Genomic DNA, 72,089 nt, shown 5'->3' on the forward strand with positions numbered 1-72,089 from the left:
TGAACATAAAGTTCTACCTTTATAGGTGACTGAACCATACCGCGCCATCTACAGCGGCATCTCCTCGGGTCAGGTTTGTAAGGGGCAGTTTACTGAACTAAACTGACCAGAGATCAGTGGTTTGATCTGATCTGTGTGGAATGTGGGAAGCAGAGAGCAGACGTCAGACTCTTGGCGTGGCAGTGTGAGTTTCAGCTGCTAGAAATATAGAAGTAGTATAGAACAGTATACAATTTAGTATTGTAATGCCACCACTGTAGCAGTAGTATATCATGTTTTAGTAGTGTGAGTGTACCACATGAGTTGTATGCTTAACAGACATCAGACTCTTGGATTGGCAGTGAGTATCAGCCGCTCTGGCAGTAAGAGCAATAATAACTCTTATTCTTAATTGTTACTTTTGTGAATAATTTGAACACTATCGCTATCTGTTACTATATAACCGTCACCTGGGAGCAATTTGATAAAGGGTCTTTGTTGGCACATACTTTTGCGTGCACCCTTTTGTTAACAATAGACTTAATGTAAACTTCAATACTCACCACCCCCCTTGTTAAATTGGAATAAATTGCCCACTGGCTACAGGGAGTAACTCTAGATGGAATCATAACACTCTATCAATTGAAATAGTATTTGTAGTAATAAGGAACAATTTCAACACTATTTGTTGTTATGTATCACTTTCTAACTATAGGGGTAATTATCACTCTTAGCCGCCTTCGTGGCCACTGGCTTTACATTTGACTCTTTTAACATGCACCAGATTCTCATCATCTGCCACTAGGGGGAAGCATTATTCTAGATGTTATGCTATGTTAAACCATTGGGTGGCAGTCCATTCTGTATGTGTTCTGCTGTATTATACCACTGCAGGCATCACTGCAGACAGAGGCGGCCCACCTCAAGGCTCATGCATCACATCAGATATCCCTTGTAGAAAGACAGGACAGGTCAGACTTCACAGGTGGGGCTGATGTGGAAAAAAAAAGAATAATGTAAAAAAATCAAACCAGCCAACACCATGGCTGGTTTAATACCCCACTGCTGCTGTTTCATGGGTGTATGAAGACAACTGTTCTACATCTAAATCTAGTTTGCATTCATACATCAAATGAGTTAGCATTGTGTTATCTGGCATGCATATACCTGGGCCTCATCAGTACAGTGCAGCACCCCCACAACCTGCTCAGCTTCCCACAGCAACTGCTGTTTTAGTACAGCTGTGGTTTGTTTGATAAATATTGTTATGAATGGAGCTCCTCAGTCCATATTACAGGACCTATCACCTTCACCTTTTCAATAGTTCTGTTTCAGGGAGAGATTTGTGGTACAATTCAAGCAGCAGAACAAGATTTAGAGGAGAAAGAATGAACTTGTAGGGAATCCAGGTTGGTGCTGCAGCTATAGAGCAGGGGTGATGGACTTCACCTCCTGGAAAAGTTGAGATCCAGCAAAAGGATGGGGACAAACAGTGGGGATTGTGACAATAAATAGATAGGCTTTGCTAGTGAAAGTTATACATCACAATCCCTACATGAAACCACCTGTTTTGTTATGCTAGGTCAGAGGTCAAGGAAACGCACGCTGACACATCAACTCAACAATATTGCTTTTCCCTTCAGGAAGACTTTGGATCTGCCCTCTTTACAGAGGGATCTGTACTCACCTGGTTAGGCAAGGAAGCGTGTGTGTGTGTGTGTGTGTATGTGTGTGTGTGTGTGTGTGTGTGTGTGTGTGTGTGTGTGTGTGTGTGCGTGCGTGCTTCCTTACATCCAGAACATTCACAGGTTTGCAACACAACAGAATATTCATACATCACTGTGAACACTGCATGGCTACAGTGTTAGTAGTTAGTTACTTTTTTACAGTACTCTCAATGCAGTGGTAGTACAGTACATAGCAGATGTATCAGTACCTCACTCCAATGAAGGTAGATCAGTCCTGATCCCATCTATACCTGGCCATACAATTGCATTGCAAATGAAATATAAAGCTAAATTGTGCACCAAGCCAACCCAGTCTCACAAATTTCTTTTTTACATACCGGTAGTAACATTGGTCCACAGCCCAAATCATTTCACAAAAATAGCTTTAAAACTGCAGTAGCGTCCTCGCTTTGCAACTTCCTAGTCATAAGAGAGGATGGGCACAACTCCCACGTGTGCCGATTTGAACCCCGACCCAAACATAACGCTAACCTTAACCAAGTTGCTTAAACACAACCAAGTTGTTTTAGTTGCCTAAACTTAACCTCCACCGTGACTCGGCCCGGCTCCGGTAGCGAGTCGAGCCACCACCACCAGCCCTGTAACCAGGAAGCAGCAGTGGATTGAGCTGTCTACACGCTGGACTAGGGATGTTCATCAATTATCGAAAATCGATAATCGATCGTTAAGGATTGGAATCGATCCTGTGGCATTTGGATCGATTTTTTAATTATTAAAAAAAAAAAAAAAAAAATTTTTTTTTTTTTTTTTTTTTTTTTTTTGGACTAGGTTTGAGTGGAATTCGTTACTCCTCGCCCCACTCCATTGCACAGCCGACTAACGTGAGGTGGAGCTTCATATACCGTAAATTCCGGACTATAAGCCGCGGCTTTTTTCCCGTTTTTTGGCCTTTTTTGCCCCCTGCGGCTTATATAACGGTGCGTCTTATCTATGGATTTTTTCCAAAAAAAAAAAAAAATCTCTCTTTTTTAGCACTCTTTCTAACTATAAATCCACTTCTGTTTTAATTTCCTCTCTTGCCCTCTTTTAACAACATAACATAACACAACACAGGTAAGCAGAAAGAAAAAGACGAAGCAATCACGCCATGAATGAGGAAATGACTCACCTGCTGGAGGCTGGAGATACACGCTTGGGCTAAACTTTTACTCCGTGAAACACTATCGATTAAGTCCGACATCGCTCAGAGGTTTTGAGCAGCTTGAAAACAAGTTTGAAAACGTGCAGAAGTCCATCCACTCACTCACTAAAGAAACTAAGGCAACCGTGAACAGAGTTTATAATGCGGAAAAGCGCATCCGCGCACTGGAGGACAAAAACAACACAGTGAGTCCGAAAATGGATAAAATGCAAAATCGAAACCCTGCACACGCAGGTTGATGACTTAATCAGCAGGAGTAAAAGAAATAACATTCGCCTGATCAATGTAAAAGAGGAGCTGAGATTGGTGACATGGACGCTTTTGTGGCAAAATCCTGTGTTACATCCTGGACCTGAAGGAAGGCGAGAAACCACCAGAGGTGGACAGGGCACACCGGGCGCCTCGGCCACGTCCAGACCCCGGCCTGCCACCGAGGGCCATCTTCATCTGCCTACTCCGCTGGCCCGACCGTCAACTCATCCTCCAGGCTGCGGGGAAGAAGCCCCTCACCTGGGAGGGTACGCGCTTTTTCGTCCGGCAGGACCTCTCCGCGTTGGTGCAACAGAAACGCGCAACATACAACAGCATCATCGAGTCAATGGATATCGCTTTGGCGTACTGTACCCAGCGAGACTCGTCATAACCAGACCGGACTATCTTTAGCACTCTTTCTAACTATAAATCCACTTCTGTTTTAATTTCCTCTCTTGCCCTCTTTTCACCACACCGCGGACACTGTGTGCCCAGCGGCGGAACAAGAGCTCAAAGTGAAACTGCCGAATATCTTTTGAGTTGGACTGGTCAATAGTACTGTGAGTAACTAAAATAAAAAAATAAAAAACGGAATTCTCTCTTCTTTAGCACTCTTTCTAACTATAAATCCACTTCTGTTTTAATTTCCTCTCTTGCCCTCTTTTCACCACACCGCGGACACTGTGTGCACTGTAAAAAAAACAAAAAATACCACAATGTGTGATTTTGTCTGGGGATTAGTGACCTGACTTTTGTTTTGTTGAAATGTTAATAAATGGGAGCTTCCCCAAACAGCCATCTCTTTCCCGACAATCCCCTCTGTGCACGAAGCCTTACATATGGTAATTAAACATCAAAACACCCGCGGCTTATAGACCGGTGCGGCTTATAGAAGAAAAAAATAGTCACCTTTGAAGGTGCGGCTTATAGACCGGTGCGTCTTATAGTCCGGAATTTACGGTAGTCTCTAGTTTTCTGGCTGGGCACGGGCCTTTGTGCCAACAAAACTGTTTTAAACATGGGAAATTCACACCGGCATGCGCCGGGGACAGCAGTGTTGGAGAGGAGACACATTGAAATAAAGAGTTCATTGAGGAGAACACGTTGTCTTTCGTATTTTCTGCCATAGGCATTCATTTTGTAAAAAAAAAAAAAAAAAAAAAAATTGAAAAAATTGAAAATTTTCTAAGTATTAATAAAATCGATAATCGATAATTGATCGTTAATTCTCACCGATTATCGATTTTGGAAATTTTTCAAAATGAACATCCCTACGCTGGACTGAGGCAAAAACATTGACGTCGACCTTCAACAATCTTAGAGCCGTTATTGTGAAAATAAATCACTTTGCGCTGTGGAGTGCAGTGGACCAACGTTGCTATTTCACATTTACTTGTGAGATCGTGTTGACCAAGCCCAAAAATATAAACACCAAAGGCCAAGCCAAATACCAATACCAATACCAATACCAATACCAATACCAATACCAATACCAATAGAAGATTAGTAGGAGTATTGTTTTTTTCCCTAAACCACCTACTATGGAGGAGTATCATCCTTAGGTGAGAAATAAATATTGAGTTTTAGATATTGTTTGGAGGTGTTTACTGTTTGCTGGGATTTTGATGCCCGGTGTAAATGGGACCTAATATGGATTGAGCCAATGTACTGTAGATAGATACATCTGTCTGATCAGATACAAGTCTAATGTTAAAACATTAGTACAATGTAGATACATACATTAGTACAGTGATCAGTGCATAGGACAGACAGTGTGCCATCACAGCCATTCCACACAGCTATAAAGTGCCATAACAGGATTATTGCATATTCTGATGTCTGACTCTGTCCCATTACTTACAGTGAAAGCAAGAAGGGTGCACTCTAGTAGAGCAGCAGGCTGACAGAAATGAATTAAAAAGTAAAAATAAAATCTTGCCAGAGGCAAATTCCAGTGGAACATTTAGTCAGACAAAAATGCTTTTGACAGACACAACCTTTGTCAGGTACTCAGTCAAACTTGATAAATACAATGTGACAATTTTGGTTTTCATAAAGTCGGATTATATTACAACAGAATCATGATGAGAAATTCACTTCCATCATGTCTTCTTATTTTGTACAGCCACTCTGATTTTCCCATTGGTAACAGGCTATTGCTAGTCCTCAAGACTAGAACCACACTGTGTGTTATTGCTAGTCCTCAGACTAGAACCACACTGTGTGTGTGTGTGTGTGTGTGTGTGTGTGTGTGTGTGTGTGTGTGTGTGTGTGTGTGTGTGTGTGTGTGTGTGTGTGTGTGTGTGCCCCACCTATTCCAGCTATGTGTGTGAGCGGGGCAGCTCATGTCTGGCAGCCTCAGAGAAGTGACTGTGAATGAACCCACAGAGAGCAGGTCCTGCTTTCAAATGGGCATCTTAGCACAACGTTCATCACTGGGCTTTGACTGAAAAAGTAGATAGGATGGATCACACAATGTAGAGCTGCAATGATTAGATCGACATCAAATTAATCTGCAACTATTTTTTTGTATAATTGATTAACTCATTGAATGCCATGGACGTCCTTCGACGTCCAATTAAATAGTGACGTAGAATGCCACGGACGTCCTTAGACGTCCAATGCGTTTTTTGACGGTGGGACGTCGATCAAAGCCTTCCGCAGCTCCTGTACAACTATAGTAGCTATTGGAGGTGTATAACCTATTTTACGGACTCATTAGGTGGCGACAGTGCTTGCTCGGTGCAGTCCAGATTAGAGACAGGTCCGAGAAACAGCCTAAAAGCCGTGGATCAAAGACAACCCGATGCATGCTCCCAGAGCCATTTGCTCTGTCGCGGGAGCTGACATTGGCTCCGAACAGGAGTCAATCCGCGCTCACAACTGAGCCCCTCTGTCCCTGTCTGTCTGTCTGTCTGTCTGTATAGTTTCTCCACCCGATTAGCAGACAGGAAAGCAGCCCCTGACGCCAAACCATTCAGCAATCCGGGTTGGCTCTTCCCTGCTGTGGCGCTGAGAGCCGACAGCAGCACACAAACGCAGCTCTCCGAAAATATAATGGTTGCGTGAGGCTGTGTGCAGTGTGGGGAGGAGTTTACGGGGGGAGGGGGGGAGGGGGGTGGTGCACGCAGGGCATCACACAACAACTACGTCACTACATCAGAAAATATTATCTTCAGACTCAGTGAATGTGCTTGAAATGCTGCATTTCACAAAAGGCGGATTATCTCAGCTAATAATTTGAAAAGCCTGAAAACGCTGAAAACAACCTATCTTCTCCGGCTCATAACTAAAGAACGGAAAATGGTATCAATAAACTTTTTTTTGCTGATGATACAATAGAGCCAGCTCGTTCTTGTGCGTGTTCGGTGTTTACATAGTAATATCACACAATATTCTGTGGGCCTCGAGAAATCACTGAAAACGCTCTGAAAACTCTGGCACTGGGAGCATCCGTTCTCCAAAAGTGGCTGGCACTGAATGAGTTAATCACCTAGATTAATTTTTAAATTAATTATTATTTTTTCATTTAAAATACAATTAATGTACTGTAGCTGTAGGCTAATCTGAACCTTGAACATGAAGAAAAACAAACAAATAAATAAATAAAATCCTGAAAGTAGTGGCAGGTTGAGTAGGAGAGTTGGCAAGGAGACATGAGCCACTGGCCTGTTGTCGGGCATTCTAACATTAATTCAGTAATATCATCCATGTCATCAGTTACAAAGTAAGTATTGGACAATGTCCATATTTGAATTTGGTTGATTATATGTACTCCCTAGTCCTTACATTCTTTTGCAATGATCCGTCCCAGTGCTGTGCTATTTCTATCACTGAGGCAGCATTGAAGCGACCTGTGTGGACTACCTCAGTACAAGAATGTGTGTTGTAAAGTGTGTGTTTAGGTTAGTGGAGAAGGTTTTGGATTGGAAGTTGAGAGTCCAGATACTGATGGGGAAAGGTGGTATCATGGGAATTGTTGTTAAGGGAGAGTTGCTTACATTGCTCTCCCCAATTATATACCACTGTTGTGCCTTTGAGCAAAGTACTTAACCCCAAAACTTCTCTGTGGAGCTGTTCAGTGGCCTACAGTCTATCACTTTGTAGGTATAAGAGGTTCCCCCTTTTGAATATGTGTAAATATGTCTTTACTCTTTCTCCCTCCTGTAGGCCACTACTCTAAAAGAAGAGTCACTTCTCAATCAACCTGACCTGGCTATGGGTAAGAACATGTGAAGGAGTATTGCTAGATGTCAGATGAGGTTGATAGGTTAGATGATGCCAGAGACTAACAGAAGTCTTTCTGTATTGTGGTGCTAGACGACATATATTTATGTGAAGATATATCAAAATGCGCACATGCTAAAAATGCATTGGTTATTAGTTTGAAGTAGCATGATTAAAGTTCATTCATTTCTACAGGGAGCTGGGTTGTCTGGGGATTGTCTTTGATGAGGGGTAGGGATGGTTGTTTTTATTTATTTTTTCTGTGTTTTTATCCTCCCACCAGCAGGGGGAGTAGAAGCAGAACAGGCACCTGTGTTTCATCTAAAAGCAAAACAATAAAACGTGTGCAGAACTGGATCCATCAGTCGCCTTAGCAGGCCCATCTGTCAGCCAGTCTGTACCAGAGCCAACAAAGCTTCAACCTGTCTGTCGGCTGATGAACCAGACACCTCCTCCACTGGCCTGTTTGGCTAAACTCAGCCCCTCCTAGAGAATGTCAAACCTGGACCCAGCAGTAAACATGTAAGGTAAAGTTCTGTTTGCCATGGCAGTGGTTAAGTTCAAAGGTCGGATCAGGGTCAGGTTTAAAGGTCATAGGTGCATTACAAGCTGTGGTTAGGTCACTCATAAAGTGTGCCAACATTTATATAGAAACATAGAAAAGAGATATTGCACATAATGACATGTACAACTCATTATAGCATCTGATGTTCTATGTGCACTAACTCCCATTGTGTCTTTTTTCAATTATTATTATTATTATTGATGTGTTCTTGGCTAACATAAATGTTTGTATTAGGCTACACTAGGAAAATTGCAGCTTGTGTTGGTGAACAAAATGTCTTGTTGAATGCTCCTCTGGCTGGGGTTAACTGTTGGATCAAAGTGTCAGGGTGAGGCTTAGAGAGATGGTTGGTAGGGGTTTTGTGCTGTTCTTCAGTTGACATTCATGGCAGTTGATAGATTATGGCAGTCCCATTGTGGCAGATTAATGGTGCTTGTTGCTATTGGTCTGGTTTGTTTGGTCCAAGTTTGATCTACAAGGGTTAGAGTCGTGGATTACAATAGAGCCCCATCCGTTCCAAACCATGTGTGTGCCTTTGAAAGACTTCAGATTGTTAGATTATGAGTGAGATGAGGTATATTTAGTTTTCTGCATTTCTCTGAAGAGTATGACATTTTTTTTAAACAACAACAGATGGAACAGTTGGATTTAGTAATTGCTTATTTCAGAAAATAAATTCTTAAAGTTGTGCACAATTATGAATGTTTTTTCTTATTTTTGTATTGTCACACTGGCAGGTATCATACTTGTTTGTTGGGATGACCTGAGGCACCCTATTGTAAAAAGGGTCAGGGTTAGGGCTAGGGCTGTTGACTGTTTCTCACAGTGGCTGTGGACTATTGAAATTCCACCTATAGAGAAATAATTTCTACTATGGAATTTTGAGGTTCTACTCTGTGCAAAGCTTTTTTTCAACCAGTATAGTTTGAACGAAACACTGTGATCTGAAGGCTTGAAAATCTAAAAATAGTGAACCTTTGTTATAAATAACAGCCTGCGTAAAAACTGTGGGCCAAAGACAAAGCTATGGAAAGGACTAACATGATGGAGAGGAAGTGTTGAGGCTCTACTGCAGAGGACGTGAGAGGCTCTAGTCACGTAGAGCAGGTTGTGTTGAGGCTCTACTGCAGAGGACGTGAGAGGCTCTAATCACGTAGTGCAGGTTGGGAACAGACCAGGCGAGTGCGATCCAGGCTTCTGCAAATTTCACACTTTCCAAATCTCAAGCACGATTTAAAATATACATGTTCTATTAGCTTAGCCACTAGTAAGATAAAACAGTCCATTGATAACAGCGTTTTCTCTGAACGTGTACATTTGTCTGACACATATATACAAACATACAGACATACTTGACATTTTGCTCATGCCTTTGGTGTGGCTTTGTTGTCAGCTTTGGCTCCTGAAAGTCCATTTTCTGTGTTGTCATTCCCCGAAGAGCTCACCAGGCACTCTTTACTGCAGGGGGAAGAGAAGCCACAGGTGAAGATATTCTCAAGCAATCATAGGGACAAAAACAAACAATCAAAACAAATAAACAAGGTTAGAGAATTTCTCAAATCCAACCACATCATTAAAGGATAATTTCAGTCTTTTCAACCTGGATCCTATTTTCCTAACCTTTTGTGTCTAAGTGACTAATCTGAATAACAATTTCTGAATTTGGTCCAGTATTGAGCGATAAAAAAACATCTCCAGATGTGTTACTTAATCAATGATTGTCCAGGTTGAAAAATACAGAAATTCTCCCCGAAAACAGGTTTTCAAATTATGGTTTTGTGTTAGAATTAATTGGAAATACGTAGGGCTGGGCGATATGGCTTCTAAAGAATATCGCGATGTTTTTCGGCTATATCGCGATACACGATATATATCTCGATATTTTTGAAATCTCTCATAAATGCTCAATTGAACCCTTAAGGGTTCATACACATTTTGACCAATGGATTTCCATGACTTTTCCATGACTTTAAACCAAATTTCCATGACCAAACATTTTGTAAAGTCTCGTGTATACATGAAAAAGTCAGTGAGTAAAAATATTCTATGTAATGTAACTACTAACAGATTACAATAATTGCATTTTTTTGCATTGGGGCCAGTTCTATAGTGAGGCATGGAAAGCCTCACTATACGCCATCATATCTGTGTCGTTTCACTTTTGACTGAAAAATGATGCCTCTAGATTAAAGAAAAGACACGTATGTGATGTTGACTTTTATGTAGGCTAAATGTGCGCATTCGTTTTCCTTATAGATCATGACTGCCCCGCAGCTAGCTACGTTAGCTTCACGTTACCTTGCATGTAACGTTAGCGTTGGTTGCTTTTGGAGACACAAACCCTGGACGTTTCATTTTGAGTAATGCATGAGGTTCTCTATGCTCTATGGTTTACGCCAGCTCTGGGAGTATGAAGTGCTTTAAATGCGGGGATTTTGGTCACAACAAGCGTGTGGACCGCTGCCTGCTGAACTAGGTAGCCACAACCAGCTAGCTACCGTTAGCCACTACAACAGCTAACGTTAACACCAAACAAATCCGCTGCCTCCTCCCCACGTTTGGTTTAGCGTAAAGCCAGCTCAGACTTTCCCCTAATCTCAGAAACCTTGCGGGACATGTATTGCAAATTGCAATAGTGGTTGTTTGTTTTGTTATAATTTGAAACGGTCAACAGCCACATTGGAGGCGGCCATGTTTCGCCAGCTGCTTGGGTTGGTTGCTGCCGGGGATGGGTGTGTCTGACGCGGTTTGACGCGTTTGACGTATCCATGTGATTCCCCATCCCTTCCTGAGTGTGACAGAGCTCTCCCTTGAGAGGGAGAGCTGACAAGAGGAAACGTGAAGCGAGTCATGCCGGCGGCTTAAGTTATAAACAATGCGTGACAATTATACTCGAATGTTCGCGATATAGTGATTTCTACATCTCACGTGGCACAAGCCGCGATACATCGAGTATATTCGATATATCGCCCAGCCCTAGAAATACGCATACTGTATGTCATTAAGAATTTACTCAAATGCATGTAAATGAGGTTATTTGAAAGCCTAGAACCTGATGTGAATTACTGTGCTCTTTCATTCCGAACTAAGACACCCATTCTTACTATGGACTTGTTGCCATCTAAATCAGTAAATCTTAAAAACACTTATAACACTTTTGTCTTCAAATAACATTTTTGGGGTTGGGGGGCGGTGTTGATTTTCCCTGAACCAATTACTAGTGATGGTCTGAAGTTATTTTCAGTTACACATGCTGGGCATATTTTACTTTAGTCCACCAATAAAGCAGCAGAAACAGCAACATGTTTTTTTTTGTGAGTATCCTAATCAGTAGCAATATAAGTAGAAGTTATGATGAATCATATTCATATTTATTTTGAGCAGGGAGCCCATCCTGCCTCTAAACATTCCAGTACATTTTATATTTTTTATTTGTCTCGTCGGTGTCAGTGGTCTGCTTACTTCTTCTCCTCATCCGGCTTCAGCAGGAAGTGAACAACCAGGGCCTTTATCACCATGATGAGGATAGTTAAGCCGATGACTCCGCCCACTGCCGAGACAATGATGGTTGTCAAAGTATTGTCAACCTCCTTCACTGGAGAGAGGGAGAGGAGGGAGGAAGAGAGGGATAGATAGAGAGATAGAGAAAGTGGTGTGAAGAATGCAGAGAGAAGGAGAGAGACATTGGCAGTAATAGATCAGAGGGAGATAAGATAAGATAAGACATCTGTAGAGCTAACGCCACAGACGGATTATCACATGCATACTTAAAATAAAATAAATAAAAAACTTGGGGAAGCTGTGTGGCGGACATATTGGGAGAAAAATAACGATAGGCAGGTCTGACATGTCCGTTAATAGAGTACTGGAGGAATGAGTCCGGAAGACCTAGGACGCTAGCACTTCTGGCTCGTACGTGTAAATTGCAATGGGGGTTTTGTATGGGGATTTCGGTTAAATGCATGAAATAAGGTCTGCGTTTAACAAATGTTTATCAAACAGCGGTGTTGTGTGTGCCAACATGCAATTGATCATTATCTCGTCATCACAATATGTATCTTAATTATTGTTAATATGAATAGGAATCATACTTTATATGGCACTTGTGATCGGCTATTTCAAATAGTAAATATCCATGTGTTTGGAAGAGTCAAATTGATTTGAGCCAAAAATAATCTGGCCACCATGAGGTCTCATTTAGACAAATCTGGACCACTATCTAATATGAGTCAGACCCTTGGCTGGTTTCCACTGAAGGTTCAAAATCGTGTTTGTATGAATACAGTCAATAGGCTTGAGTTACATAAAGTCAGGTACGTGTGTGTCCATGTAAACACGTGTGTGTGTGTGTGTGTGTGTGTGTGTGTGTGTGTGTGTGTGTGTGTGTGTGTGTGTGTGTGTGTGTGTGTGTGTGTGTGTGTGTGTGTGTGTGTGTGTGTGTGTGTGACGTGTGTGTTACATACGTTGGTCCACCACAATAAGAGTGTAAATGGCGGTGTGGTTGCGGTTCTTCTCTTTGGGATTCTTGGCGAAGCAGTGGTACTCTCCCTCGTCCTCAAAGGTGATGTTATACAGCAGGATGGAGATGTTGTTTTTCTTAGAAGTGCCCACAAACTCCACGCGCTCAGTAAAGAGCAGCACCCTGGGCTCCACCCCCTCGATGGGGATCAATCCCTCGCACATCTACACACACACACACACACACACACACACACACACACACACACACACACACACAAAACGTGTACATCAGCATGTGTGTAGTCAGAAGTTACACTTGTCACTTGTCATATTTCCAGTATCAAACATACGCAACACACAAAGAGAATTAATGCAATTTTGTGTTTGTGCATGAGTGTGTGTGTGCGTGTGTGTGTGTGTGTGTGTGTGTGTGTGTGCGCGGCACCTTCAACATGGTTCCGTTGTCGTTGTATGCCCAGCTGAAGTAGAGGTTTTTGATGCCGATACAGGAAGAATAGGTACAGGGCAGCAGAACTGTGGAGCCATTCATCGCGTAAAGAGTCGAAATTTTACCTGTGGACACCTCCAGCCCACTAACACACCATGCTCCTGGAGGGAGGGAGGGAGGGAGGGAAAGGAAAGGAGTACAAACATCATAAAAAATGCCTTTGGTGCACCAAATAAATCGTCAGGCCATTGAAACTTTGACAGACATTCCAGATGGCGGTCATGGGTCACTTTTACTTCGAGGTTACTGCCTACATTGCTATACCAACAAAATGCGTTGGTGAGGGCAAAAAATGATGTATGGGTTGGTTATGGGTTCATACTTGATTCATTGATTGACTTGGCTGACTGATTGATTGGTTTATTTCAGTTTATTGCATATTTAATGGTGCCAAGCTCTCATGAGTAAGACACTATTATGAAGTCACTGAGAGCAGATATGTGCACAAACAGATCAGGTACAAGCACAGGGTTTCCATTATCCGGTAATTGCCGGCCTTTTACCAGTAAAATCAGTTAGTCCGACACATTTAAATCTCTTCAGTCGCAAAGTCCGGTGAATATATTTCCCTCTAAGCACAATTGTATTAAAATAGGCTAAAATTAAATTTCCGGGCCATTATTGGTCATTTCGGCCAAGAAATTACAGCGAGAGAGAATGAGAATGACTTTTATTGCCTCAGTAGGTAATCAGATATGAGGAATGTGAGGAATTGAGGAAGGAGGTGAGGTGAGTCAACAGCAGCCACAAGCCCTGGCTGTGATGACAGCGCTCCACGGTTATGGAGGCTTGAATTTCTTTTTTTTCTTAATGTCCATCCGGTTTAATCTTAATCTTAAAATATGTATTAACAAAATAATTCAGGAATTCATTTGGAAACTTTGTAAAATTACTACATCAAAGCCCCTTTAAAGTTTAAACCAGACAGGTCACAAAATACTCTCATACATTTTTGTATCGTTTTAGGCTATATTAACAATAATGTATGGTTGTCATAAAATCCCAAGGCACACCTGGACTTGCCTCAAGGCACAGTATGCCCTAGGTACACCATTTGAGAACCACTGTTCCAGGACATGTTGACCGGCACCACGGAAGCACTGTACAAACGTCAAATTATCAATGAATGTAGGTCCTATATTAGGTAAATAATTCATCTTGTCTTCTAATCTATGGCCGCAGCAACAAAACCTGAAGTGATGTGCATGGTTTCTTAGTGCTATTTAGGTTTTCCTCCATTATCAATATGGTGGTGATATCAGCAGAAAGGTACCAAAATACACGTAGAAATGATTGTAAACTCAAAAACCCACAGTTTTACACATCCATATATCTTAATTTAGAGGTAAATCAAGCTATTCATCCATGCCTTATAGCCACAGAATTTTCAGTCCTACACATATCATTTCAAAATAGCCATTATACAATTTATGAGTATAGATACAGTCGGTCTGTGTGGGAACGCCCCCAAAATGTTACTCCGGCTGGGGTGAAACCCCCATATATCTCAATGGGCTGACTCACCAAAGGACAGTGCTGCGGCTCTCTATACAGGATTGGTGATTCTAGAGCAGGTATATAAGACGTCTGTTCAGATGTGTGTTTACTGCGGTGGTTGAATCACCGATCCTGTCTGCCTGGGCTGGGCTAGCAGCTAAATGCTAACTATGCTGAATGGGGAGGATTTACCCCACCCTGACCACGCACCCAGGCAGCTACCCCATCGTCTATGACGAGACATTGACTGTATCATTCATATCATGTATAATTAATGAATACAGACGTATTTTGTTATGTCTCAGATGTTTTTGTGGAAAGTGATCAATTAGAGTAGATTAGATTCCTCACAGATACAGTGAGGGATGGAGGGAGAGCAAGAATTATGAAGAGAGTGAGGGAGAGAAATGAGGAGGGAGGGGCGGAAGAAGAGAAGGTCAGAAATGCCAGGAAGAAGGGAAGTGAAAGCATGGGGAAAAGTAATAAGATAAGAAGAGAGTGAGAGAAGAGGTAGATTGGGTCATCCACTAATCGCATCATCCTTCCTTTATTTATATAAATAAAAGGGAGCAAGTGGGCAATTGTTTGTTTGTTTACATTTTTGTCCCACATTTTGTCCGGCCACAGCTATGCCGTTTTACGTACGATCTGGCTGAAACTTTCAGGAAGTGTAAAGAGCACCCGTGCGGGTGACCTGACGGAGCCGGATTTCTTAATTGGGTAATTGCCCTAATTACCTAATGATGTGATGTCAGTCAAGTGATGTTGTCATGAGCAGATTGGGTGATGCGAAGTTGAGCAATTGTTGTGCGCTGCGCATGCCAATACAGCAGGCGAGGCCACGCTGCAGCCGAGCTGTGGGTGAGGCCGAAATTTAGCAATTGTGCGATGAACGCTATATTAATGCAGTCCATTTGGAAGAGAGGAGGGAGATGGAAGTTAGACAAAATGAAAGTCACTCATAGAGAGGTAGACAGAAAGACGGACATAAAACGTTTGATGGTGTTGTCAGTGTTGTGCAAAGCCAGTGATAGGCTACAGACTCAGCACAGCTGACTAATCGGAGTGTTAGTGAGGGGGTGATGGTGGCCGGCCGTGCACGGCCTGCAGTGACAGCTGGTGTCATTCTCAGATTGTTGTTTTGATGTCACTCACACTCACTTGGGGCCTATTTATAAACCCTCTCCTCCACTCTGACCTGTTCAGGATCACATTACACATCGACTGTGTGTGTGTGTGTGTGTGTGTGTGTGTGTGTGTGTGTGTGTGTGTGCGCGCGTGCGTGCGTGTGTGTGTGTGCGCGTGTGTGTATGTGTATGTATGTGCGTGTGTGTCTGTGCGGGCGCCGTGCATGCGTGTAGGGGTTATATCAATATAGGAATATTATACCATCTCCTTGCTGTACGGTGGAGAGACATCAATATTAGCGAAACACCATAATAAAAACCTCTGGTATTATTTCTATATGGAGAAAAAAAGTTTACTTCCCTATTCAGCTTCTCCTTTGACTCTTTTTGGTGTGCTCTTAAGCTTCTTTATGCAGCACTGGGCACCTTCTCTTTCGCTCTGTCTTTCTCGCTCTCGGGGTGGGCGGGGCCTGTTCCTCAGGGACGCTATCACTACATAAGCGGAGGAAAGACGTGGAGATCTGGGCAGGTTATAACTAATACATGGATATTTTGCGGGAGTTTGTTTTGTTTTTGTTTTTAGAAGTTCCTTGAAACTGAATGTCGGTTTGTCCCGGCTAGGAAAATCTGGGTTAAGTAAGTATTCCTCTGCACTCCTTCAACAATTTCTGGCACAGTGCCCTTGAGCAAGGCAATTAATTAGGCACTTTAATGGCTCTTTCCATAAATGTCAACATGGGCTAACCTGTTATTCTCAGTGGGGATAATGATGCTAAGGAGAACAAGGGAGAGCTTCCCCTTAAAATAGCACACACAGTCTCTTTATCCACACTGGAAGCATGGTGATCTTTCACATATCTGGTAGGGAGGAGTGGTGTTCCCCCTCGCACCTACAAATAGATTTTACACCTCTCTCATTTTACACCTCTCCTCTCTGCTCTGCTCTCCTCTCCTCCTATCATTACAATGTGTCCTCACTCACTACACGCACAGATTCACATAGTAATGCATGTGTTAATGTGTGCATTTGTGTGCGTGTGAGAGAGAGAATACAATGTGCTTGTGAATATACAAAGGTACAGTATGTGTAGTAGTATGGTAGTACCTGTATATGTGTGCGCTTAGTCGCTTACAAGCGTGTGAACACATGTATGTATGTGTATGTAATATACATGTATGTATATGCATGTCCTTGTCTGTACAAGAGTAATAGGCTGAGGTGTGCGTGTGGTATTTTTAGCTCCACTATCAGATATCTCTTTGCCCCAGTTGGACAACATCAATATCTGAATCACTGAATCCCTCATGGGAGGGAAATAAGCTGACTTTGTGCGAGCATGTGTGTGTGTGTGCGTGTGTGTGTGTGTGTGTGTGTGTGTGTGTGTGTGTGTGTGTGTGTGTGTGCGTGCGCTTGGTGTGCGTGTCCTTGGCTGACTGTCAGGGAAGGAACCGTTTGTAAAGTAGGCCAGGGATTGAACGGTTAATGTATTTCTGACTGAACCTATAGAGAATTGACCGAAGACAGACAGACAGAGAGAGAGAGAGAGAGAGAGAGAGAGAGAGAGAGAGTTTCTTCCTTCCTCGGCAGGATGGGTCCTTCCATGGTCCTTCCATGGTGGACTCTTGCCTGCCCTCTCACTCACAGAGAGAGGTGGAGAGAGGAGGGAGAGAGAGGGGGGGATAGAGAGAGGGAGGGGGAGAGAGAGAGGGAGGAGAGAGGTGGAGACAGAGTGGGGAGAGAGAGAGAGGGGAGAGAGAGATGTGATGAGAGTAGGGACAAGGTGGAGAGATGAATGGAGAGAGCAGGGTTAATGGAGGTGAAAGAGATGGAGGGAGGGAGAGGAAGATGTCCCGTCCAAGGTGAGTGAATGACAGCAGGACAGAGAATTACAGCAGGGCTAGTGTGTGTGTGTGTGTGTGTGTGTGTGTGTATGTGTGTGTGTGTGTGTGTGTGTGGGGGTGGGGAGACACAGTTAACCCTACACGTTGCAATCACTCACACACACATGCAGACAAGCATCAATGTACAGTTACTCTCCAGGTTGCCTGGTTGGCCTGAGTGTATGAAGAGGGCAAACTCACTACCGGAATGGAGGTTAGGCTCACTCTGTAATGACCATGAAACCTCTGAAAAACATTGTGGCTTATTTGGTCATATGACCAATATTAGCAAATATTAATAATATATTATTTGGTAATATTAGCAAATATTAATAATATATGATTTGGTAATATGATATGTGTGATAGCCTGGTTTGTTCACAGTGACAGAGAAACATGTACTACACTCTCTATTATAGTAACACACAGTTATGCTACACCACAGACTGTGGCTTGTGAGCACCATGCAAATCAAGATGCAGCCTCAGCATCATGTAACTGTTACACTACACGTTCTGTCTACTCGTTTACTTGATGTGAGGCTGCTGGCATTTTGAAAGTCCATTTGATTCCTTTCTGCATCATGGTGTTCTGTCTCTTCTCCTGGTTGAGATTTCCAATTGCCTCACGTAGCTCTCCTTTGGACGTATGATTGTAACCTGTCCTCTTCTGCCTATGAAGCGCCGTAGGTCATTGATACATGATTGTCCTAAGGCTGAGGCTATAGTTCAGTATTATTATTTGTTTGTTACTTGCTGCTGAGTTCGAGCATCATTTCACTGCTTTGCTTCTTGTGTACGTTGTACCTTGGCATGTCACAAATAAAACTGAGTTTGGACTGCTAGTGGCAGGCAGCATCGTGGGGCTTTAATTTGGAAGAGAAAATACACTTCAGCACGGAAGCTGGGAAGTGTTGCTTCCCAACTGTTGATGTGTTGCTGCAAAGGGAGAAGTAGAAGAAGAAATAATGGAAGAGAATAGCATATCAACCTTTAAGTCCTTTATATATTCATACTACTCCTAATCATAATTATGTAATGTATCCCTGAAACACAAAATACAATAATATAATTATAAAAAAAAAAAGTAAAATGCAATAGGCTAATACATATATATAAATATAACAATGATATTGTATATCGCAATATTTGGGTGGGACTACATCGGAATGTAAAATGTTGGATATCGCCCAAGTCTAGTAATATGAGCTCTGTTTCAGCTTTGTCCAAGTATTCCAGAGAGAGTAGGCTTGGCTCCCTTTTCAATTTGTATTTGATGATGTGCTGTGTGGCAATCTTCTGTGGATCTGGATTGTCCTCAGACTGACTGATTATAGCCTGAAGTTCTTTCCTCTTGTTACTCAAGTGCAGTAGCATCCCTCTGAGCCTGAGAAGCCATGCAACTGCTCTCTCCAGCCGTCGTTCTCAGGAATTAGTGATGAGCTTGTTCACTGGGTCAGTTTTCTCCTCTGACTGTAGCAACAGATTGTAATATTGATAAGGATGTTCTGATGTTGATGTACCAAGAAGACGCACAACAAGAATGATTGACGCTTACTGATGACAACGTAGATGATGATGATGATGAGGCGATGATGATGATGCTGACAGTAACGATATGTAACGGAACACAACACAGCTCAAGAAGTTCACACGTGTGTACTTGTACATCGAGTGACAACAAACATCTTGTATCTTGTAGCACATTTCTTGACTTCATCGTCCGTAATAAGGAAGTAGACTTAGGTCGCTTGTTTTGGCCATTCACTCTCTGGTTTCAGCAGACAACTTGGGCCTTGAATCCAAGTCTCACTTTGGATGAAGGTTTCATTTTTCAATTGAGTTGAGTTGATGTATTGCCATTGTGAAGGCTGAGAGTGCTCACTTCACTGTGATTCTGTTGGCTACCAAGGTCTTGAAGCGAGTGCTCTCATTTGAGATGTACGGTACTTCTTGAGCACCGTAGTGCCATCAGTCCAGAAGACATACTCATGGAGAGGGTTCAAGGTCACGGTAATGAGCATCTTGTTACATTTAATGTAATCAGGATTGGAAGACAATCTTTTGCATGCTTATGCTGTAGTTCACTTCTCACTCCATCCTGCCTCTCACATTGCTCATGCCTGCTTACTCATAAATTCCTTGCTGTCATTTTCCTGGTGCGTCAATTGAGACATCAGCTGTTCACATGAGCTGGTCACTTCTATCCAATAGCATAGCGACACACCTCCACGGTAGCCAATAATCTCGCTGCTGTCTTTTTAAATATGTGTCTCTCTAGCCACTCTAGTCTGCTCAACTGCCGCTGTCGACACGCACCCCTCCACCTCCCCGTGTCACCCCTCCACCTCCCCGTCTCCGCCCAGTCTTCACAGATTCATCAGCTTCATCAGTCTCAGGAGAGTGGGGGGATCTATCTTGCTGCTGCTCAGGGCTGGTGCCCTTCGATTAGAAAATGTCCCTGCAGAGTCTGAGCGCCAAAGGCTTTACTTCCATTATATCATCTGTATTTCATTATATCATCTGTATAATACATCATTATTTTTACTTGATTCACCGTCGCTCCTGATTGAAGTGCAGTTAAGCCCATTGTTCTTTGTTTCCAAGGGAGATTCTTTGGTCCATGAAGCAGTCTGCCCCCCAACTCCTGTCTGCAGTCCTGATAATGAATGCTTGCAGCACTGCCTGCATCTAGTGTATGTATGTATGGTGAATGATCCAGCCACTTTTATGCTGTGCAATGTTGTCCCAAGGAATAATCTTGAACTCCACCTCTGAGGAGACAGAGGTGACAGTGATTCATCATATAGTTAATTTAATATATTATGTCTTTGCGGATTGTATGTTGTTTTAAAGATTGAGATTATTTTAATATGAAGTGGGTTAAAAAGGCGGGACTGTTGTTGGAATGTGAATGAATTCCTGTAATATTTTTGTTTTATCCGTCATGTTAAGTCTAGACATAATTTAAATCAGGAAGATTAGCCCTTGCTTCATTCATACCTCTTCCTATCCAATCCTACTACTATAATTGGAGAGCTGGTGTCCGCAGTTGCAAGGCGCACCTCCAAAATTTGCCAAAACACTTTTCAGCGGTCTGGAATGAATCTGATGGCATTGATGATGATGTCACCGATGATGTCACTATTGACATGACTGTCAACAGTCATTGCTCGAGTGACATCACTGATGACATCACAATTGCTCGAGTGACATCACCCTATCAGCGTAATCTTATTCCTGACGTCCTCCCCTCATCATCGCATCATGGAGCCAACCTTTAATCTTGTTTGTTGTATATCAATAAATGTTATTTTGAACCTTTATACTATAGTCTCTCCTGATTGAAATATCTTCTGGACTTGTCTCACTTTCCTTAATGTTTTCTGGCCTCTTCTCTTGGTGACTCAATATCTGTCTACAGAGATTGTTTTTGAGAGTTTTTGGCAAAAATACATTGTCCGGATGTGGGTGGGTGTTTTGAACTGCCTTGGGCATATAGAGACAAGAAACATGTTGTTAGCCTTCTCAGACAAAATGGGTCAATGAATTCCAGGCCTAACAAAGGATTGAGAATTTCCATTCACCCAACTGGCTCTTCTGCTCCTTCCATCCATGCACTTATCCTGACTCTTAAGACATCATTTGATGGAATGGAGATATGCAATATTGCCACAAATGGGATGGAGATTGACAGCAGGGCATAAAGATAATGTATAATATAATGGGCTATAAGGAATTCATCATGACATATACATCACATCATTGGTCATAGGTAATGGCTAAACTATGCCTTAATGCTTCAACGCCACTATACCCATTAGAACTGACCACAACTCAAAATCAATTAAGAACAGAGCAAAACAAGGTGCCCTAGAATAGCAACCACCCTAAAGGCCCAATTGCTCCATTTTCATCTGAAAATAAATGGATCCGTTTCAAACGATGTAACGGTCACTGCCACATACTGCTCCGTTTCATCCGTATCCGTAAGCTTTCAGAAGACATGCAGAATTACGTGCGAAATGAACAGAGTACTGACAGAAAGCTCTGTCCGTATGCATATCCACATTCCCCCTAGGAGTGCTCTCCAGATGGGGCACTTAAGAGACGTCTTAGAGAGACAGAACCATAGATCATTATTGAACAGAGTCAATAATGATCAACAACCAATCAATAAGCAATCATTCAATCAATTTTCACTCACAAAGCTCTGTCCATATGCGTATCCACATTTAACCTTGAGCATAACTGGGCCATAAGGGTGAAATAGAGACACAGACTTACATGAAACTCCTCTGTATAGTAACCCGATATAACCAACCAAAGCCAACATAAAGTGTCCAACCTAAAGAAATACACAAAGGCCAATTTGGTGTTCTGATAAGAATTAAGTGTAAAAGATAACTATAGAGGGTGCTACAGAACATTGCTGAAGTTAGAGTACTTGTGTTTTTGTTGCATGTCTTGGATTGTTGGGTGTTTTGTCGCTTTTGCGGGTTCTTTAATGATCTTGTTGATCAGTTCCTGTTTTATTGGATTGGTGTGTTTTTATGGTGTTGTGTTGTATTGCATGCGGTGGTGTCTTTTCCCCGACTGCCCCTGAAGTATACAGGCAGAGACAAAGCCCAGAGTAACAACAAGTGTGGCGCGCTGGTGGGAGATTGAGAACAGCAGGGATGCCGACATGAGGCAGGGCCAGAGAGGAAGGCACGACTAACAAAGAAGCAGACGGAACTGAAGGTATCATCGACTGAACCCACAGACCGGGAGACCAGCCACCACAGCAGCCTGAAGATCAGCAGGCCGTGTCTGTTCACCGTGATGGATACTCCAGCCTGGGACTGTAGCATGTGACGTCCTATCCACCCAGGAAAACTGTGAGTATTTATTAGTGTTAATCGAGACCGGTCTCTGGATTTTATTTCAAGACCAGTCGAGACCACAAGGCCCATTCTGAGCCAGGAAAAACCCTGTTTTCTATCGTGTGAAATTATTTTCTACTGCAGACCAAACAAGTTCACATTTCAAATAAATGTTGGTTTCAACATCACCACTATAGACTAATGGCCTGTGTCCACCTAGTGTCTTTTTCCAACGTTAAACGCTGGGAGTGCGCTGGGGAGCGCTGATCCCAGCGCACAATATACAAGGAAGCAACGTTAGTTCAGTGCGGTAGGAGCTTGATAGCTGACAGCTAGCAAGCTAACAACACAGGTAGGCTACGCTATTAAAAGCAGTAAGCACAACACTCATCAGAAATATTAAGTGTCTAGCCAATCTGCTCCCACAATTGAGCCTTTCTGTCTCTGTTGCAATAGTTTCTCCATATGATTAGTTGCCAGAAAAGGAGCACCAGCGTCTTTCTGAAAAGTTAAATTATTCTCAGCTGGGAGCGCTGGGAGCCGGCGCATAAAAACGCCAGAGTGCTCTGAAAATAGACGCTGGGCGCAGCGCACTTTCTCTAGACGTCCGTGTGCGCCCGCATACGCTCTCCCCCCATTGGAAACAACTGAAAAAAGACGCTGGACCTGAGGAAAAGACACTAGGTGGACACAGGCCCTAATGCTACACACAGAACATACTGTATCATACAGATTTGACTGTTTTCTTTTATATCAGACACAGGTTTGTGTTCCTACCTGACATGTTTCGACGGTAATACTTCTGTCTTCTTCAGAGGTGTCACTAGATGGTGTGTGACGTGCCTTAAACAGCTGATGTTGTTTACAGAGGCGTGGTCGTCCTGTCAAATCTGACAGGACGACCACGCCCCCCAGGACGTCACACACCATCTAGTGACACCTCTGAAGAAGACGGAAGTATTACCGTCGAAACATGTCAGGTAGGAACACAAACCTGTGTCTGATATAAAAGAAAACAGTCAATCTAAGTAAAGTATAGACACTATGAACCTTTTTGGATTATTACGTGAAAGTTTTGTATCATACAGGTTATTCCATAATTTAGCAGGGTTTTTACACTTCATTCTGCTCACTGTGTTGAGCCTTTCTGAAGGTCAGTGATGTGATATTGCAGTGTATCTGATCACAGGATTGCCTTCTGTCATTGAGTCTATACTGTACAACCATTTATATTTGACTAAAATTCCCACAATGATTTGTTTCGTTGTTAAGAGACAACGGTCTGGTCTTGGTCTTGACTTGGTCTCGGTTTAGGTGGTCTTGACCCCAACACTAGTCGTTATTATCATTATTTTGCGGCGGACACTGGGAGGCCGGCTGCGGGGCCGGGCCAGCAGGTGGTAAATGTAAACTGGTGTTTATCTGTAGGATACTGTCGGGGGTTGGCTGTTTGCCCAGAACGAGTGGAGCACCGGAGAGAGGACCATGGCATCCACACAGCTGTCTGTGTGGAAAGGGGAACGGACCGCCGGGTTGGACTGGTGGTTTGTGATAGCAAATTATTGATATGAAATAGGTAAATAATCATGTTTGATTTGATATTTAACATCCCTAAGAGTTTAATTTGAGCAGCGATACATTGTAATACAAGTGATAGTGAAATCTGAGTTCCAGTGGTTTTATTTAGCCATAAGCCAAAACACAGTTAACACTTTGAGTGCCACGGCCCTTGGGCAAAAGGTGCTGTACTGTGCCACATAGGCCGCAATGCATTTTAATATAGCCATATCATTTTTTGTGTTCCTCTTATATGGACAACCAATAGCCTCAATGAAACTTTGAACCCTTCTGTTTCATTTTAAAAAAAAACTGTGTTTATAAACCGTTCCATTTTGGAAATACACCCCTCTGTAAAAGAGTGTTTTCGACCGAAAAGAGCATGCTGAAATTAGTTTCTGAGATAATCACATCTTTATGTTAGAAAGGCGACAGAATGAATTCTGCTTTGAGTTGAACAAAATGCTATAGCTGAAATGAAAGGTTAGAATGTAGAATGCAGGGGAACGTGCGATGAAACCATTCTCATACTGTAAAATGGATTGGCGAAAACGCTTTCGTTTTCGCGCTGGTTGCTGGCGGTGGGGGATTGCAAATTTGCATAATAGATTATGGGTGCAACACACTTTGAAACACGCAGCATAAATAAGACCAGAATCGCAAAAGCTTCATCAAAGCTCTCAACCGAAACCCCAAGAAACGAGCGAGCCCATCCAGACTTGCCCAGCGGCCGCCAGCAGACAGGAGCAGCAGCAGCAGCAGCAGAAACTCGCTTGTGACACGCCCGCTGCAGCCAAGAAGAACACACACGGAGGGAGGAGTTTGAAGGAGAGGGGGGTTTCCTGCTGTTATGGAGGAAATTACTGTTCAAAACTATTGTTTAGATGTCTGATGTCTTACTGATGCCAAAAATGAATGGTTAAAGTGACTGTTCTATCGAATTTCACAAAAAGCTATTTATCTCAGCTTAAATTTTCAGACGCTGAAACCATGCTGTATTCAAGTGCTAATGCCTACATAACTACTAACTCTACAAACTAACTCTTTTAGACAGAGAAAGCACACATTCTATTAGTTCTTTTGAGATATTTTGTGTTCACAAAATCTTAGCAGAAAAGAATCCTCGGGTCTTGAAAGATGAGCCAGAATCCTCAAAAAAACCCTTTGGCAGAAGCTACCTACAGTAAAAAAAAAACGGCTGGCAGTGAATGTGTTAACTCTGCAGACATTCTATTCTATTCTAGCGGGAACTTCCACAGAAGCGGTTTTGAGTACTTTTGCCCGGTGTTTATGTCTGTCTGTGGACAGATCTTGTGATCACGGTTGCATCACAACCGTGCAAGATGCAGTCATGACACTTTACAGGGGTGTAGTGGAGATCACAATGAACGCCAAGTTTGAAAATGGGTGTAGCCCGAGCAAGGGGGCCAGAAGTAGCCCCCCCTCACATGCACACTTTATGCCCCTAGCCCACAAGATGGCCTCTAGTTATTTTATCATTTGGTCAGTACAGTGTGTGTGTGTGTGTCTGTGTGTGTGTGTGTGTGTGTGTGTGTGGCCGCCAAGGTCCTCCTTCCGGTGGTCCACTCGTTTGTTTGCCTGTGCAGTAATGACGCACTACCGACCCAGGCAGGAGTATTCACGGTGAACAGACACGGGCTGTTGCTCTTCAGGCTCCTGTGGTGGCTCGTGTTCCGCTCTGTGGGTTCAGCTGATGATGCCTTCAGCTCCGTCTGGTTGTTTGTACCCTGCCGGTCCTCCGTCGGTCCTGCCTTCCTCTGCCTTGCCCTGCCTCGTGTCCACGTCCCTGCTGGTTCCAATCTCCCATCAGCGCTCCACACCTGCTACCTATTGGCTGATTACTCTGGGCTTTGTCAGTGCCTGTATCCTTCAGGGGGAAGAGGGGAACAGACTGCCGAGGACGTCACAGCTGCTGACATTCAGGTGTTGGACCGGTGGTTTCACCGACTGAGAGGCGCTAACAGTAATGAAATGGGCCCTATTCCATTAGGGGGGTGTCTTACACATTTGAGGACTTTTAGACATTTCTTACTTGCCCTTTTCATTCATTGTTGTGGTAATAAACCTTTTAAAAACCTCTGCTCACCCTTGATTTCTAAAAAAGAGCATTTGAATGGAGTCCTAGGGCTCTTTTAAACTCCTAGGTGGCCTTGTTGACATTGACTTGGCCCAGCCACAGCACAGTTACCTGCACACCAGCTTTCCTGCATCACCTTGTTTGCTCAACTTGTCTTCACAGCTAATCCCACAACATGATGGACTGATCAGCTTTATTTAAGCTGTAAGAGTTAGAAATGGGAAAATGCTGCATATTGTTATGTATTAAATGTTTCCCACTCTAAAGGAAGTTTGGCTCCAAAATGTTAGTCATACAAATGAGAGGCGGACATGTCATATAGCAGTCGTATTTAATGCTAAAACAACTAAGTCATATTTGATAATCAAGTCAGTGAGCAACATGTGTGTATGTGAAAGTTTGTGCACTCCTTAAAGTGAAAATAATGTCAAGGTCTAAAACTGAAATGGAGTATTGTTTCATTGGTCTGTGTGACTGTCACTCACAAATATTTATTCATTAACATGTTATTACTTTACTAGTTGCTCACACTTCATATTGGTTTTGCAGTTAATGGCTTTGAACAATATTGTAATTGTACTGATGTTGTTGTTGTTGTTATTTTAGGGTAAAGGGGTTTATTTTCTATTTTTGTGTGTAGGATGGAGCAGTCATCTGAGAACATGTAAATCCAAGTTAGCGCCTGGCTGGCTCACTGCGCCTAGCTCAAGAGTAGGCAACTGGCCAGCCATCATGAGCCGCGAGCAGGACATTGTGAGTAATGAAATTGCTGAAATGTGAGTTATGACGAACCAATTCCATAGCCTTTGCTCTACATTAACCCAAGAGATTTGCATTTTTGCACAGATATGAACATTTCTGGTAGGCTGAGAATTGCATATGCCTCTGTCGACTTCCGTGCTGTTTGATGCATCAGGCACGTGACATCACGCATACACGTACCCGCCCCCTCTCCATATGCATAGGCTGCTCCTGATTGGTCTATCCTCTCATGCTACAAACCAGCATCTCATGAGACAGACACGTCTCACTTAGAAGCAGCTGCACCGCTCACAAATTGGCATAATATGGCATGTAGTTCACCAAGGGATGGCATTGGAATCGACTCCTGTACCCCCCCCCCCCCCCCCCACACACACACACACACACACACACAACAAGACATCTATATAGCCTGAGAATCAAAATCTTAAATTACGTTTACACAAATGTTATCATATTCTGCTCCATATTTAGCATTCCTCAATATTCGCATTTCACATTTTGTACATTGCTGCATGGTTTCAATTAGACAGTCCTGCATGCAGCTCTGCCCCCTCCCCTCCCCTCCCCTAAAAAATACACTTTTTGAACTACATGTTTAATTTGTCACGCATGGACGGCTTTGCAGACTTTATGGTGAGTGAGTGCTCGATCGGTTTACTGGAATCCAAATCCTTCCCACCCCCACCGAAAAGACAAGCATCCAGCCAGTTGACCGGCCAATGAGTCGGTCTGCCTGCCAGCCACCCATCCTGTGTGTCAAGCAGCTTCAGGCCAGCTTAGGGGGGGGGGGGGGTGTTATTGACCATGATGGTATCAGTACAGCAACAAGTAACCCACACCTGTGACATCACACATTTTAGACGGTGGGTGGGGGGCAGAGAGTGAGTGGGTGAGGGAGGGAGGGAGGGAGGGAGAGAGCACAGGGTAAGCTAGATGAGATAGGAGAGGTAACAAATGACAGCACATGTTGGTATGGAGCAATACATATGTAGGATGGGTGGTGGAGGTGTGTGTGTGTGTGTGTGTGTGTGTGTGTGTGTGTGTGGGGGGGGGGGGTAACAGCAGACACCCAGACTGGCATAAAGCACAGAAACAAAGGGATGGAGCAAAAGAAGAGGAGGGGATAGAAGCGAGTGTCATGTTATAGATAGACAGTATGGTATAGAGAGATGGTATAGATATAGGTAACAGTGGTATAGAAGTAGAAGAGTGAAGAATGACGAGTGGACAGTTAATTAAGGTCTATAGAGAGAGAAGTATAACTCACCCAGCAGCAGTGCAACTAGCAGACCAGTATGAAGCTGACCCCCCGATCTCCCATTGGAGACACTCAAACTGGTGCTGTCCACCGACGCCATGACACCTGTCTGTCCGTATCTGTCTGTGTTCTCGTCTGTCGCTCTGTATGCGTGTCTCCCAATATCAATCTGCCTGCTCTCTCTGTCCAGTCTGCAGTCAGTCCAATCCGTGTCAGTGAGTTAGTGTCTCTGGAACGACGTGGGTGCGAAGTCCTGCTCTCCGTCCCTCCCTCTTCTCTCCTCCTCTGCACTCTGTCCCAGGAATGAACAGATGAGGGAAGCACAGAGAGAGAGAGAGAGAGAGGAGGATAAATTCCTTCAGGGAGCCTCTCTTCCTGCCCGGGAAGACCGAGGGAATTAAGGAAGGACAGACAGATAGATGGAAGAACGCAGCACTTGAATGAAGCGTGCAGGTCTTCTCCCTCCCTCTCTCTCCCTCTGTCTCTGTTGGAGTCGACGGTGATTATCCAGCGAGGCGATGGAGAGAGCGGCGCTGGTGGCAGCAGTATGGCAGTATAGCGTCAGAAATGCTCCACAGCTCCAGCAGCAGCGGCCAGGGAAGCAGGCTGGCCGGCAAGCCCCACAGGGGGAGACAGCTGGGGGCAGAGCAAGAGTGTCACGGGGGGGGAGGACTGGAGCAGAGCCAGCAACCAGGCAGAGAAGCAGCAAGCGCGTGTCTCCCCGGCCGGCACAGGGAGGAATGAGCGGGAGAGTTACTGCAGAGAGAGAGAGAGAGAAGGAGGGGGTTGAGTGGAGAGAGAGTGTGTGTGTGTGTGTGGGGGGGGGGGGGCTTTTAACTGCTATCACACACACATGCACACCATCCAAAACACAGTAAGGCTGAGTCAGCCTTTACTCCAAAGGGTCTCAGACTCGGGATGGGCTCTTCTCCGCTTTCACTCCTCTTCTCCCCTTTCCTGCTGTGTGTCTCTGTGCGTGCTGGCAGTCCTCCCTGCAACACACCGTGTCTCTGTACGTGTCCTGCAACACACCGTGTCTCTGTGCATGTCCTGCAACACACCATGTCTCTGTGCATGTCCTGCAACACACCATGTCTCTCTGCATGTCCTGCAACACACCATGTCTCTGTGCATGCCCTGCAACACACAGTGTCTCTGTCTCTGTGCATGTCCTGCAACACACCATGTCTCTCTGCATGTCCTGCAACACACCATGTCTCTGTGCATGTCCTGCAACACACCATGTCTCTCTGCATGTCCTGCAACACACCATGTCTCTGTGCATGCCCTGCAACACACAGTGTCTCTGTCTCTGTGCATGTCCTGCAACACACCATGTCTCTGTGCATGCCCTGCAACACACAGTGTCTCTGTCTCTGTGCATGTCCTGCAACACACCGTGTCTCTCTGCATGTCCTGCAACACACCATGGCCCCTATCGTTGCATCGGCGCAGTTTCTAGGCCGAGCGGCAGGCGCAGATCAAAGCAGTGGGCGTGGAAAGGCGCACTTGATATCGTTGTGCTGGCGCTAGATGCAGCCCAAAGCATTACAACCACGCCTTTTAGGCGTAAAATTATGCACCGTCATGCTCATTGGATAAGTGCAATAAACGAATCGCACGCTTGCCTTTTTAGCTCCAATTCCAGTGATCCCGCAAAACCAGACGAAAGCCAAACGCTCTGCCCCCCCCCCCCCCCTCCCTTCATCCAGCCTGTCTGTCTGCATTATAGGCTATTATTCCATATTATTATGCTTCTCAAACCAATCTAACTGCAGTTTCAATACTGCAAGCATGTAAATACGCTACACTATAGCAAGATCAAAGTGAAAATAATGTTCTATGCATCAGCTAGAAAAATATAGCCTATTAGATTGGTGAAAGTTTGTCCAGAAAGATATCATTTTCTCTCGCCTGCTGCAGGAAGGATGATGCACATAAATATACCCTACATTATGTCAAGTCATTGCATAAATGTGTTTTTATTGTAAAACTAAATGTGAAATAGGGCCAAGTTATTGGACGGACATCACAGTATAGCAGATGCCATTAGAAGCGCGTTCCGAAGCGCGTTCCGCTGTTACTTCTCTAAATCACGTTAACTCGACAAGGGGTATATATATGCCCAGGAGGACATATATGTTTCACATAGGGTGGTGTTTTCATTTCGAGGTTTTATTTGGTCCAATATTGAAATGTTGACAATGGCAGGCTGTGTTACCATTACACATTAATTTAGAACTACCTTTTATATCTATTTTGGCTCATTTGGTGGCTATTTAGTAGCGAAATGAAGAAACACAATGCATGCTGGGAACTCAGAGAGAGAGAGAGAGAAGGGTGACAGAGAAGAAGCAGTGAAGGCAAAGAATAGGCCTGCTTTTGAAAAGCGCAAAGCGCTAAATGTAGGCCAGCTCCCAAGATATGACTAGGCTGGTATTTAGCGCCGACACGCCCACTTTGGGACTGCGCCACGCCCATTCGGCCTAAAGCGCATTTGGCAGCCTAAAGCCTATTGCTATCTTGCCGAAACAGGCGCAAGGCACGTTTTTTTGCGGTTAAGGCCCGTAATAGCGCCGATGGCCTGTGGGAGAATAGAGCCCACCATGTCTCTGTGCATGCCCTGCAACACACAGTGTCTCTGTCTCTGTGCATGTCCTGCAACACACCATGTCTCTCTGCATGTCCTGCAACACACCATGTCTCTGTGCATGTCCTGCAACACACCATGTCTCTCTGCATGCCCTGCAACACACAGTGTCTCTGTGCATGTCCTGCAACACACAGTGTCTCTGTGCGTGTCCTGCAACACACCATGTCTCTGTGCATGTCCTGCAACACACCATGTCTCTGTGCATGCCCTGCAACACACAGTGTCTCTGTGCATGTCCTGCAACACACCGTGTCTCTGTGCATGTCCTGCAACACACCGTGTCTCTGTGCATGTCCTGCAACACACCGTGTCTATGTGCATGTCCTGCAACACACAGTGTCTCTGTGCATGTCCTGCAACACACCGTGTCTCTGTGCATGTCCTGCAACACACAGTGTCTCTGTGCATGTCCTGCAACATGCCATGTCTCTGTGTGTCCTGCAACACACCGTGTCTCTGTGTGTCCTGCAACACACCATGTCTCTGCAGTGTTTCCCACAGATTTTTTTTAACATTTTAAAGTAAAATGCATGAATTTGGTGTACTTTGAGAAAGCTTAAGAGCAAAATTAAAAGGCTAGATCTATGAAGAACATGTCATCATTACTGTGCTGTGGGTTTACAATGACAAACTAAATTTCTCCCTATAGGTCAGGGATACTCAACTTGCTTTGCCACTTTCGTGAAATGATAGAAGGCGAGGGGCCAGTTAATAAACAAACAATTTTTCAATACATTTTTACAATACACATACAATACATTTTTCTGTAGCGGATTGTAGGTTTTTGGGGTGTCAGCCGGAGTTTAGGCTGACAGTGTTGTGCACACCGGATAGTTAGTTAGGTTAAGTTAGTTGGGTTAAGTACATACATAAGTGCCTGGGTAGCGAGCAGATGGCGGTACAATTTAGCAGCTAAATCATAGATTATTGAAAGATATTCCATATTCCAGACTGAAATGCTATAACAGAAGTATTGGCCAGAATGACATGAACATTTATTGGACACTTATTCAGCGGATATCTTGCATGTTGCGTTCAGGTGCACTGTAAAAAAAAAAAAAATTTTTTTTTTTTTGGTCAACATCTTATTGTGGCGGTTAAAATATTATTGTGGCGGCCCGCCACAAATTCCTTTATGTATGGGAAACACTGCTCTGTGCATGCCCTGCAACACACCATGTCTCTGTGCATGCCCTGCAACACACCATGTCTCTGTGCATGTCCTGCAACACGCCATGTCTCTGTGTGTCCTGCAACACACCGTGTCTCTGTGTGTCCTGCAACACACCATGTCAAAATCTGATCACATTCATTTGCGTTGTCAACGTTTTCCATTCAATGGGCCTCATCATGCTGTGGCTGATCTCTCTCTTTGCCTTTTCTGTTGAACAATATGTGTCGTTTTAGGAGGCGCTGTGCATGTACGACGTACGCTGTAGTTTTGTTTAAGAGGTTGCTTATTTTTGTGGATGCAAATTGCATTGTTAACTGTATTATAAACATACCTTTGCCATCACTGCCCCAACCCCCTGGAACTCTCTGCCCCTCAATATCAGAAACTCTGACTCACTCACCTCCTTCAAAACCCAACTCAAATCCCACCTCTTCAAAACAGCCTACAATATCTGACTTCTACCTCTAACCACCATTCCATCTCTGCAATCTATTGATTTGTATTTGTTTTGTATCTGTATTCGTTCTTGTTATTTAGTTTTGTTTACTGTATTACTTTTCTATGTATTGTAAAGCGTCTTTGAGTTCCCCAGAAAAGCGCTATATAAAACTTATGTAGTATTATTATTATTATTATTATTATTATACATACAATAGCCTATATGCCTATTTTTTTACATTATTATCTTTCTTCAAAATTCCTTCTGAGAATTATAATACATTGTGATATTATGATTGATCTAAATTACTAATAGCCTACATTTAGAGCCCTTTCTGATTTTTATCGAAATGCCAAAAAGCTGCAGCTAGACTACTACAAAACTGTCGTGGTGAAAATAAGTATGTATCAAATTACAATATTATATTGATGTATTCCCCTTTATTTCCCTTTCCTTCCATAACTGTCACTACAGATATGATGGATGTTTGACCTCCACGCGCACGTGCACGTGCACGCGTGCAGACACGCACACACACGCATGCACGCACGCACGCACGCACAGACACACACACACACACACACACACACACACACACACACACACACACACACACACACAAAGATGATATCAGGTGATCCATCTCTAGGTATTTGATGTTATGTCCAAGTTCAAGTGTGTGTGTTGGGCTGTGATAGATAGCAAGATACATTTGTTAGATGCAGCATGCTAGCTAGCTAGATAGACAGGCAGACAGACATACACACTTCAACATATTACAGGAAGTGAAAGAGATGCAAACATCCATGGGGATATACATACACATAAATGTGTGCATATGCATCCAACACACAGTGACACAGTTGCATGCACACACACACACACACACACACACACACACACACACACACACACCTGCCTCTGGACAGGGTGACCTTGGACGCTGTGTGTTGAGGGAAGGCGGAGCAACACCGGACATTACACTGATGAGCCCCGGAGACGAGAGGAGGAGGTACATGTAGGGGAAAGTTAGGAAGGTTGGGGACATGGATGGGGGAAGGAAGAAGAGGGGAGAGAAGTTCAAGGAGAGGAGAGATGGGACAAGCTCAGGAGGAGTGGGGGGTAGTGGCAGATGACAGGGGGAAGGGGAGGAGAGAGGGAGGAGGCAAAGGAGAGGGAGGGAGAGAGAGAGAGCGGAGGATCTCTTTCTGGGACGGCCAAGGCAGTGAAATTCTGCAGCGGAGCCACAGCTGAGCCGGTCCTCCCTCTCTCCATACCTCCCTCTTCTCCCATCCCTTCCCACTCTGTTTAACCTTCCTCTCACCCCTCACTCCAACCTGCTACATCCCTCTATCTCTCTCTCCCTTTCTCTCTCTCTCTCCACCTCCCTCTCTCTCTCTCTCTCTGCACCAGCTGGTGAGCGAGCAGATTTCAGAAAGCATCCTGAGTGGAGGATGAGAAGTGGGGTGGGCCTTGCTACACCTCTCCTGCTTTTCATCTGTTCTTTCTCCTTTCTTCATCTCAGCGGGTCCATCCATCTCTCCACCCCTCTCCACCTTTTTGCTCCTTTTTTAATCATTTTGTGCTCCGTAACTCTCCACTTTCCGTCTTTTTGTCCTCTTTCTTCTCCAACTCTGTTGCCCCGTTCTTTCTGTCTGTCCGTCCATCTGCCGGTGGGGAACTAAGACCATCATAAGGTGAGTAGTGTCTGAACTTGAGAGCAGCTCTGCCTTGGCACACACACACACACACACACACACAGCTGAGTTAGAGTTAGAGTTGCTTATACCAGACAGAGTTCAGCTCCCATTTGTATTGAAACCTGAAGGGAACATGCAGCCTGGCCTCTTGGTGCAGGATTTGTGTTGGAAGCTTGTCTGTTCTTTTGGGTTGCTTTTTGCCTGAAGTTGACATGGTGGTTTGAAACTGGTAATGTTCTGTTTCATGTTGACTAGTTCGGTGTGGACTAGCATTGGAGTTTGGCTGCCTAAACGTTGAAGAGTTTGTTTGGAACTAGCATGGTTTTAACTGGGTGCTGGTGATTTGTCCTTGATCGTAGTGGTGCTGAGGTATACTTAAGCAAAGGGACAAAATCCAAAGTGTGTGTGTGTGTGTGTGTGTGTGTGTGTGTGCGCGTGCACGCACACAATAGAATTGTGACAAGTATATTGAACATTTATTGCATATCTGCACCATTTGATAATTTGCTCACTTCTTAAATACATCCTAATCTTATTTCATGTATCCTATTACTTCTTGCTACAGCAACGGCCAAATTGACCCGATCATTGAAGTTTAATTTGATCATCAAATCTAATCTGACATACTATATAAGTATAGATTTAGTTATATCAATGTATAGAGTCAATTTAGCCAAGACCCATTCTCTGTCAGTTATCTACAGTATGTACTGTACTGTATGCAGATTATGTCATGTACGTATTGTAGACATTTACTAAGGGTTCAACAGTGTGAGCTGTTTTATGACCCTGCACTCTTCCCACTCCAGATAGTCAAATCAGGGCATCAAATTCTAGCCATTTTGGACTTAAAATAATAATTAATCAATTAATAATTGTAATTATTTTCAATTAATGTTAGGTAATTACTTCCAGGGTTGTAGGTGTTGAATGCGATTTCTCAAAATGCCATTTAGTTTAATTTTAAGGAGCAAATTAAAAAAAAAAAATTAGTTAAAATATGCACAACTTAAATTAAATACTTGATTGCCTTTCATAAAGTTACCAACAAAGAGTGAAGGTATGAAAATTAAGCAATCAGTTATTAATTAAGTTGTAATTGGCTGCTTGCAATGTTTATTTGATAAGTGTTTTGTTAACATACTGTACTGTGGCCTATTTTGCTGTTGTACTGCTGTGGCTAATTCTATTTTATAATGTGGTCAAGTGACACATTGTGACATCTTTAAATGATGGGAAGCCAACATTGTGGACATTTTTCAGAACTGTAGCTCAGAGCCAAACTGAATCTCGTTTGGCTATAAAAGCTCCAAATGTGTCCACAAAGTCACCTCTGACTGATTCTCAGTGGAGCAGCTTGTCATTCCTCCATGACATCAGAGCACAGCTTGGAGAGGGAGTGGCTAACATTCACATAGAGTGCATGAACTGATCCATCCCAATGTCATGATTGAATGCTGTTTTAGGGGATATTTCTGCACAATAGAAATGAACTAAAGAAAGGATTTTCAATTTCATGCATCAGTATAGATGCTATCAAATACAAACTGCATGGATCAGTCAATACACTGAGACAACACATGTCCAGGGACGAGTCGATGCAGCAGCAGCCAAGAATCAGCCGACACACACGTTCACAATACAGCTGGAATACTGCCACTGTCTGACAACAAATAAAGGTCGAGCTCACTTGGCGCATCAGAGGACATTTTGTGAAAACGGATGAGACATCCTCCTAGCCAGGCTGTTGAAATGTATAGGGGTGTTATAATAAAGCGCGACAAAACAGCAGCATTGTCCTAAATCATCTTTATTTCAAAATACATAATGCGACGATGACAGCTGCTTGTGCAGAGGCAGCACAGTGCAAGCATTGGTTTGGTGTTCAGTGTCATTTAAAGTGATGCTCAAGCAACTATTTAGGGCAAATTCATAGCCGGACAAGGGGAACATGTGACATGCATGCAAAGATAAATCTGCATAGGACATGGCTTTTGTTTTTTGTAACAATTCTGCTTGATCAATTCAAGCTTTGCTAGATATGGAATCTTTGTTATATTGACAAAATCTAGATTATTCACAGTATGAGGAACTATTGGCCACAAATATTCCTGGTAAAAACTGAGCAAAAATTTGCCCCAAATGTTTACCTGTCATCACCTGAAGGGTCCAGCACAGACCCTGCAGCTTAAACATGCATCACACAGACAGGTAGTGTCCCAGTTAATGTGACAGAATTAGGGCTTCCCCCTACTAAAGCAAGTCTTAATATAGGCATTTTGGCAACTATGTCCATAGTCTCGATAAATTAACGCATTGTCTTTTTCTGACATTGTTGCTCTTCACCAAGTGTCACTGTGTAAAATGACCACTTTAGCTTTATCGTATATATACAGTATACGATTGTGAATAGGTTGTTGTGATGGCAGATATGTGCTTATTATATTTCAGGAAATCACAATACATCGGCTAAAATGTTGGAACACACAAAAGAGATAATATAAATGGATTAAAAAAAGAGAGACTAATACCCTAGATACTACTGTACACTGTCAAAAAAAGGTCAGTATAACTTTTGTCAAACTGTCGCGCTACGATCGGCCAGGTTAGCTCACCAGATTTGCTACCGAGGCTAAGACATTACAGCTGCCATACAGACATGCAGAGTAAAGCAATTTAGACAATGATTTTCAGTATACAGTAATTCCTCGCCATCATCGCTATTGTTACATCTGAGCAATGTGCCCATGGAGTCTAGCTGGCCTCTTCATCACAACATACTGTAATTCATAACATCATAGGACATTTAAAGATAAACAAACCAAACATGCTGTACTGCGTTAAATACGGTGATTAAATGTCTTATCAAGACAATATTTTTTAACATTCAGATTGCCGTGACCAACAGAATTAGCAAATACATGTACTTCCAATACATTTCCCATCTAACCATAGCATATATAGCACATTATACCATCTTGACAAGGTGAGTTTTATAGTGTCATTCCCATTATAGTCACATGCTTTTTATCTATCAAGTTTTTTCTGACTCTTCTCCCATTTTCTCCCCAATTGCACTTGGCCAATTTCCCCTGCTGTCCCGGTCGTTACCACTTCTGCCGATCTGAGTTGTAGACTAGCACATGCTTCATTTCCACAAGGGAAATGTCAAATTAACGCCGGCACACAGAAGGAGCACAAGGCCCACAGAGACAAAGAATCTGGGCCAGGGGTGAAGGAGAATCATACTCCTTGTGGGAGATGGTGCTATCAGCGCTGTGTACAATGAAATGATCTAAACCTTTTCATCTTTTATATGCAATCTTTAGCAGTGGGCCTCATCCAACTATTGACAAAAATCTAAATAAATTCAGCCGCCTATTCCCCTGAATACGTGTCTCTCTAATGCATGTGAGTCTCAAGGGATACATTCCATTGATAACTTCAACCTGTTATGGGAACATGATGATCTCTTCAAAGGGAGGGTCATTCCACCTAAATGGCTGACAATCTTCTACACTTCCTGTGGCATCAAACAACTTCCTGTCCTACCCTCCACCAGCGAAAGGCTCCTCCGCAGAAAGAGTGCCAGCTCTAGGGTGCCACCAGCGACCCTACTCCACCTGCTCTCTCTGTGGATCCCCCTGCCACACTCCCCCCACCTCTGCCATGGACTCCCCCACCTCTATCCACACTCCCCTCTGACTCTCCAGCATCCACTCCCTTCAATTGTCTGGGATCAAATGAGTCACCGCCAGCATGGCCAGGTCATGGGTAATGCCATCACCTATACTCTGCCCCACACCCCCTTTCCTTGCTGAAGTAGTACAGGCGTTACTTTGGAGACAGATGTAGGGCATCATTTACGAGACCTTGTGATCACACATTTGACAATAATCCACTTTAAAATACACACCGAAAAGAAAAGAAAGGCTTCCCTCATCTGGAGAATACTCTCTAGATAAACATGTTTCAGGTGATTATAAGATAGAACAAAATAAACTAGAGACATCAAAGAGCAATGAAATACCAATATGCGAGCACAAATGTATTTAAATGTATGTAGTATTTTAGAAATAAAGCACTCACATTGAAAATGTGATGAAACTGAAAATGAAATCCGGCTACTGTATTGTTTTATATGCTATGTGATTAATATACAGTATATACCGTATAGAGTGGAAGCTTTAATATGCCTTGATTCACAGTCAAGCAGTACAATGTCCGCTGTAAGATTGCTCTGGGTTTCTGCTCAATTTCACCAAATAATATTAAGTTTCTTCACCTTTTTATATATAAAAAAAATATGGGGGGCGGGAGGCTGGTGGGTTGATAGCTTATGCTCAGTTTTGACATGAATTGAGTACAGTCAATTAAAGCATCTGAACTTACCCTGTTTTGACGATACTGTATAACTATGTTTTTAACCAGTTTGCCGGTTAGGAAGCCCTCTCTGCTGGTGGCAACAGTGGGATTGAAAATAGTAAACAGGGCCTGGGTTTGGATTAACAGTCAGGGAGTTGAGGCTTCAGACTTCAGTTGAGAGCAAAACAGGACTTCATCTGTAACATCATGTATCCATACAGAAACATGCAGGACTATTGAACATTGAACAGAACCACATAGAGAATGACAGAAAAGTCTTGGTTAGAAGCTCTGGCATTTTCTCACATTGTAGGTCTGCCTGTTAACACATTGGTTACATCATAACATCTTCCATCGTCATGTTATTCATCTCAATCATTTATATATTGAAATCTCTCTGTCATAAACATTGTGTATTCTTTCAATTGATCATTAAGCATCCTATTTGCACCACTCATAAACATCTGTTATTCTATTGTCTAAATTTCACAAAAGTATCTCATATAGTTTACATCTAATTCACAGAGATTTTGTTTCATAACAATTTTTTAAGCTATTGTTTAAATGCATGTCTTGTAAAAATTTCATATTGTCTACATCTTCATAAACACCCCCCACTTTATATAATTTCATATCAGTATCGTAAACATTTCATCTTCTTTAGGTATATCAAACATTGGTCAGCATTGTTATATCATAAATATTGTTAACATCTTAATTATAAATGTCTCTTATCATTTGTATTTGAATTCTATTTGGTATAATTTCCCATGTTATTGTCTGGGTTGCAGCATCTTTTCTCTTCTAAGCTTTTGGTCATGGTGAGGGGTTATTACTGTGCGTGTGTGTGCATTTTGAGGCCAAAATTATTTTCTACATTTCCAGTACTGTCATAAATATCAGTGCATGTGATATTTGAGAACCACCTTTATTGTGTTCATGTTTGTGCAGGTAGCCACAATATGCACAGATAATTATTTCTGCAGTGTATTTCACTTTAATTTGTCCTTGATGTGTGTCATTGGCCTTGGAGAAAAAAAAGTAATCAAAGAAATGCCAACAAATTTGGCAAATGGTCCATCTACCAACAAACCCCTCATCCAGTAGTAGTGCTAGTGTTGCCTTCTGAGGGGAAAGTTCAACCTTATTCACTCACATTTATTTCTAGTAGGCTACATGTGAACTTGTGAAAGAGGCCTAACTGCTACAAGGAAACATCAATCAGTGAGTTAAACTGAAAAGTATCATGTCTGTGCACACCACTAGTGACTAGTCACCTTCTATTTTTACAGTTGTCACCCACAGTCAGAGGCAGATGAAGCTGTGCTTATAGTGTGTCTCAGTGTGATGCCATGCTTCTAATGTTCCTAAAGTCTACTTCTAGCTGCTGCTAAAGTGATATGCAAAGTGGTGAGGAGGTGTTTGTCAACTAGTTGGGTTGAGCTCCCTGGCTTTTTTCAAGGAGAAAATCACATCTGGCACAGACAGAAAAATACATGCACGCACACACACACACACACACACACACACGGTCATACACGCAAACATCGACGCACACATGCAGAAGGGGGTGGATGGAATCACTGGACGATGATTGACGCAGTCGTTACTATAGATCTTCAGGTAGGGGGTACGCATGTCTGAAAAACAGAAACAGAAAGATAGAATATGAGAACCGCCATTCCCACTTAAAGCAGCACCGTCCTTTGTAGATGGCCCATTGTCAGGCTCTCTAGAGATCAAATCCAACCAGCAGGTGGAGAGATCTGGGGCACAATACATGCTCACCAGTGGTGTAGTGGAGGGTAGATGCCGTCTACCTACTTATTTTTCAGACGGCTTTGCGTCTACTCACTTCTAAAGCTCCTTTGATGCGCATCCATTCAAGTTTTTTCTCTTTTCTGCCTATCTGCCGGGCAGCCGGGCAGATTGAGATTCCACCAGGAAACGTTGCATTACGACCGCGAGTGAACGCCTGTGTCCACCAGAGGCGTCCACGATGCGGCTCTCCGCTCTGCTCCACTAAACAAATCGGCCTGTGTATTTTCACCCCTCTCTTTGAGTTGGGGGGGGGGGGGGCGTAAATTACAGTCTACCCACTTCTCCAGGGACCACTATATCACTGATGCTCACACTCAAAGACACACACACATCAGGAGACTTATTAACACTCGGGTCAGCCATGTGGGTTGTGTAACAGATAGGAGAAAATGCATCACAGTAGTGTAGTAATGTAGCATGTCATGTACATGTATCGTGCTCATGTCTGTGGGTCAGGACAAAGGGCTGTTCATCTGTTTTTGTTTTTATTATTCACTGGTATTATTTATGGTGAACCTTTATTTTCAGAATTTCTTCCCCAAGAGGATTTATCAAAACTATTGACACCCTTTGGTTCATGGCCATTTTAATTTATATTTCCCACTGGCTCTGCCCTCTGGGTCTGTCTTGCCTTACCCATCCATGCGCGGGGATTGAACACTAAAAAATTGCATGCATGTCAGCCACTAGCCAATAGGATGACGCTGCCCTGTATAAAAGCAGGATGGAGACACCACCAATGTCCAATTCAGTGACACCGACGATTTCTCACAGCCGCGGAATGCCCGTGGCTCTAGCCACAGAGCTCGTCCGTTTGTTCAGGAAGGTTCCTGTGCACCTTCTCTCAGAAGGTGAGGGTGTGAGCAGAGAAGCTGGAGTTAGGAGACCACGCCTCACTCCCCAACGGGATCTGTCCTTGGTTTCCGAAACACTGGTTTGTGCCCATCGTTCAAATCTCTCTTTAGTTGTTGTTCATTCAACGTTGATGAACATGAACTTGACTTGTTACATCAACTTGACTAGGAAATTTAGTATTTTTATTGATTTGGGTAACAGCAAGATGGAGCATCTGTTAAATTCAGATAGCTTCAGGTAAGTTGCCAATAGATGTATTTTCCAATAGTTTCCTTGGATTGTTTAAACTTACAGACACATAATATACTATGGCAAATCCCATCTAATTTTGACCTAAGGTCTGCAAGGCAAGGCTAATTATTAAGATGGGCATTAGTTTTGGTTACTAGCAGTAGTCAGGGCAGATTGAGAAGTCTAATTATAGTCAACTTTGATTATTCTTAGAGGAGGGTTTTTTAATTTTGATGCATCTTTAAATGGACTTTTGCTTTTTTAAATGTCTGAAACCATTTCTAATTTCTGGTCCAGGTCTCCACATAGTATGACATTCTGAAATAGCACAGGATGGAACATTGTGAATGACATTCCAAACACCAAAATAACACAAGTGAACATTATAAAGAGTATTGTAAACATCAGAAAACAAACATGAAAAGAACATGTAAACACCCAAGAATGAAACAACATTCCATACATGTAACCACCACACGATTGTATGGGCACGACCACAGCCACTGATAAAGAGTTTGATGTTGTGCAGTAGGAACAGTGCAGTGCTGCTGCCTCTTCGAATAAAAAGGGATAGAAATAACTTATTTTCTTCCAACAAATGTCCTCCATGTCCATGAGTATACATCTATCATGTGATGTCAAACATTCTAAAAAATAATGTGCCACAGACTTACAAATTATCAATCAACTGTCTGGAACAGGCTTCAGCAGCCAACATCTGCCAATGGAAACTGCAATGGTCAAACTCTCTTCATCAATGGCTCTGGACACAACCAGCTCATCATGTCTCTGACCCACTCCACCCATGTCTGCCCAACACTCCATTCTCTAAAGGCAGTGATACTCAACTGGCGGCCCGCGGGCCACATGCGGCCCGCGGGCGCCCCCTGTGTGGCCTGCGATGGAATTGCAAAAACAATTTTTATTTTTTTACAGTGCACCTGAACGCAACATGCAAGATACCAGCTGAATAAGTGTCCAAATGTTCATGTAATTCTGGCCAATACTCACACTTCTGTTATAGCATTTCAGTCTGGAATATGGAATATCTTTCAATAATCTATGATTTAGCTGCTAAATTGTCAAATACCGCCATCTGCTCGCTACCCAGGCACTTGTGTATGTACTTAAGTAAGTAAGTAACTATCCGGTGTGCACAACATTGTCAGACTAAACTCCGTCTGACACCCCAAAAACCTACAATCCGCTACAGAAAAATGTATATTGATTGTTTATTAACTGGCCCCTGGCCTTCTATCATTTCACGAAAGTGGCCCCCGGGCAAAGCAAGTTGAGTATCCCTGCTCTAAGGTGTTTATGCAGACCTAATGGTGTTTCAGACTCTGCTTGGCACATACCGAGGCAAGTCCAATGGTTCATATCAGAGCTTCTCTTAAATGACCTACAGCATGTGTGGTACTAGAGCTATATGTTAATGTAGTTGTATCACAGATGCATGTGACATGTATTTTTTTCTTTCTTTTTACAGTATATATTCAGACAGTGGATGCCAGAGCAGAAAGCTCTGGCAGAGTTTTGTTCTCGGTCAGTTGGGGCACACACATAGTTCCAGAGGTAAGGCGCTTAACCACTTGACTATCTCTGGGGACCGCCAAAGATAATTTTCATATTCCTGGGCACTTTCTATGGCATTTGTGTGGTATATTATTGTGCTTGCATAGTACAAATTTGTATGTAATAATATCTGGATAATGTCTAATAATGTATGGTGCATTACCATAGGACTTAATCACATAACTACGGTGGCTCAGTGGTTAGCACTGCCACCTCACAGCAAGAAGGTTGTGGGTTCGAATCTCCACCCCGGTCCTTTCTGTGTGGAGTTTACATGTTCCCCATGTGTTTGCGTGCAGTTTCCTGCACGTTTCCCCCAGTCCAAAGACATGGTGTGTTTGTGTAGTATTGTAATGTAATCTAGTAAAAATGTGTAGTATATAACCTATGTTGTATGTCGATATAGGTCATAATAATATAGCGAGTTAATTTAAAAGGCTTGTCATCACTGTAACAACAGGTAAATATGCTGTAGTTAAAGGCTTGTCATCACTGTTAACAACAGGTAAATCTAGTACTGTATGTATTAAGCAAACATAGTTTAGACTAGCATGTCATGGCAATCTGTCTCGACTCAGGTAGGTTACAGTGTTTTAGTCTTTGGCTTTTTGGAACATTGTTGTTCTACAGTGTCCAGAATAGGGATGTTCATTTTGAAAATTTTCCAAAATCGATAATCGGTGAGAATTAACGATCAATTATCGATTATCGATTTTATTAATACTTAGAAAATTTTCAATATTTTTTTTTTTTTTTTTTTTTTTTTTTTTTTAACAAAATGAATGCCTATGGCAGAAAATACGAAAGACAACGTGTTCTCCTCAATGAACTCTTTATTTCAATGTGTCTCCTCTCCAACACTGCTGTCCCCGGCGCATGCCGGTGTGAATTTCTCATGTTTAAAACAGTTTTGTTGGCACAAAGGCCCGTGCCCAGCCAGAAAACTAGAGACTATATGAAGCTCCACCTCACGTTAGTCGGCTGTGCAATGGAGTGGGGCGAGGAGGAACGATTTCCACCCAAACCTAGTCCAAAAAAAATAAAATTTTTTTTTTTTTTTTTTTTTTTAATAATTAAAAAATCGATCCAAATGCCACAGGATCGATTCCAATCCTTAACGATCGATTATCGATTTTCGATAATTGATGAACATCCCTAGTCCAGAAGAAGTTTGGCTCTGCTAGCAGATATGGGCTGGAGAGAAGCAGAGACATCCACTATTCCACAGATACACAAAATAATGAAAAGACTTGCAGAAAATAGGTCACAGTTAGGAAGATAGTCATCACAGAGCACAAAGGAGAGGTGAACTCATTGCAAGGCTGATGGAGAGGAACAATACTCCACTACTGGTGGACATGGGTCACGTGAGCAGGTATTTACCAGAGGGGGGATGAGAGCTTCACAGGCCACAGGCTCAATTTGATGACCGGTTATAGCTGTCTATCAATAGAAGAGAACAGATTAGGTTTCCATCAATAGAGGGAGAAGGTTTGAGGTTATCCAACGGACCGGTAGGAGAGAAGATCATGGGCTGTGTGGTTCTTTTTTTATCCACCTTATTTCTAGCTGCCATGATGCCTGATGGGTGCTTCTTCCGCTTCCGGTGTAATAGACTGTTTTAACTTGACAAAAAAACGTCTATGAGGATTTTACAGCAGAGCCATTCTGCTCTACAGCCGTGTCGTTCGGGTGCACGATATTTTCTTCCGGATGATGGCCAAGGCTGGAGGCACCCTCTCTGCCTGTGATTGGCCTAGCGTCAAACATTCATCCAATCACATTCGCTTGGCTATCCTGCGTCTCTTTCTACAGTCTGTGGTCAGACAGACAGCAGTTTCGCTTGCTAGCATGCATGAAAGATGCCACTGTGTGTTTATGTTTTTGATATAGTCTGGTCTCTGGTTTATAATGCTGCCGCTACTCTTGGCAGTGCACGTATGTAGCCTACAGACAAATAAAAAAGAAAAGATTAATGATTAATGTCACTGGAGGGATTTGGTGTGCTCTGAAATAAAAAGCTGTGCCCCTTCTCTGATCAAAATATATTTTTCCTTGACCCTCCCCAAGTGATTTGAAAAATATGATTGACCCTCCCCAAACAATATGCTATTTTCGCTTGTGAAACAATCTTCAGTCTGTGTATATCAATATTTGTGTTTAAATAGCGGTCTCTTTTCTGTTTGGTTTAATTGCGGGTATGTTCTATAATTGCAATACACCCCACCAGCAGCCCTGCCAATCTCAATAAACTCCGCTTTCATGTATTATTGTCTATTAACTCAATCATGCATTAAACATTTAATATGAATATGCGGGAAATTAATACATGTTGCTGCCAGTGCCTATACTGCGTGGAAGAGCCAACAGACATTAATTGGCAGGCAGCTCGTGTTGCCATCTGCCATCAAAGTTGATCTCAATACAGTACGCTACAATACAGACACACTTGGAGGTTGAGATTTACCTTGCAAGCTATAAAACCATCCATTTGGCAGCGTCAGGTTGATTTTGCGACCTCCTACTGTAAATGTCGCACACACGTCGGCGCGCTTTGGCTAGTAGCAAGCGATAGCAGGGCATGGTCTTGATACAATACTTCCGTATTATCACCAGAAAAGCGCCACTGATTCGCCAGATACTGTACACGCCTACTGTCTGGATACGCCAAGCACAAAGATCGACAAATAGGACCGCCAAAGAGAAACAATGCACCGGGACATACCAAACAGTTTGGACAGCAGGGGTGTAAATTAAGCAACTCAGTAGTTGTTGAAGTCCGAAAAGCAAACATAAAAAAAAAAAAAAAAGTTTATATATTTTTATCGAATCAAAATTGTATACCCCTCCCCTGGACTCAAATTAAAGAGAGTGTACCCTCCCTCAGACTAAATTTAGAACAGGATGACCCTCCCCTATTTTCCTCCAGTGGACCCTTCCCTAAATAACGAACGGTCTCTAAGTAGGCCTAAATAACTCAGATATAGGGTTTGCAATTGTAACGTTCCATATAATGAAGTATCTCATGCTTGTTGATTTAATGATTGTTTTGCACCTGCTGCTCACGTTTGAGATACTTCTGGCTCGCCTGGAAAGAAGGTGGGAGCAGCCGAGTACAGTCAACCAATCAGAGGCAGAGAGGGGCGGGTCATGCCTTCGCCATCATGGGGAAAAAAATATGCTTCGGGCGCTGGGATAACGTAATGCATTATGGGTAGTCGGCTACTGTGGCTAATGCTAGCGGCTAGCGTAATAGTTACTTTACATGGCAGTAAAACGCCACTGAACGACCACCAAATTGATTTAACTTTTAACCTTTTCGAATAACACTGTTTCCATACGGACCCCCAGCGTTGGTTAGTTGTTTATAACGTGACTATATTTATAACGTATTCCAGTTTGGTCTGTAGCTGAGTATAACAAAGGAAATGGCAAGCTGCAACAATAAGTCACGTTAAACCGGACCTTGTACCCACAATTATTTTTTACAGTGGGGCATTCAAAAATAAGGTGGATACCAAATAACTATTGGAAAATATATTCTGTTTATAACAGGGTCTGGTAGGTTGACAGCATACTCTGTATAGTATATACCTATGTCATTTAACCTAAAGGGTAGGTTCCACAATGGGTTGTGAACATATTTCTTGTGTTTTCCCCATGAAAACAGAAGCGGCAGCCTACATGAATGTTTTCATGACACTGCATCCCAGGATCTAGGTGTAGATTATCATTCTTCAAATGTGTGAAAAGCTAATTTAGCGATGGGAACTGTCAACTAGTCCTTATTGCAGAAATTGATAGATATGAAAATAAGCCCTAGGACTCAAGGTTTGGCAGTGTAAGGTTTAGAGATTTCAGGTATAAACTTCAGGATTTAGGGGTTTAGGCTCGGGAATTGAGGGTCTAAGTTTGAAAGTTCTTACTTGGTTCCCTCCTCTGCAACACCTTCAGGATCCAGTTTTCCCTCCTCCTCCATCTTCTCCTCTGACATCAGTTCCTGCTTCTTTTGTCGACGGAGACATTTCACCACGACCATGGAAAGGATCAGCAGAGCCAATGCTCCGCCCACTGATGCCCCAATCGCCACTGCGATGGTCGAGTCCCGAGGAGGGGGAACTAGAGAGGGCACAGGAGAGGAGAGGGTTAAGTATTTAGTCGACAAAGGAGGGAGACAAGTGCAATGCTGGCTAAAAGCTTCACTGGGCTGATTAAACAGAGTGGAAGGAAAGTGCTGCTGAGTTAGCCTGTGTTTATGCGTGTATGTTATATACCGTACATGTGTGTGTGTTTATGTGTGTATGTTATATACATGTGTGTTACGTGAGAGAGTAGGAGAGATGCTGATGTTCAACCTCTTCTTGGGCATTAATAAGTAAACAGCTGACTCATCATACAGTAGGTCCTCAGGCTCCAGGAAAACATGTGCACGCATACACACACACAAACACACACACACACACACACACACACACACACACACACACACACACACATTCTTCATTGAATATAGGGTTTCCATTGGTTACAGGTATTTAGTGGGACAGGGGTGGGGTGGGCATGCAGCCAGGAAGGACATATGTTTTTTTACCTAGCAAGAGAGAGACTGCTTTGTTTGCTCTTGAACATTGGAAAATAAATAATTTTTTGCTTTAACTCAAGACTCTGGACTGGACATTGGAATCTTTTTCTTATTTGAGTTATCTACTGCTTTGACTGGTGCATCAGTGGGTTTTCGAACTTTATTGGACAAAGGGACAAATAGCCACTACAATTGGCACATTAATTCATGTCCACATAACTGTAATTAATAATGCATATAATTTGTGTAAATCCTAATAATCATGATTCATGGATAATATTCTGTAAAGGTCCCATTTTGTGTAAAACAGAATTTCCTTGCCACGTAAGGAAAAAGTGCCTCCAAACGAGCCGTTTTGACTTCCATAACTTTGTGACATCACAAAGTAACACTCATCATAACATAAGATTCTCATCAACTATCTGTATATAATATAGGTCAATTTGCTGCTATTGTTGTTTTGAAAATGTAGTAAAAATAGTTTTGACAGGCCTGGCAAGCTCCAAGAGAATTGAATGGGTCGGAGAGGTTAGGTTTAGGCGTGGGGGTGTTTGAGGTTAGGTTTAGGCGTGGGGGTGGGAGAGGTTAGCTCCAGCCAGTCCACCGAAACGCTGCAGCACGCCACCTCGATCGGCACTGCAGCCTTTCGGCACATAGACGGGGCACCGTCTCACAAGCTCAGGATTCTGTCTCGTATTTTGCAACTCCTTCCCCGGTTTTTGTCATGCACTGGCTGCTCTCTGCCATTTACAACACATTGTTTTTGTCATGCGCTGGCTGCTCTCTGCCATTTACAACACATTGTTTTTGTCATGTGCTGGCTGCTCTCTGCCATTTACAACACATTGTTTTTGTCATGCGCTGGCTGCTCTCTGCCATTTACAACACATTGTTTTTGTCATGTGCTGGCTGCTCTCTGCCATTTACAACACATTGTTTTTGTCATGCGCTGGCTGCTCTCTGCCATTTACGACACATTATTTTTGTCATGCACTGGCTGCTCTCTGCCATTTACAACACATTGTTTTTGTCATGCGCTGGCTGCTCTCTGCCATTTACAACACATTGTTTTTGTCATGTGCTGGCTGCTCTCTGCCATTTACAACACATTGTTTTTGTCATGTGCTGGCTGCTCTCTGCTATTTACAACACATTGTTTTTGTCATGTGCTGGCTGCTCTCTGCTATTTACAACACATTGTTTTTGTCATGTGCTGGCTGCTCTCTGCTATTTACAACACATTGTTTTTGTCATGTGCTGGCTGCTCTCTGCCATTTACGACACATTGTTTTTGTCATGCACTGGCTGCTCTCTGCCATTTACAACACATTGTTTTTGTCATGTGCTGGCTGCTCTCTGCCATTTACAACACATTGTTTTTGTCATGTGCTGGCTGCTCTCTGCCATTTACAACACATTGTTTTTGTCATGTGCTGGCTGCTCTCTGCTATTTACAACACATTGTTTTTGTCATGTGCTGGCTGCTCTCTGCTATTTACAACACATTGTTTTTGTCATGTGCTGGCTGCTCTCTGCTATTTACAACACATTGTTTTTGTCATGTGCTGGCTGCTCTCTGCTATTTACAACACATTGTTTTTGTCATGCGCTGGCTGCTCTCTGCCATTTACAACACATTGTTTTTGTCATGTGCTGGCTGCTCTCTGCTATTTACAACACATTGTTTTTGTCATGTGCTGGCTGCTCTCTGCCATTTACAACACATTGTTTTTGTCATGTGCTGGCTGCTCTCTGCCATTTACAACACATTGTTTTTGTCATGTGCTGGCTGCTCTCTGCCATTTACGACACATTGTTTTTGTCATGCACTGGCTGCTCTCTGCCATTTACAACACATTGTGCTGGCTGCTCTCTGCCATTTACAACACATTGTGCTGGCTGCTCTCTGACACTGTGTTGTGACACAACACAGTGTCAACTCTAATATAAATTCACTGCAGTGTTCACAAATCCAACTGGGAAACGTCTCCTCTGTCTGCCCTTTTCATCAGTGCATGTGCAGCCAAGTGCAGTGAAGCTGTGTGTGTGTGTGTGTGTGTGTGTGTTGTGTCTGTGTGTGTGTGTGTGTGTGTGTGTGTGTGCGTGTGTGTGTGTGTGTGCGTGTGAGCGTGCGTGCCTATCACCTAGGGGTGGGGGAAAAAATCGATTCACCTAAGTATCACGATTTTTAATGTCACGATTTTTTGAATCGATCTTTTATTCCAGAATCGATAATCGCAATTTTTTTTTTTTTTTCTTCTTCTTTTTTTTTGGGTGCTTGCAGTCAGGCCACTCACTGAACAGCAGGCCAGACGCCGCCTACTGGTTTACTAGTGGTTTTATTACTTTATTAGTTAGTCTGAAGTAATAATTACACTTCAGGGTTAAAGTGGGTGCATCTCGTAAAATTGGACTTCAAACGGCCCAAATCTGGCTTCAAACGGCCCAAATTGGGCTTCAAACGGCCCAAATTTCATGCGCGTCGGCCCATATCAGCCTGGCCTGCTTGGTATCTAATGCCCGGCCTGAATTATGATCCCAGTCCGCCCCTGTTTTTAACTATATCGCCCAGCCCTATTCATATAATATAATATACAGTCTCTAGTGTATGATTCAACTTTTCCCATGTTCTAATCTAGTGTAAAAAAGCAAACAAACTGAAAAAATAAAAGAAAAAAATAAACAAAAATCGCAATAAATCGTAATATCGAATCGCAATAATCGTAGAATCGCAATACTTAAGAATCACAATATAAATCGAATCGGCACCCAAGAATCGTGATAGTATCGAATCGGGAGATAAGGGAATCGCCACAGCCCTACTATCACCTGCGCCCTCCCATTCAGCAGCAAGGGAAAGGAGAGAAAGTCGGCCAACATAGGGAATGCCAATTTTTTTCTTCATAAGATAAAGATATTTGTCATGCCCATCTTTTTGTCTGTGACTTTACAGAGAAAACAATGACGACACAAAGTAAAGCTGTTAAATACTGTATGTTAATTTGTGAGTTGGGTATTCAATTACATCCCTAATAATCATTAATTTCCCCATCCCACATCTGTCTCAGTCTGTGTAAACCATTGTTAGATTTAGGCTTATACTTTAGTTTGAGTCACAGTTATTTTATTTCGCCTTTATTCAACCATATTAATCCCACTGAGATTAAGAATCTCTTTCGAGTAACAGCCTGGTACAAGCAGCATCATGCCAAAGCCAAAGACTGAAGTTGCAGACCAGCAATAGACAACAATGTATCAAATTACTTTTGAATCAGAGGGGTTAAAGTTAGGCTTGTATTGGGTGAGGTTAGGGGCAGGGTTTAGGGAATGAATGAGTGGAAGAAAGGACATTTTCGGGTATCTTACGTTCGGTGACAACGTTGAGCTGTATGACGCCGTGCCCCTGGATGCGGTCTGGGGGGTTTCTCACATAGCAGTTGTAAACCCCCTCATCCTCCAGCTGAACATCTGATAGGGTGATGGACAGGTCGTTCTTATCCAGGTTCCCAGCAAATACAACCCGCTCGCCAAAACGTTCTGAACGCAGAGGCATCATCCCCTTCTTACTGTAGTACGTCATGAACTGGAGAGAGAGAGTGAGAGAGTCAGTGTTAAGGGTTTTAGGTTTAGGACCCAGGTAGATGGCTGCAGGTCGGGGTTGATATGCATCCAAATATGGCTTTCCTGTCTTTGGAATACTTGGTAAGAATAGTAAATTACCTAATAACAACTGTATTAGGTAAATACTTATAAACTGCTGAATTACTTTTAAAATACGGTATTACTCATAATTTGAAGTAAGTCAACAAAGTACGTAGATGTTACAGTTGGTAACAGTTTCTCTATTACGTATTAATTCCAGGAACTATCTTGTAGGTAAGGGTGATTTATATTAGGCAGGTATAGGCAGTACTTAAATGAGGTTTTCTAGGGCATCCGGGTAATGAAGATAGATAGATTCCCTGCCTACCAACACAAGGGTTGCAGGTTCGAGCCCCCGTGTTACCTCCGGCTTGGTCGGGCATCCATTACAGGCACAATTGGGCGTGTTTGCATGTGAGAAGCCGGATTAAGGGTAGATGTCCTGGTTGCTGCACTATAGTGCCTCCTCTGGTCAGCCTACATTACATTACGTCATTTGGCAGACGCTTTTATCCAAAGCGACTTACAAAAACACATTTTTGTCAACAATAGAGAAATCAAATATGCAACATGATCTATGACAGCTACAACTTCCTGAAGGAATAGAGGTAATGTAGTTTTCGGGGGGAGGGGAACTGGGGGGGAATAGCGTGATCCTCACTGTCAGATAAAAAGAAGTGCACATGTATCGGAGGATGCGTGTGCTAGTCTACAACTCTGCCCAAATCAGCAGAGGTGGTGGAGCAACGACCGGGACAAAGGGGCAATTGACCAAGTACAATTGGGGAGAAACGGGGGGGTTCCTACCATCTCTTCTGTATCATTGAGCGTTTCCTGGTAGGTCCAGTTCATGACAAACTTGCTGGCATCCATCTTATAACAGGAGGTGAACGTGCAGGAGATTTTCACCGTGGTTCCATTCAGTGCATTGATCTTGCTGGCCACTAGCACATCCATGCTTGAACAACCTGTAAATAACAGCAGCAACATCAATAATGTAGTTACAGGGAAAATAATAATTTCCCCAGCCATCTAATCTGGGATTGTTTTACACCTGCGGTGTAAAGCCATTAACTAGCTGGTAGGAGAGAAAACCAGCAGTCCTCTGGGTCCTCAGGACCACGATTGAAAACCACTGAAAATACTCTGCATAATGTTACACTATGAAAATGAAGACTTTTTGATTACAGGAAGCAATACATTTATTCCATTATTAAGCTTGAATATACTGTAATGAGTTTTGGAAATACTAGGAATCTCATGCGCCACGCTCGCTCGATTCCTAGGGTGGAGACTCTGGAGATGATGCGCCACTTGTCCTCTTCTCCCTACTTATACTCCCACCACTCACTCTGGAGATGATGCGCCACTCTTCTCCCTACTTATACTCCCACCACTTATAAAGCCTCATGACATCACAATTGCTCGAGTGGCGGGAGGAAGATGAGGAACTGATCGGTTTTACAGAATGTAGGGAAACAGTGAAAACCTGGGGAGTTGGGCTGTTAGAGAATGGGAAACGGATGGATGGATCCAGAAGGAGGCGGTAATGCAACATAAAGGATGCCAACTGCCATAAAACACCACAGAAGAAGAATAAGTAGTAGTAGCAGGGAAACAGTAGATGGATAAATCCAGAAGGAGGCGGTAATGCAACATAAAGGATGCCAACTGCCATAAAACACCACAGAAGAAGAAGTAGGGAAACAGTGGATGGATAAATCCAGAAAGAGGTGGTAAGGGCACAAAGGATGCCAACTGCCATAAAATACCAGACAAGACAATTGCTCGAGTGACATCACAAATTTATGACATCACTGATGACATTACAATCGTGACTGACACCGCCACACACACCACCCAATTTTAAATAATAACATACATGATAGAGACATGGCCAGGCCAGAACCTCTCTACATCACTGGTTGGATTTTGATGAAACATGGAGGAATGATGAAGTTTGTTATTAATTGGCCAAGGCATGCCTCCATCCTTCATGTTGGATGACATATTTACTTGTTTACATGATCATTTGGCATCCTCTGATTTGACTGGCATGATCATTTGGCATCCTCTGATTTGACTGGCATGATCATTTGGCATCCTCTGATTCGACTGGCATGATCATTTGGCATCCTCTGATTTGACTGGCACAAACTGAAATTAGGGCTTAGAAAGTCTGAAACTTTTTTTAGGAACTACTCACCAGTTTTGCCTACAAAACATTTTGCTCAAATGTGGGATACAAGTGCATTTTAATTGTAGTAGCACCAAGCTACTTAGAAATTATGTAATAGAGTTAAAGTATGAAGTATAAAACCCTAAAGTGACACCCTCAAACCCTAAAAAGCAAATATCTCATAATAGCCTAGTAGAATTTGTGAATAAATTATAAATTCATTTTGTTTTCTCTAGTTTCCTCCTCCCATCTCCCATCATGTCTCAGCATAGGCTTGTACTTCCCAGACTGAATCTGTGCTTCTCTGTGTGTGCGTGCGTGCGTGTGTGTGTGTGTGTGTGTGTACGTGTGCGTGCGTGCGTGCGTGTGTATGTGTGTGAGTGACACAGAGAAGGGACTGCACCATTCTCTCCTCTGCAGTTGGGTGTTTCTGGCTCCCTTCCCACTGCTGCTGCACCAGTCTACAGGCCTGCCTCTGCACCACAATACACACACACATACATGCAGCTTTTTCAACTCCGCCCGCCCACTAGCCGTATGTATGATTTATACACATGCTATTTCCCATACCATCACAACCCCACAGTGAGGTGTCTTCTGTTGCAGTAAAGCACCTGCTCTCTCTCTCTCGCTCTCTCTCTCCCAAACACGTCACACACACACTGTGTGTGTGTTTGGGAGAGAGAGAGCGCACACACACACAAGTGTGCAGTGTCAGCATGCTAGCTGTGCTATGTCAATGTCATCCCCAGATACTGATCTAGCATTTTCACAGACACCACATCCAAACACTGCATCCAACGTACATCACTGACACACACACACACACACACGCATGTGTAGTCCCTTCACCACTGCAACACCTACACAGATTTACAGTTTGAGAGCTCTTGCTCCCGCTGAATCAGCAATCCAAGAATCGACTGAGAGAGAGAGGAGGGGGAGAGAGAGAGAGGCAGGGAGAGGGAGAGAGAGGAGGGGGAGAGAGAGGCTTGCTAAGAGATGAAATACTGCAGTGAAGCTGCCTCCGCCCTCTCTCTGCCCCTCCCTCTTTCCTCAACCATCTTTTCCTACCTTCTCTTTTTATTTCCCTCCTTCCATTCATCTCTCTCTCGCACACACACACACACACACACACACACACACACACCCTCCTCCTTCCCTCCCCCCATCCTCTCTCAAGGTCACATCAGAAAAAGGTAAGTGGGAGGTAGTGCAGCCCTCTGCTCTGCTCTGTGTTACATAACATTTGCCTCTCCTTTGCGCCTTGTCATCATTACCGGTTGTTGGTGGTGTGACGAGTAGCGTCTGTTTCCATCATGCACATGACACACACTGCACCACAATATAAAGTGAGCAACTTTTGACCTCTGCAATATATTTAAGCATCATTGCCAATCAGGTGCATTTCTTCATCTTCAGCAAAAAAAAAATTAAGGTGGATACTGGCTCATGCTACAGATAGGATTATTCAGGAAAATGTTCCACAAAAACAACAGTAGATTCAATGTAATGCAGCACTGCTTCCCAGCTTCCACACTCACCAGACCTCAATCCACTTAAGCATCTGTGACACAGAGCGAGCTACTCGGAGTAGAGATGCAGTATACCTACCAGCCACGCTGACACACTGTGGAGAGCACTGGAGCTAGCATCCCTGTAAAGCATTTTGCCTACGCGATTTCAAGCAGCTCTAAAGGCAGAAAGGGGTGCATCTATTAAGACAATTCTTAAAATATTCAATCTATCACATTGTTGACCCCATGGTGAGCCAGTTCTTTAAAGAAAAACTAAACGCCATGTATACAGTTTAATAATCTTTAATCTCAGTTTTAAAATCGGTGTGCGGTGTAACCATCTGCAATCAATCTGCACTTTTCCTGCAACCAACCAAGATACTACGACAAACTGCATCAAACCAGCCAGAGATGCCAAGATTAAACCTCAGTTAGATTATGTGTATTTCAAAATAAAAACATGGAAAATCAAACAAATCAAATCAAAACAAGGGGATAAGTATAATATGGGGAAATATTACATTACTAGCTGTAAGAAGCTGCAAAAAAGATTCAATTCTATCATGATGCATTGTGTTTCTGTACAAAGTTGCCTAAAGTGCCGCTTCAATCTGACTATCTCTGGTTGGCTGAAAATTTACTTTGAGGGTAGACTCAGTTCTGAGTCTCTAACCGCGATGGAATTGCAAAAAAAAAAAATGTTTACAGTGCACCTGAACGCAACATGCAAGATACCCGCTGATAAGTGTCCAAATGTTCATGTCATTCTGGCCAATACTCCACTTCTGTTATAGCATTTCAGTCTGGAATATGGAATATCTTTCAATAATCTATGATTTAGCTGCTAAATTGTCAAATACCGCCGTCTGCTGGCTACCCAGGCACTTATGTATGTACTTAACCTAACTAATTTAACCTAACTAGACTAAATTCTGTCTGACACCCCAAAAACCTACAATCCGCTACAAAAAAATGTATATTGTTTGTTTATTCACTGGCCCCTGGCCTTCTATCATTTCACTAAAGTGGCCCCCGGGCAAAGCAAGTTGAGTATCCCTGCACTAGCTGGACAACACTTCCTGCAGGGTGGAAATTATGTTGTGCTTTTTAAAAGCGAGTTGTGGTTCTCCTGTTCCTGGAGAAAGGTTTAGGTCGTGTGGGAGCGGGGCCGTCAGATCCAGGAGGGAGAGCTAGTCAGAAAGATTTGTGCATGTGCATGTGTGTGTGTGTGTGTGTGTGTTCATCAGTCATTATTTTCCCTGAAATGTGCACAATTAGGCTACCTACAAGGTACAAGGTCAACTTTATTATCCCACAAGGGGAAACTCGGGTGGTCATCATACACGTCTGTTGCAGTACATACCGTGTACACACTGTACACACACAAACACACACACGCAATATCAACAATATAAAACATCTACAGTACATAGGTTTAAAGGTTACAAGTGCATAGTGCAGCAGAGTGCAATCTGGGAGTACGGTAATCACATTCAAAGGTGCAAAGACTGTCTTAGAGAATATACAGCATGCAGCCTTGTCATGCCAGCCACTCTTCCACAACATTGTTGCCTCTTTTGAATTGTGCAGCTTGATTTTCATTTTTATAATCATACATTCCCTCAATAATAGCCTACATATTAAAATACTTGTCAAAACGTTGTCAATTTGCTTTCAAATTTATTTTGAAGGCAACTAGGCCAGATTGTGCTGAACCTCCTTGATGCTAAAACTAACACAATTTTCATCTTATTATTATTATTATTATTATTATTATTATTATTATTATTATTATAAGAAGCACAGTCTGTGAGTCTAGTGGATGGTATTGCATGTTTGCACAGATGGCCCCACAAAGCTCCATACATTGTTTATGTAATTTCCTCCCCTCCCCCTCCCCCTCCCCTTCCCCCTTTTTTTGTTTACATGTGTCAGTGTTGAGTTTGTTCTGCAGGCCTGCTGTTTGTCTGGGCTCTAGTGCCCCCTGGTGTGGAGAAACACACACTGCACACTGCACACTGCACCATTCAGCTGCCTAATAATAAAATGGAGGGGCAGCCAGCCATGAACACAGCTCTCCATAGGAGATGCCATGTGATGAGGACTGCTGTGGGAGTTGCAGGATTCCCGTGGGATGATAAAAGCTTTTCTGTCATAACGTCAGGGATGGAATGGGTCAGAAGCCCACTTGCAAATATCCTCGCCTTTTTCATAAAAGCTGCATTGAATCAGCCAGCAGTCTGAGATATTATGACATTGTTAAGGTTACTACACAATGAATTCAGTAACTTTGTGTTAAATGGACTGATAAAACGGCTATATGAGCACAGTTGGACGGGGAAAGGGGGGGGGGGGCATGCATGTGATTGGACAGGGACTTGAACTGTGTTTCAAAAGGAATCTTCCGAATCCTCACTGCAAATTGTATTTGTCAAGCATGGGAGCAATGACAGAACCTTTTATTTAGAAACTGATGTATTGTTAATGTATTGTTCTAATGCTGTCCTGCCCATTGCTGTCTTGTGACTTGTATTTTAAATGTACCATTGCTGTGATGTTTTATTGTTGTGTCTTGTAAACCCATGGGGGGTTGGGCGCCTCGAGTGCATGACACCTAAATCAATCAATCAATCAATCAATCAATCATTGGACAGGGACATGGTATTCAACATGTTCAGCATATTTCACTGTAGTCTTGTAAACGTCTTGTAAACATCTGAGGACATGAAAGTACTGCATTGGGTGAAAGGCATTTCCCTACCCTCCACAGCCATAGCCTAGGTAAACCCAGCCCCCACGTGACCTGCTCTCTCAGTTCCCAGTCACCCTGTGACTGTAAGCAGAGTGAGCCTGAGAGCAGGTCACTGGGGGCTGGGTTTACCCAGGCCTCTACAGCCATGCATTATTGACAGCATCTCTGGAGTCTCAGAGTCTGGCTGCTTGTAAACATTTCCAGTCTACAACTGGAACCTAAAGCACACACCTAAAAGACTATTGACTCACACATGCAAGCTAGTACGCAAATGGAAATGGATATGCTTGCACAAAATACTTGAAGTTGTTCACTTCTGTGCAGAAATACTGCACTGAATCGATGATGATGCTGTTAAGATCATTATTTGTGTTGTTGATGGACATGCATCTGTATGTCAGTACTGAAAGCATCCACTTGAGTTTATTCCCCATAATGCCAATGTGCTTATTTTACCCAGATAACTCACAGTCAAAAAATATAGCTGTGAGTTTCGAAAGCCAGAAACCTCAGTAACTGGTGAGCTAGTGTAATCATTGAGTCATATAGCCTAGCCTCAATAACCTTATCAAAGTTTGACAGTAATACTCTTACTAATTGCACATTCAATATTGGCATAATCAAGCCTAGGACAATGTAGCCTAATATAATAAATAACAGGCCTATATATTTTTTTTATTATAATTGAGGGGGGGGGGGGGCATTATGGCAAAAAATAAAAAATATCACATACAGAACATGAGTCAGTCTAGGCTAAAATACAGCCTAAAATACCACAATCATTTCTTCACATATGAGTGAGTAGGCCAGTGGTTCTCAAACTTTTTCACCTCAAGGACCCCTAAACTGACAGAATTATACCACGGACCCCCATTTGATAAGATTTTGTCCCATGGGTCCCCCATCTTGATAAGATTTTTGCTTTTAGATGTTTTATTGCAGAAAGTAGGCTATATGAAACCCATGACAAAAATATACACTCTGTCTATTGTGTTACTTATAGATGGAATTATAGTGAAAATAAATGATTCTCCTTTATGGGGACCGCCTGTGGGTCCGTGGACCCCACTTTGAGAACCACTGTGCTAGGCTATTACTATTAGAGAAGAGAGAGAATTAGCGTAGGCTAAACTACAGTAGGTTGTATATACCGTTTAGGCTACTCTAAGGCAGTGAACAACCATTCGCAACAAGTTTTAGGAGAACAAGTTAAACACCTTCAGTCAATTGTGAGTCCCAGATCCACTACATTTTAGAAGTTTAAAAAGACGTGTTTTGATGTTTCCCGAATCCCAACACTAACAAGTTGATTTGAGACCGTGGCGTCGTCCTGCTTTACTTTGCGGTGATTGTCGGGCATAAAAAAATAAAAAGGCACTACTGAGATTCGAACTCAGGATCTCCTGTTTACTAGACAGGCGCTTTAACCAACTAAGCCATAGCGCCGGTATTGAACAGAGTCTATACTTTACACTCTTAAGGTAGACCAAACTCGGCTGCAGAAGAAATCCCTCACTTCAAATAGGATGTATTATTGTCGCATTGTTTTACTTATTAAATGGTCCGATTTATCGTTTTTGTGCTTACAAGCAAGGATTGTTGTACTTTATTTCGTCTTTTCGGTCCTGTATGTGTTCTCCATTGACTGCTGCTTCCCTCTAGTGGCTCTCTATGGTAACTGCAGCCGAGGAGCTGCTACTGACTGAAATAAATTAACATAGGGTCACTGCAAAGTTACAAGTGATTACAAAAGCTACACATTTCAGAGCATGTCTCCATAGTATTATTATTATTATTAATAATAATAATAATAGTTAATATGAACTGTATATTTTCTATAGGTGGAAAAGAGTAGGCTATTGTGATGTTTTGAGTGTGTGTTTATAGGATTTAGATCATTGTGGCCGAGCCTAACTTCAGGTGAAGATTCTATGTGCCCCACCTCTTGGATTTGATCTGTTTTAATTAGCCTGGGCCTTAGTATGGGACACCACATTTCTCATAGTCGTCAAATTCACAAGATGAGCATCCATGCACGATAAAACGCCTTCGTCTCAGTAAGTTCAAATAATTTAGTTAACTGGTGAGTTCAGTTGAAATAGTGGAGTATCTTAAAGTGATGTAGGCCTATGGCATGTTACTGGATCTGTTCTAATGACATGTCTTCTACAAGAGTGAATACAGTAACACGATTTGTAATAAGTAGGCTACATATAATTAAGGGTGAATCTATTTTGAAATTGTCATTCTATTGAGAAGACAAAGAACAGGATGAACTGTATCCATGCAACCGAGTTGCCCAGCAACAGCCTAAACGTTTGGGGATCTATTTTCAGTTGGCATATGTGAAGAAATCAAAAGGTGCTGACAACATTTAAAAATACACCGGAGAGGGTTATGAACTATATGAACTATATTCTAAACCACCAAAGATTTTACAAGCTGAGAAAAGCCAGAATTTCACTTTAATTATGGCATGGTGGGCACACGGTGTGGTCAGTCATCATTTTGGCTGTGCCACAATATCAAACAAAGTATTTCCTCACTATCTCACTGAAAGCATTGTTTAGCTGCATGTGGGCCTGAACTGGAATGCTGTTGGCTGTATGTACTGCTGCTCAGATTGATCACTTCTGCCTTCTGGCTTGAGTGCTGAGGCCCAGACCAGAAGAAGCTTTAGAGAAGGGACTTTTTATGCTGTGAGACAAGTGATGTGGACTACCCCGCCTCCCCATCATAATGTCACTTTAAAGATATATTGGGACTGCACCTTAACTTTTTTTGTAAGTCTTTTGTATTGTTACTATTGATGTAACCACATACACTGCAAAATTACACTAAGTCGAGGTGAAATTGAATGAAAACATTCAAGTGCCTCACCACCTATTGGATCAGGTCCCCTTTTGTTTGTGCATCTGCTGGAGTCTATTGGAATTATATTTAGGCCTAGGCTATATGATTAGCGGTAGGCTATGTGTAATTGCTGTGACTTTGATCACGTGTATGGGTCAGGCTGCGTGGGGGTGTGTTTTGATAGAAGCTTTGCTTTAGGCCTATGTATTTATTTGTTTGTGTATCATCTGTGGATTAGCACCAGCTGACAGCCGGCTCCATTCTCATCTGCAGTCTGCCTCATGCAATCACTTCATGTGCTTATTTAGGCTATGTGCCTACTACAGAATCCCATATTCTTCTATTAGGCATATAGTTTGCAGGTTTATACATCTGCAACTATAACTATAAATAGCACCTCTTTAGCACATTAGGCTATCTTTATATGCCTGGCTATTTATATCCATCACAAGGCCTGGAGCAACAGTGAGTGGCACAGATCTTGAGTACAGTATAGAGTAGCCTACCACTGTCTGAGCAAGCCAGTATTTATGTATAGCCTACATCAGTCATAATCTTGTTTTAAGGCTGTGATACATGGGCCACTTATTTAGCTGTCAACAGCAGCTAAGTGGAGGCGCATAAATTAAGTCCCACAGAACACAACTGATCAGAAATCGGCTAAAAATAAAAGTGATCGGAGAGATCCACTACAATTAACGACCCCCGTGTGGAGGAATTTGTTGATCAGAATTAGCCAATAATCTCACATTACAGCTGTTCATCTCGCTCTCGCACGCCGCTCTCTCCCTCTCTCTCTCATGCACGCGCGCGCGCGCACACACACACACGCACGCGCGCACACACACACACACACACACACACACACACACACACACACAAACACACACACACACACACACACACACACACACACACACAACACGACGCACTATTTTTTTATAAAGGGATTCTGATGGAGCGATGTGCAGTGCGACCTGTTATGATTGTTTAGCCTGTATATTGATCCGTGTATCAGGTATCAGTGCATCGATCGGTTTGGCTGTATGTGTCTTACCGGAGAGCGAGAGCAGCAGCAGCAGCAGCGCGCTCACCAGCTCCACGCCAGTCCTCCTATCCTGCGCAGCGGAAAACATTTCACTCTCCTTATTTAAAAAAAAAATACGTTTTTATCTAAAAAAAAAAATATAGGCATAGAGAGAAGCACAAGTCTGCTCTTTACGTGCTTAAAAAATGGCAAAAACATTCATATTATTCAGAGAGGCAGGATATGGCTGGCAGTGGCTGTAGCCTTATGACGGTTGATCTCATGGTTGTCGGCTTGTTGGAGGCGAGAGGGAGAGAAACTGAACATGTCCTTGTTCCCTCCTCCATAATTTCTTTCTTCCACTCCAACTCCTGATAGTAAGTCTACATACTACGCATAGGGCTAGATACTTTCACCATAGTTTAAATAATAATATAACATCACAATTGCTCAAGTGACATCACTGATGACATCACAATTGCTCGAGTGACATTACGGATGACATTACTGGTGACATCACAATTTCTTAAGCACAGAGTGACGTCATGACAAGAAATTGTTGTCTCAAGCCAGAGAAACTCCGGTTGAACGTGTAAAGCTAAATACATGAGTTGACAAGACATGAGTTTGGTCACCCCCCCCAAAAAGTGACACATGACACATCCTCTCCAGAGTCTCGCCACCCTATAGGCTAAATTTGCGTTTAAAATGTTCCACTCTGACACTCCACACTGAAATGAGAGCGTGGATCTATGGGTACTGTAAGGACTCAACTGACTCAGAGGCGTTATCTCAATTAAGCTCTTTATTAGTGAACTGAACAGACCCACGTAAATGGCCGTGAGCACGCCAAGTAACCCCCCAAACACACACACACACACACACCTCTAGCTTCCCCTAGCCTCCCAGCTCTCCGACCCACATCTGCTGTCATCCCCAGCCTTGCACTGGCTCCCTGTCTGAGTTCTGCTCTGACCTATCGTCCCCACCCCTGGCCGTCGTCTTGGCCAATCTTAGGTGGCTATCACCTGAAGCGTTCCCCTACTGGTCATTAACTTGACTGACGGGCCTCTCTACCATTAGCTCAGACCCTCAAGCTGCCTTCACTTGTCCGACAGAGCCTCGTAAAACAGATACATCAGTCAACATAACAGACACAGTTAGAACATCAACAAATATACAGTCAGCAGATAATTCTAACCCGCTACTTCTCCCTCCCCTCAAAGTCCCTTGTCCCCGAGGGGCACTCTAAGTCCCCCACCCCCCTAGTGGGACCAGTCCTCCTCGCTGCAGGGTGACTCCCCTAAGCCCCATACATTACCATGGCGCAATGGCTCTGTGCATATGTGATTTGTGACAGAATCAAAATCAGCTTTATTGGCCAAGTATGTGCACATACAAGGAAATTGTACTCACACACAAAAGAAAAATGTATGCTCAGGCTAAAACAAACAAGAATAACAAACAAAGGATAATTAAACATTTACATTAACTATTATACAATGCAATACTAATAAGTCTATGAAAGAGCATATATTTTCAATGTGTGTGTATGAAAGGAATGTAGGCTTATATAGGCTATAGTAGGATATATGAATATAGATAAACTACATGTATAAATAAGCTACATAGCCTATAAAGAATCAGGTCAGGTATTGCACAGTTATTTACAGTTCAATGTGAACGAGGCTTTACGTCAGATATTGCACAGATATTTCTCGGTAAAACGTATTTCAAATTGTGTGTGTGTGTGGGGTGTGCAGTTGTTTCACCGTAAACATATACAGTAGTCATTTTGTGTGTGTGTGTGTGTGTGTGTGTGTGTGTGTGTGTGGTGTGCGGGAGATGGGGGGTTATATACACAGGGGTAGGTGATACAGGTTACTGCACATTGAGGTGATACAGGTTACTGCACAGTGTTTGCAAAAGAGATTTTAAGTGTTAATCAGAGTGATGGCCTGTGAGTAGAAACTGTTTTTGTGTCTGTTAGTGTTGGTGTACAGTGCTCTGTAGCACCTGCCAGAGGGGAGGAGTTGGAACAGATCATGTCTGGAGTGAGATGGTTCTGTCATGATCTTTCCTGCCCATTTTTTTCACTCTGGACGAGTACAGTTCCTGTATGGAGGGCAGTTTGTGCCTGTCATGTTTGGTGGCAGAGCCAAACCAGACGGAGATGGAGTTGCAGAGGACAGACTGGACGATGGCAGTGTAGAACTGGATCAGCAGCTCCTGAGGCAGTTTGTACTTCCTGAGCTGGTGTAGGAAGTACAACCTCTGTCTTCTTGGTCATGGTGTCTATATTGACCTCCCACTTGAGGTCCTGGGAGATTATGGATCCTAGGAACTAGGATTCCACCGTAGACACAGTGCTGTTGGATATGGTGAGGGGGGGGGGGGGGGCAGTGCTGGGGGGCTCCTCCTGAAGTCCACTATCATCTGTATCATCTCTATTATTGTCATAGACATTATGTGACATTGTCTTGTCACTTAGAGCATCCCGTGCTCATGCTCAGCCCATGCCACAACGATGCATCCACTTCAAGTGAGGACCAAAATTCAGTGTGTGTGTGTGTGTGTGTGTGTGTGTGTGTGTGTGTGTGTGTGTGTGTGTGTGTGTGGACCGACCAAGTGACCAACCGACCAATAGAGTGACCTATAGAGCTGCTGCCCTGCTATGCTGGCTGCAGCTAAAAATAGGTCATTTTATAACAGTGAGGTCAAGTTTCGAGGAAAAAAAGGTCTCACTAACCTCATAACTTATTTAGCACCCTTGCCGACAAGCTAGCATGACATGGTGGTTCATACCAATGGATGCCTTATGTCTCATAGTTTCATATTATGTAATACCAGTATCTTTACTCCAGCTTTAGAAATTAGTCTAAAACACTCAAACACATTCATTCATCTAGCAAAAAGAGCACTTATCAGTCTGCTTGGCCGCCACCGGGGGTCTATCTGTGCACGTCCTGCATGGCCCTGAGCTGGGGGGATACCCTGCCGAGAGCAACCAGGCTGCCGTGGAGACAAAACAAAGAATTTAACCAGACCCATCCCAATCCTTCTTGTCATCCATCCTTCCTGGATGGGAGGCAGGAGGAGCGGGAGGGAAAAGAGAATACAGCTGGTGATGCTGACATCACATCACTGACTGCTGGATTCCTCTTGTCCCTCTTTATTTACTATTCATGTTTGATGGTGGTGGTGCGTGTGTGTGGTGTGTGTGTGTGTGTGTGTGTGTGTGTGTGTGTGTGTGTGTGTGTGTGTGTGTGTGTGTGTGCGTGTGTGTGTGTGTGCGTGCGTGCGTGCGTGCGTGTGTGCGTGCGTGCGTGTGTGTGTGGGGGGGGGGTGGAAAGTCGAGAGGAGAGTCGGGAATTCCTCCTAACAGAAACATGATCTCAGCTTTTAGAGAGAGATGGATGATGACAGAAAGGAGTGAAGATGATGAAATAAGCTTGGAGTGAGTGAGTGAGTGAGTGAGTGAGTGAGTGAGTGAGTGAGGGAGGGAGTGAGTGAGTGAGTGAGTGAGGGAGTGAGTGAGTGAGTGAGTGAGTGAGGGAGTGAGTGAGTGAGTGAGTGAGGGAGGGAGTGAGTGAGTGAGGGAGGGAGTGAGTGAGGGAGGGAGTGAGTGAGTGAGGGAGGGAGGGAGGGAGTGAGTGAGTGAGTGAGTGAGGGAGTGAGTGAGTGAGTGAGTGAGGGAGTGAGTGAGGGAGTGAGTGAGGGAGTGAGTGAGTGAGGGAGTGAGTGAGTGAGGGAGTGAGGGAGGCAGGGGGGAGGAGCTGTGCAGAGAGTTGTGAGGCAAATGCAAAGGCAGGAAGAGGAGAGAAGTGCGAGGCAAGGGGGGCTGAGAAAGAGAGTGGTGCTTTGAAGGCATTAAGCCATTAAGAGTAGAAAGGAGGGAGAGGCAGAGAGAGGGGGGGCTGTCTTTTGTTGCCATGGCTTCTGTCTGCGGTTGTCATAGCAACATTTGCTACAGTAGCTACCAACAGTGAGAACGAAAGAGCTGCCACATCTACTCTCACAGCTCTACACTGACCGGCCTAACAGGTCAGAGCCTAAACACGCACATACATTCATATGCCTATACTCAAATCAATACGACTGCACTCACTGTGACTTTGCCTTATTCACTCTGTAAACCTCAGATGTTTGATGATTCCCAACATGCAGGAAGCATCAGTGAGGACAAGGAGGAGAAGTATGGGAGCCTGGATGACAGCACCTTCCACTCAGTGTCAGTAAGATGAAGGAGCTGGCGGTGGACCTCCAAAGGGAAAACGATCTTACTGTAATAGCTGAGTGGTCAACAAATGGCCTCCAGCAGCTCAGAGACCAATCAAGAGCGCTGCACAGCCAAATCAGTAACGGTTGATTCATGTCCTGTTTGATGTATTCGCATGGAGCATCCATGCTTGGAGATGTAAGAAACGCGTCATGATGACGCGTTTCTTACATCTCCAAGCCAAATTACAGGGTTATAATTGACATGTTATGGGGTTTCTGGTGCATATAAAATAGCTTACAGTCAAGTTAGATCTAACCTGTATATAATGTGTTATGATAAAAGAGCTTACACCTTCAAAGTTAATGTATGCTGTTTAATATGCATCCTCTGCATCTCTGAGTGGAGATGTTAACAGGACAGGTAGATGGAGTAACACCAAGCTAATAATGTGATTGCTAGTCAACTGTTAACAGATTCTACTTAGGCCTAGTTACTTTAGCATACCTACTAGCTTAGGTTGGCTACTGAAATGATGGACCACGACGACCTGAACTGGGGGGGATACCCCCAGTTACATGCATTGTCCTTGAGAGGAAGATAACCGAGTGCACACAACAGAGACTAGTCACAACACAACTGATGATTTATGACATCATCAGTGATGTCATAAATCCCACAACATGACATGGCGCATCATCTCCTGACTCTCCACCATAGAAATCGAGATTGATTGATCGAGATTGCTAGTTATGCAAATGAGAACAACAGCGAAGTGGTCACGCCTGCTCTGTGTGTACGGTAGTTAGGGCTCTGCCTGGCTTAAAGGGCACATACTCTAATTCCCATAAGCAAAAACCAGTACGCACAAACACATCAACAAATCAACCAGCAAACATGCACAGTCTGGCATGCAGGTGCTCTTGAACACTAACTACTTCAAGAAGAGAATGTTGTCGATAATACAATGCAAACATATTGTTATGGTCTGCTTTGTGTGTGTGTGTGTGTGTGTGTGTGTGTGTGTGTGTGGGGGGGGTGTTCTTCCCCCTTGTCTTAATTAGGTTGCAGGTCCTATTTTAGGTGGAATTAATCAAACCAATTGGGAGCACCTGGCCAGTCCCACAGGACTCCTTATAACCAAGCTGCCAGCACCATGTTTTTGTTTACTTGGTTAGCTCCTTGGTTGTTGATTTAGGTTCTACAATTTACAACACATTCATCCATCAGCTGATACCACTGGTTTACAAACTTCATAGTCATAATTTTTTGGTATGTTTTGTACTTGTGGTCACTTTGATTAATTACATTTGTTATATTTTTTAGCGCTAGACCAGCAGTCCCGCCGGGGTCATGAGATGGAAAAGTCAGGATGGTCAGTCAGTCATGGGAAAATGGCTGTAGCTAGCGATAGGAAGGTGCTAGAGAGTCGGGATTCGAGGGGTCGGTAGGATTAGTGGCTAGGGGGATATGGGTGGTGCTTGGGGGGGCAGAGGGGAGGGGAAAAGTGCTGTGGTCTAAAAGGTTTGCACTTGTTCTATTTAAAACTGTGTCTCCCACTCTGATCAGACTCATGAGCCGGGTCATTATGACATTAAAGACAAAGATCAAATGCAGCAAGGATAAAGATGCAAAGAGCTCTTATTTGCTTGACAGAACTCTTGCTATGTTGGCTTTACTAATTACAGAGGCTTGTGTTTACAGAGCTACACAATGACATCAATTAGGTTTAGCCAATTTTGAAAATGAAACCAATGAAAATTAATATAATTTCACTAGGAAAACTCTTCTACAGAATAAAACAATACTATCTCTCCCTGTGCTGAGAGGAGCCATATTGTCATAGAGACCCCTACTTAGTTGCTTTGCAGCAAGGATACTGCGTGAGAATGTTTCAATCCTGGACTTGTGACTGTAGCTCCAAATTTTATACAGGAAGAACAATGACACTGTTAATGTCACAAACACACTTTCATTCTCAGATATTACTGTCATGATGATCAGCTTGAGATTTGTTTTAAAAATTCTTGCACCCCCCCCCCCCCCCCACCCCCATCTTATGACTTTGAGAGTAGGCTACGACCTTTGTGTATTTATTTTAAGTCAACAATTTCAAGACATTTAAAATAAACATTTACACAAACAGATCGATTGACCTTGATAGATGGATAGATAGGATAGATAGATAGATAGATAGATTGATTGATTGATTGATTGATTGATTGATTGATTGATTGATAGATAGATAGATAGATAGATAGATAGATAGATAGATAGATAGATAGATAGATAGATAGATTGATTTCCCAGACATGTGGAATGAGTTTAGGACTCAGGCCTATGCATGTCTGAAATAAATATCACTGGTCTCTGTCTCCATCTTCTGGTCTGTTGCTTCCTTCACAACATAGTCTCTCAAGCCAGACTGTCTCTTCTTCATTCTGCGAATGCAGCTTAAACAGTCTGTAATTCATGCCCACAGAACATGGACAAAGGAAGTTGGGGGGGGGACCGCTTCAGACCGGAGGAAGTTCAAACCGATGCAGGGCAAGGCGGGACATGTGCTCATATTTCTCTAATCACCAGGCTTTAGGCTGGACATCACCCTATCATCGCTCATTACTTTCCCTGTTTCCCTTTCCGTTTTGACCAAGTTTTCTCAGCTCGAAGTACAAACGTTTTAGGCGGAAGCATTTGAAAATTGCGAGAGCCAACCGTGTGTTTTAAGAGACTATTCACAACACATTCACAAACACCACAACTTTCAAACATTTTCACACTGCAAATAAAAATACATTACCAAGATCAGTTATCAAATCATTGAATTAGTGGTATGATCAGAATCAGAATCAGCTTTATTGGCCAAGTATGTAGATACACAGAAATTGACTCCAGTTTACTTTGCTCTCAATGTACTCATACAAGCTAAACAAACAAGGACAGAGGTGCATTTAAACAAATTAAGTGCTATTTAGTATTTATTGTTTATGTACCTAGTCCTTTCTTCATGTTGCCTTTGTCTTCTTTGAGACTAATTGAATTTATTGACATGGTATCAGTTGGATATCCTCTGTGTCTGATTTGGAACCTTGACATTCGTTGGGGTTGTTTCCCTTTTTCAGTAATCACTGAATGTATCTACAGTATGTCACTTTTTGCTATTATATTTGCACTTGTTTTTTGTATGTTCACATTCTCTGATATGTTTGTATGATAGATAGATATTTTTATTCAAGTGTCATGCACACAGGGTGCCCAGCCCGCATGGGCTTATAAGACACTAAAGACAACAATCTTGCATGGTGTGTAAACAATTTAACACAAACATAGTATGTATGCATATATATACATACACACACAGTGTGTATGCATATATAAACATATACACACTGGATACATATACACAAACGTACACATTATAGAACTCAAATCAAATATACAGCATATTTTTTCTCTTTTCCCAGGCTGTAGAAATGAAATTGGCTGCATGGAATGCTCCCTTTCTAAAACATAATTCGAATTTTTTGTAATCATCCAAATAAAAAAAATCATTATATAGCAAGCTCATTTTCTCGAAAAGCACATGTCTAAATTCATCATACAGAGGGCAGAAGAACATAAAATGAATTTCATTTTCAATCTGTTCTAGATCACAGAACAAGCAAAAGTCTCTGTTCCTGTATGTAACCTAGAACCCATGCTCCTTGGCGGCATCTTTTGGCCAAATTGGCCCTAAGGCATCATGTGCTGGGTGGAGTTGGTCTGTTCACTGGTTCAATTCGCCCCAGTCTCACTCTTTACGCCTTCAAGTCAGATGCCAAAGCCCAAACTGAGAAATATATTGACAGTCTGTGTTTTGTGTTGTTCTACACAGTGGCCACTGTTACCATGAGATATCGCATTTACCGTTTCATTGTCGGTAAAAGTTCAGCTGTCTGTGGTTTCCTCTCTCATTATCCCCTGCTCATATCTCTGTGGAGGTCGGGGGGGAGACCAGGCCCCCACCCAGCTCCAGGTGGTGGTGGTGTTTCTTTCTCCACCCAGCCAGTCCACAGATGCCTCATCTCAACTCATGGACCTGCTGACTTCACCATCACCCCAAGCTAGGTAAAGCAGATTACCCAGCCATTAGATGCAACAGTGGTAAGCGTATATATGCGTGATTGCAACAGTTGGGGAAATCTCATTGCCTTTGTTATCAGTTATACAACAGTTACCAATACTAACCCAGTAGTTCCCAAACTGGGGTACGCATACCCCTATAGGGCAGGGGTTCTTTTTCCCAGAATTCCAACTTTCCCCCCAGAATTCTGACATTAAACTCAGACTTCTAACTTAAATCTCAGAATTATAACTTTGACAAACTCAGAATTATGACTTAAACTCAGAACTCAAATATTTCTTTCACACGTGGCCCGGATCCTCGTTGGTAGGTTTAAATTGTGTGTGGTAAAACAATAATAATAAAACAAAATAAAAAAATAAAAGATCAGGTGAAAGGGGAAAATGGGGGGAATTAAGAATAAATCATGAAGATAAATGAAACGTTAAAATGTATTTGCTCAGGAGGGAACTCACACTCCAATTCTTATTTTGTCATGTTATATTCTTCAAAAGGTGGGTTATCATTCATTCATTGCATCATTATGCTAGTTTCCTCTTGCAGTTTTCTAAGCAAAATGTTGTAGCCGTGTAAAGGGAACTGAAGTTAAAAAAAAAGTTTGAGAAGCACTGTACCCTAACTAAGCCTAAAGCACAGTACTATAGTATCTTGTGCTACAACAGAAACAATAGATATTTCCTTTACAAATTAAATTAATGTATCTTTTCATTCATATTGAAATATTACCATTATGCAAACTAAATTTAAGAACTAATTTAACTGCATATAACCCTAGGTTAAGAGCTAATGATGTGCAGTGTGAAAATCACTATATATTAGGCTTTAGAAACTCTAGTCATCACTCAGAGCATGTAAAAAAAATACATTAGCTCTTCTCTAACTACTTTCATTTATACACTCTTTCATTAAATCTTTGAAAAGCATGTTCAAGGTGATATTCAGATGCTTTTGGCCTAAGAATAATTAAAAAACCACGTCATCTTTTTCTTTATGTGCATGAGCTACCATTTTGATCAATATTTATACTGTACAAATATGTACAAATAAAGAAATAACTGAGAATGAATACCCTTATATGTTACGAAACAAAATAGCACTGTTGACACATTTTGTGCGTCATCTAAGGATGCAGCATGTTATGTGAGGCCAAAGCAGTGAGCCAACATCTCTATCTGCGAACAATAAGGAACCAGTCAGTTATCAGTCCATTGATTCTGAGGACACCATCCCCCAAGTAAGCAAGATGAGCACTGACAGTGACCAATGCTTCATGCTTGGGTATCACTGATGCACATCTGATGAGAGAAGCATCGGCCTTCTGAGCAGCTCCTAACCAATGTTTAAAAGGTGGAAACACTTTAACATACAAGGAAGCAGGACTCGTGAGTGTCCCTTCAGACGTTAGATAGTTCAGTTTTTTTTATTTTTTTATAGTGCAACATCACCCCAAGGGGTCTCTGTACACTTCACAACAAACAAAGATAGCGTATAACAGTTGTCATGCACGGTCAAATAGGCTAACTGTAGGTTAGCTACAGTAGGTGTCCAACCATTTGCCATAGAGGGCAAACACAGTATGCAAGGTTAGACCATGAGGTGATTTTATCAATTAGTTCCTCCTCTCTGGTTGAAGAGCCTCCCGTCACAGGCACAGCTTCTACCCAACTGCCATCCGCCCTCTTCAATGTGACCCAAAAGCCCCCACCAATCAGGACTTTGAGGATGTTTTCTCCGCCATACTGACACGTCTATGGACCAATGAATGCACTGACACATACAGGCAAGGTTAAATAAAGCTTAATTAACATGGTGGTTTTGACTGGCTGTCTCCCTGGCTTTCCAAGTTCTTGTCTATCTAAAACTAAACCCCTAACTGGCTACACCTTAGACTCAGAATTCAACTATTCACTCATTGAAGACACTTATATTTTCACTACCTTTAAAAATGAGCCTGGTACAGCCTCTGAAAGACAGTAATGTTGGCTGCAGAGTTGAAATAGTCCAGGGCCCTTGCGTGAGGCCCCTATAGGCTGCAGCCTAGGTCAGTATAACGCACAGACACACACACACACACGCACGCACGCACGCACGCACGCACACACACACACACACACACACACACACACACACACGAACACACAACCACCAGCACCATCAATCATGAACAGCAAATAATGAGGGACAAGACGAATCCTCTTCCTCTGCACTGCACTATAGAGACAGTCCGCATGTCTGGGAACGGCCACAAAATGTTAAACGGCTGGCGCGTGAGTGGGGTAAAACCACGGATATATCTCATGAGCTGACTCACCAAAAGATGGTGCTGCGGCTCTAAACTACAGGTTTGGGGGTTCTAGAGCAGAACACAAGACGTCTGCTCAGATGTGCGTTTACTGCGGTGGTTAAATCCCCGATCGTGTCTGCCTGGGCTGGGCTCAGCTAAATTCTAACTTT

General features: G+C 42.9%; 2 protein-coding genes across 2 annotated transcripts; both read right to left on the reverse strand.

The window, feature by feature from the left end:
* Nucleotides 1–9,276: 9,276 nt before the first annotated feature.
* LOC310776981 (sodium channel regulatory subunit beta-4-like) lies at nucleotides 9,277–28,028 on the reverse strand (the record flags this gene model as incomplete). The annotated part of the gene is made up of 5 exons (XM_083637212.1): nucleotides 9,277–9,370; nucleotides 11,375–11,507; nucleotides 12,376–12,595; nucleotides 12,819–12,982; nucleotides 27,938–28,028. The coding sequence occupies 5 exons, from the start codon at nucleotides 28,026–28,028 to the stop codon at nucleotides 9,277–9,279; spliced, it is 702 nt and encodes a 233-aa protein (XP_083493338.1).
* Nucleotides 28,029–46,663: 18,635 nt separating this feature from the next.
* scn2b (sodium channel, voltage-gated, type II, beta) lies at nucleotides 46,664–61,402 on the reverse strand (the record flags this gene model as incomplete). The annotated part of the gene is made up of 4 exons (XM_083636457.1): nucleotides 46,664–46,860; nucleotides 50,690–50,906; nucleotides 51,773–51,933; nucleotides 61,324–61,402. 4 exons carry the CDS (start codon nucleotides 61,400–61,402, stop codon nucleotides 46,664–46,666), a joined length of 654 nt encoding a protein of 217 aa, XP_083492583.1.
* Between the last annotated feature and the right edge of the window lie 10,687 nt (nucleotides 61,403–72,089).

Source organism: Poromitra crassiceps (assembly GCF_964638095.1).
Source record: "Poromitra crassiceps genome assembly, chromosome: 5".
Taxonomy (NCBI): domain Eukaryota; kingdom Metazoa; phylum Chordata; class Actinopteri; order Beryciformes; family Melamphaidae; genus Poromitra; species Poromitra crassiceps.